This window comes from Corylus avellana, chromosome 10 (assembly GCF_965113065.1).
Source record: "Corylus avellana chromosome 10, dhCorAvel1.hap1.2, whole genome shotgun sequence".
Lineage (NCBI taxonomy): Eukaryota > Viridiplantae > Streptophyta > Magnoliopsida > Fagales > Betulaceae > Corylus > Corylus avellana.
This window is the reverse complement of record NC_142499.1, coordinates 18,583,054-18,655,142: the sequence shown is the minus strand read 5'-3', so window position 1 is coordinate 18,655,142 and position 72,089 is coordinate 18,583,054. Positions and strand designations below refer to the sequence as shown.

The 72,089-nt window shown below is 34.7% G+C and overlaps 3 protein-coding genes and 1 long non-coding RNA gene across 8 annotated transcripts; all 4 read right to left on the bottom strand.

The window, feature by feature from the left end:
- Window positions 1-1,798: 1,798 nt before the first annotated feature.
- Window positions 1,799-7,723, bottom strand: LOC148583457 (DEAD-box ATP-dependent RNA helicase 38-like). Its single transcript, XM_088510939.1, has 8 exons — window positions 7,369-7,723; window positions 6,976-7,256; window positions 5,713-5,940; window positions 4,521-4,586; window positions 2,998-3,399; window positions 2,778-2,886; window positions 2,263-2,348; window positions 1,799-2,187 (listed from the first exon to the last, which is right to left on the bottom strand). Exons 1-8 carry the CDS (start codon window positions 7,481-7,483, stop codon window positions 2,125-2,127), a joined length of 1,350 nt encoding a protein of 449 aa, XP_088367065.1. The 5' UTR covers window positions 7,484-7,723; the 3' UTR covers window positions 1,799-2,124.
- Window positions 7,724-9,167: 1,444 nt separating this feature from the next.
- LOC148583456 (uncharacterized) lies at window positions 9,168-11,025 on the bottom strand. The gene is made up of 4 exons (XR_015909312.1): window positions 10,918-11,025; window positions 9,846-9,942; window positions 9,677-9,764; window positions 9,168-9,588 (listed from the first exon to the last, which is right to left on the bottom strand). It is a non-coding gene; the product is annotated as an uncharacterized LOC148583456 (long non-coding RNA).
- A 19,208-nt stretch (window positions 11,026-30,233) lies between these two features.
- Window positions 30,234-39,373, bottom strand: LOC148583455 (DEAD-box ATP-dependent RNA helicase 38-like). 3 transcript variants are annotated; one of them, XM_088511371.1, is made up of 12 exons: window positions 39,266-39,373; window positions 38,194-38,290; window positions 38,025-38,112; window positions 37,868-37,936; window positions 35,717-35,831; window positions 35,325-35,605; window positions 34,062-34,289; window positions 32,870-32,935; window positions 31,343-31,744; window positions 31,122-31,230; window positions 30,607-30,692; window positions 30,234-30,531 (listed from the first exon to the last, which is right to left on the bottom strand). In XM_088511371.1, exons 5-12 carry the CDS (start codon window positions 35,829-35,831, stop codon window positions 30,469-30,471), a joined length of 1,350 nt encoding a protein of 449 aa, XP_088367497.1. In that variant the 5' UTR covers window positions 37,868-37,936; window positions 38,025-38,112; window positions 38,194-38,290; window positions 39,266-39,373; the 3' UTR covers window positions 30,234-30,468. The 3 variants fall into 3 exon arrangements, with proteins under 3 accessions (XP_088367497.1, XP_088367498.1, XP_088367499.1); XM_088511372.1 differs by lacking the exon at window positions 39,266-39,373 and adding an exon at window positions 38,831-39,025; XM_088511373.1 differs by lacking the exon at window positions 32,870-32,935.
- Window positions 39,374-58,573: 19,200 nt separating this feature from the next.
- LOC148583454 (DEAD-box ATP-dependent RNA helicase 38-like) lies at window positions 58,574-67,713 on the bottom strand. Of its 3 annotated transcripts, none has more exons than XM_088511333.1 (12): window positions 67,606-67,713; window positions 66,534-66,630; window positions 66,365-66,452; window positions 66,208-66,276; window positions 64,057-64,171; window positions 63,665-63,945; window positions 62,402-62,629; window positions 61,210-61,275; window positions 59,683-60,084; window positions 59,462-59,570; window positions 58,947-59,032; window positions 58,574-58,871 (listed from the first exon to the last, which is right to left on the bottom strand). In XM_088511333.1, exons 5-12 carry the CDS (start codon window positions 64,169-64,171, stop codon window positions 58,809-58,811), a joined length of 1,350 nt encoding a protein of 449 aa, XP_088367459.1. In that variant the 5' UTR covers window positions 66,208-66,276; window positions 66,365-66,452; window positions 66,534-66,630; window positions 67,606-67,713; the 3' UTR covers window positions 58,574-58,808. The 3 variants fall into 3 exon arrangements, with proteins under 3 accessions (XP_088367459.1, XP_088367460.1, XP_088367461.1); XM_088511334.1 differs by lacking the exon at window positions 67,606-67,713 and adding an exon at window positions 67,171-67,365; XM_088511335.1 differs by lacking the exon at window positions 61,210-61,275.
- Between the last annotated feature and the right edge of the window lie 4,376 nt (window positions 67,714-72,089).

Genomic DNA, 72,089 nt, shown 5'->3' with positions numbered 1-72,089 from the left:
TAAGAAATGAAAAATTAAGAATTGATTTGGTATCAACAAATAAAAATAGATTTGCTACAATTTTGAAAAGTGTTTTACAAAAATAAAAACAATATAAAAACATGTTGCTCCACAGTGGCGGCAATGACAATGGTAGTGATTCAGCGGCTTTAGTGGCCACCACTAAGCTACCAAATCTTATATCAGCCACGGTTAGGTTGCCAGATCTCGCTAGTAGCCCCAAAATAGTCACGTAAGAAAAAACGGAAAAGCTACGGAACTTTTGTTATTCCATAGCATTACTCTTACTTTTGTTAACATTTCAGATTATATATATATATACTTTTTATTTTTTAGAAAATAAATAAGTTTTTTTTTTTTTTTTTTTTTTTCTTTAAAGATTGTGTCATTTTTTTTTTAATAGGTAAATCTTTTCTCATTCTATAAAAGATTCAGAGTATAAAGCTATTACATCACAGATTATAAAACTCTTACATCACATATGTGGTTACAAAGTCGTAGATACATCGAAAAATCTAACAATCAAATCGTATCAATGACCTCCGATCTCACACATGTACAAACTTCATATATGGTATAGATCTGCTCATAGCAGACTAGATCTAAGACATTGGTAGATTATATTCCTACAACAAAAGTTTTTATTTAATCGGCCGTGATCGTTAAGCCCTTACATAAAAAATTATCTGTCATCAACTCGAAACCAGAACCACATAAACAAACAAAAACCACAAACAGCAGCAGCAGACTCACATAAAAGCGTGTGAGATTCACGCGATCCACGCTCCAGCGCGTTTGAACTACAACCGTCGCGTGCCGACCGAAGGGAAAACGTATGTTGTTTACTGGACTTATTGGCACCAGGAAAGGTGTAATAACATGTATAGGACTTGGACCAGCGGCGAAAATATAGATCTACTTCAAAAAAAGCTGATCTAAGAACGTTTGCAAAAACTGACAAAGACCACAAATTGGGGAGGAAAATGAACGGCAAGGCGGAATGGACAGCCAAAGCGGTGGAGGAAGCTGGACGCTGCTGCTAGTGTCAATTTTTAATGTAAAGTGAACGGCATTTTAAGAAAAATCTTATATTTTAATCTTTTGATTAATGATCACGTCGTTTCAATCTAAAAATATTTAAATTAATTTTTTTATATATATATATATATATATATATATATATATATATATTTATGAAAACAGAGACAGAACATATTTTTTAAACAATATTAATGTCTTTAGACACTCGATTTGATATTAAAAGCTGCTATTAAAAAACAAAAACTTTAAAATTAGGAAGGAGTGGCGGCCAGCTGCCGCCTGAGACTTCGTTCACAAACCAATCATTGATTGGGCCTTTATTAACAGCCGTCGATCTTAATTGGTCACTGACAAATATTTGGGTTTTGATTTGATTTGTCTGACATTTGGTTCAGCAAATCAAATGTCAAAGATGAGTCGATCAGTGTCTCGATCGAAAGGAAGTGCAACAGCAGGATTTTGAAATTTGGATGGCAGGCAGGCCCAAGGGCTGCGGCTGCGCCATGACAGGGATTTGTACGTGCTGGACATGCCTGTAATTACCTCAAGGAAAAGATCCTTTTTCATATTTATTGGGAATCTGGGATCTAGCTCCTCTTTTGTGCAGACAAATTCTGTCTCCATTGCCTCAATAACTTGATGGATTAAAGACATATTAAGATGGTATTGATAAACTACGCATAAAAGAACATTTGTGTCTTGTTTTCAATGGGTATTTTAAGACCTGTTTGAATCCCATTTTGCCATCCTTTTTTTTTTTTTTTTTTTCCTTTGTGCAGACATTAAAAATCAAGCAACCCACAAGTAACAATACACCAAGATGTTTATGTGTAAAACCCTCCAATGCAAGGGAAAAAACCATTGATATTAATGTTGTGTGGTTTTAAGCCTTTCTCAACCTCAAAAACTTTACCTTTACACTTCTAAACTGACTATATACCCCCCCTTTCTACAAAACCCCAACAAGAAGAATTGAGATGCTCCAACATTTTTCACCCTTAAAGCATGGCAAATCAATCTAAACTCCTCGTCATTAGATGAATCTTAGGAACTTAATGTCCCTATGAGTGAAACTCTGGATCATCACAACAATTTTGCCGCCTTCAGGGCAGCGGTGAAATCTTCTTCGCTTTCCCAAGATTTCACCTGCAAAAATAGTGCAAAAACAAATTTAGAACTACAGAAGCAAAAACATAAAAAGGAAGAGGGAGTACAAGTTACCTCTTCCACTTTTGAGCCAAAATAATGCTCAATTTTTGACATGAGCATCTTGTCGTTATCTCCACACAACAAATTAAACACAGCTCCTATAAAGTACAATAGATCTGGTTAGCTCCCATCACTCCAGAGAAAAGGTGGTGTTTTTTGTTTTTTGTTTAAGATAGCGTTTTTATACGACATAAATGTAAAAACTGTTTTTGCTTTCTAATGTGTTTTGAATTATTTGATAATGTTTTGGGGCTAGATACTGATCTGACACGGCTTGGACATGCAATAAACAAGTTTAGGGCATGCTAACCTCTCCCTGACTTGTATTAGAACCTCCTTAAAATATATAATATACCCAAAGTATCATACTATATATATAATGTACAGAATGTTTGATAATTAACACACAAGTGTGATTTACAGAAAATTACTCCAAATAAAATGGACTGCAACTAAAAGATCATGCTTTGAGTCAAGCTAGCCAAGAATTGTGAAGAAAACAAAGTTCTGAAACATGAAAAACTCACCCTTGCGGCCAAATCGCCCTGTCCTTCCCATCCTATGCAAGTACACCTCATAATCAGGCTCCGAGGTTTGATACTTCACTGGAAGATCATAGTTAATGACCAGATTGACCTGCAGAAAAAATTCCCAGCATGTTAAATTTAAAGCACCTCATCATATTAACAGAGAAGAGTTGAAGGGAGTTTTTTTTCCTGGGAAAAAGGAGTGGGGGTGGGGGAGCACCTGTTGTTGGTCAAAGCCTCGGGAAAGGAGATCCGTTGATATAAGAACTTTAGTTAGGCTCTTTTTGAACTCTTGGACTATTTTGTCTCTGTCTTCTGCACTGATAGCACCTTGAATGGTAGTAACTGCATAACCAAGGTCAGCAAGTGCCCTATGCAACATGATGGCGTTATCTCGCCCAAGTACAAATATAATTGTCTGCCCCACGTTCTCTCCCAATTCCAATATTCTGTCTCTAATCACAAGAGTCTTCGTGCGTTCATCAGGACAATGAACTTTGTACTGCTTCACAGCCTTTAAAGACAGTTCATCCTTCTTGACAAAGAGTTGATTGTAGCCTTCGACTATCCTTGAAAGAATTTTTTTGACATTTGCATTACACGTAGCACAAAACAGAAGAACCTGAAAACAAATTGGTTATCAAAACAAGTCAACCATTTTTGTTTCAATTAGACAAAAAACTCATATGTTGATCAAGATAACCAATCAAATATCTGATAAATCGAAACTTGCATATGCTAGTAAATCTATGTCAACATAACTAATAGCATAATCTTTTGTGCATGATCGATTAATCAGCGCATCGTACAGAAACAGTCATACAAACCCTGTAAATAAAGAAACATGTACTGCCTTTTATTAGGAGATTTTATGAATGGCCAACGGCTCTAGTTGAGGATGAATAGCAATAAAGGAGAAATTATCAAGCAGACCTACATACAAAGCAACTTATAGAGGAATACTATCGCAAATATCAATCTCCAATCTCGCTACAACCTACCCAACAAAAGAAATAATGAATAAGTTTGCAACAGATATAATTTGCAACCTTTTACTTTAAAATAATATCTATCTATCTATATATATAAAACACCCTCAATCCTTTATTCTCTGTGGGAACTTATGCACCACACCTATGCTGAATCTAGCTACAACCTACCTAACAAAAGGAGTAATGAATAAGTTTGAAGCAGATCTAATGCAATCTTTTACTTAAAAGTAATTAATATCTTTGTGTGTGTGTGTGTGTGTGTGTGTGTGTATATATATATATTTATAAGTAACAAGTTTTATTAAAGAAAAAAAGAGCCCTAAAAAAGACAAACCCTAAAAAACCTTTTCTCCTTTCCTCAACGCAGCTCTTGTTTCCCTTTCTCTACCGAGAAAAAGAAAGCTTTGGCCTCCATGATGGAGTCTCAAGAAGCGAGACTCCATCGTAGAGGCCAAGTGCTCGGAATGGACGAGCCGGGGCTAACCCCCAACGATACGAGTTAACACGCGCCTCCGCAAGTGGAGTGCGAAAACTAGGAAAGAAAGAAAAAATATTACGCATTACTCTGTGTGTGTGTGTGTGTCTATATATATATACATATAAAAAGTCCCTAAAGTTTTAGGTAATAATTTTCATCAATCACCTTTGATCTCATTCTCAATGGTACCGCACCTATGCAGAAATTTTGAGCATCACATAAAGGGAACTGTATCTAAAATTAGTGGTTAAACTAAACGTTAGTTGAACAAACCTGGCAGTGAGAACTACGTCTTCCAATTTCCTCCTTTATTTTCAAGGAATCGTCCTTAAATCCGTCCTACATCAACAAAACGAGATTGAATAATCAATTTTATGTACCTAAAGATTAAAACATTACATACTAAATTTAGCTAAAGCAATTACCCACATGCAGGTATTACCATAACAATAAAGCAGATAATCATTTGAAAGAAGTAACATGCATGTAATTGGTATTCATTTTTTTTAATAGTAAAGGAAATTTTATAAAAAAGCACCAATAAACATGATTACATTAGTTCCAATAAACATGGTACCCGCCAGCAAATACACTTCCTAGCACCTTATGATCCAACCGAAGCCCCCTTATCCCCCTAAATCGCCTCCCCCCCACCACCAAGCCAAAAAAATGACCAACCCCAAAACTTTTCCCCAACTGTAAATGTAATATATATTGTGCTGAGACAATGGAATAACATTTCCATAAATGCAAGTGAACTAAACCCAAGATCAACCAGCAAAGTATCAAGCTTAGTGCACTCTAATGGTTTCTGCTAGACCGGCATAATTTCCCAGGAACCCATAAATACTTCTGCTACAAAAAAACAGATTAACTACTGATCTCATTTGAATGTGAATGCAGGCCTTTTATGTCCACCCAGCACTGCTTTGTCTTCAAGAAGCAAAGTTTGGTTTTAAACACTATGTAATTCTTTAGTGATCCAAAATACTGATCTGCTCTTGAATTAAACTGACAATGACCAATTACTGTCCGAGATTCCTGCTCGAATAATTCAGGTAGCCACGGTTCAAAGTTTGAAATATGATACATAAATAGAGAAAAATAATCTTCACATACAGTAATAGTACATGCACGCAAGTCGACCAAAGTACTGATCTTCTCTTGAATTAAACCAACTGGAACCAATTATAGGTTGCCATGGTTCAAAGTTCGGAATATGATACACAAATAGAGAATATATAATCTTCACATGCAGTAATAGTGGACACAAGCAATTCAACCAAATGGTTCAAAAATCATGATACCACAAGATTAACCATATAGTCCCAAACAAATAAATCTGCCTACCCAAGCAAACCAAAGATCTAGATACAAACAAAATCAAGTAATGAAGTTTTTTAGATGTAATGATAATACTTCAAATTTCACCAAATATAAAAATAATCAGCAAGATAAAATCTACCTCAGCAAGCATGTGATCAGCCTCATCAAAAACAAGAATCTTCATTTCAGTCAAGTCCAATTTCCTATTTGACATCCATTTCTTGATTGTACCAGGAGTTCCTATGACTGCTTGTGCTGAGACCGGCGGTTGTTTCGATATTGGCGCATAATGTTTCTTATCCATTGCCACAGCACACTCTGAAGTTATACTTGTGTACTGCCCGATCTTCCGAAGAACTTCCACGTTCTACCAGATAGATACAGTTAAAATTTGTTTAGTGGTATGACAAGGAAGCAAATGAATACATTTCAAAAACTTCTTGTTTACCATCTGAGCTCCAGAAAATGTGAACCAAGGATATCATACTAGAATAAATTCTTTCAAGTTGAAAAGCTTGAAATTCAACAAGCCCATTGGTTCAAGTTTCAAAAATGCACTTTAAGAAAATCAGATCATTTCTAAATTATACTAAGGACATAACCGTCAAAAGTATTTCATCAAATGCTGTGTTTGGTTCTTTGTTGAGCTTTCCTAGACAGTTTTCTTATTGAATTTTAGTGGCCGGGTTGGAATTACTCTGAGTTTAATTTACACTAAGGTATTAGTCTACATGCGCAGTACTGATAAATAACGGGTAGTTCCAAAAGGCAAAGAATAATGTTATGGGTATTACAGTTTACTACAAATTCTATACAAACTAAGGTGTGAGTCCCCAGGCATTTAATTACCATGTTAATCATTAATTATAATTAAGTTTTCAAATATTATCAAAGGAGAATAAAAGTTGAAACAATTTTCAAACAGTTGTGTTAAAATGATTATCAAATCTAGGAAATGTACCATTGGATGACTTGCTCTTCCCATTATCCTTCATGCTGTTCAAATATTAAGATGATCAAAGCTTAAGAATTATTTCATCTAATATTACAACGCTCAATAATCTTTTGTTAAATTATTTTGAGAAACCTGCCATTGGATTAAATACATGTCATTGAATTATGTAACATTAATCCTAACTTTTATTTAGTCCCCAAGGTTGACATGAATAGATATATACACGTGAATATAAAGAGTATTTAAGGAGACTGTTTAGACTTTACTCAAGAAAGACACCCAATGCCCAATGGTAAATTATTACAGCCATTAAAACAGACATTGTGGGTTGAATTCTGATAATTGGACCAAAGAAATTACTAAAAAAAAAAGTGAGGGCATTAATTAATTTTGATTTGTAGTCAATAAAGCGATAATCCTACAATTATAACGAGAGCAAAGGCTGACCTGAATAGCCAGCTCTCGTGTGGGACAGACACAGAGTGCCTGAGTAGTCTTCAGGTCGGGATCAATGCGACTCAACATCCCAAGCACAAAACAAGCAGTCTTACCAGACCCATTATCTGCCTGCGCCACCAAATCTCTGTGGGGAGGATCCATGATCAAAGGCAAGCTGACGCCCTGGATTTTGCTGGGCCTTTTGAAGTGCATCTCCGCGTACAGGCCCTTCAGCAAGAGCGGCGACAAGTTGAGGGCTTCAAAAGTTGTGGCAGTATCCTGCATCAAAACTAAACAACCCAAAATCGTATTTTTGTTACTGAGAGGACAATTGCTAAGCTAAATAGAACAATTGATGGCTGAGACTGAGACAGAGAGAGAGAGAGAGAAAAAAAAGGTTACCATCGCCGTCCTTGTCGAGGACAGTGAAGGCCTCTGCGACCTGCTCGTCCTCCTTGTCATCTGCGACGTGCTCGTCTTTATAGAAGAGAGTGAAGTCTCTGACCTGCTCGTCCATCTGAAATTTTGAGAGGGAGACAGGGAGAGCGTCTGAGAGAGGGCGAGAGGGAGACAGGTAGAGCGTCTGAGAGAGGGCGAGAGGGAGACAGGGAGAGCGTCTGAGAGAGGGCGAGAGGGAGACAGGTAGAGCGTCTGAGAGAGGGCGAGAGGGACACAGGTAGAGCGTCTGAGAGAGGGCGAGAGGGAGACAGGGGAGAGCTTTGAGAGAGGGCTTGAGGGACAAAGGGAAAGAGTCGAAATTTTTTAAATTTTTGAAATTTAATTATATCCGTTCGAGTTCACCTTAGGCTTAAATGCATCTTTGTCAACATTTCCCTCAAAGCCGTAAAAGACAAAAATGGCCTTAAATTTTTGTCAAAAAAACAAAAATGTCATTCAAAATTCAGAAAAAAAAAAAAAACACAAAACAAAACAAAACTTTACTTTGATCAAGAGAAAAAAGTTTTGTTCCTGAAGAAAAAAACTTTGCATATTTTTTTTTGACCTTTAATATTTTTTTGACATTTTTTTCAAAAAAAACAAAAATGTCATTCAAAATTTCTGGGAGCCCGGATATTGAAATATTGATGGGTTGGTTGTGAGGGAACTGAAACGGGGAGAATAGAAAATGAACATTTGATGGTCAACCGGAATTAGAGACCGCCTTGTTTTCAATGTTTTGACTCAGATTACGCAACTACCCTTGCAATGAAAGTAGATTTGGCCCATTTCTGTGGGTTAGTTTCGTTTATCCTTTGCTGGTATGCTAAAATTGCTTTATCATGGGTTTCTTCTTTCTTGCCCCCGCTTAGTTTCTCAGTACAGCCCAGTTTCATTTGGATCTTACATGTAAGTATTTGAACCCCATTAGAGCATTCTTAATGGATTAGCAAGGTAAGCTCGAAAACTCATTTTTGTTAGGGGTAAAAAAGGGGTTATGGTTAACTATTATTAGTTAAAACCGCTAATCTCAATTGCCTAAGCGGTTAGTAAAATCGAATTTCAACCCTAATTTTTAATAAAAGTTTGAGAAAGAATAAACAATTTTTTTAAAAATAATATTTAAATGAAATAGTGAAAGTGAATTGTTAAAGTAATTAGTCTGCTCTGAATACTCTAAAAAAGTGAGTTGTGGTGAGTAAAATTTGGTAAGGCTGCTAGAAATGCTCTAACAGTCTCACTATTTTAACAATCAACTTTCACTATTCTATTTAAATATTATTTTTCAAAGATTTGTTTATTTTTTCTCTAACTATTAAAGGATGAGAGAGAAATGAAAAACAAAAAGGGAGAGAGAGAGTGAAATTTTTTAATTATTCAATACAAATAAAAAAAAAAAAAAAATACTCACTATTAATAGTGAGTACTGATCACTCACCATTTTTTTCTTATTAAAATTGTGAGACTAAAAAAGAGTTTTTAACCACTTTTACCAAATTGTCTCACCAAAATAACCTAAAAATGGTTTTGATGAGGTTGCAAATAGTGCTCTTATACATTAAATTCTATAAATATTTATCTACTTCATTTAAATATTATTTTTATTATTTTTTTCCATTCTTATAGCGGTTGGAAGGTATTCTTATGAAAATCTATTCTTGAAATCAAAAGAGCCTTAGAGCATCGACAATAGATAAAAACAAATCATCCTTCAAAAGTACATTCTAATGCAAAGATGATAGATATTAAAAATTATAGCACAAAACAAAAACACAAAAAAACGCTATGTTCTCTCTCCTCAAACCCTTTCATAGTGTACTTATTGCCTTCTCCAGCCTTGACTTCGATTGATGCTACTGTGTTTTACAACACCGCACGTCCATTCAACCGTCCACGTGGCACGAAGCCCCTACTTGTCCCCAACTAACCAGACGGGGCCCAACTAGAATCAAGGGGGAGCCTAGTGTTCCCGATGATCCCAAACTCATTCCCCTTTCCCCGATGTCCAATCATATTAGTGGAGCCGTCAGAACAGAGGACAGTACGTAACGAATAGACGGTAAAAGGCCGCAGCAGTAGGAAGGGAAACTACAGTGCCAATACACAGTAAAATACCTGAGAAATCTTCCGGTACGACGATGTAGCGGTCCTGGTCCGGGCAGCTCCGCCGTCGATCAGGTTTTTCTGGTCCCGAAATAGCAAGAACCTTCTTAATCCGAGACCGAAACTCAAAATTAATACCAAAAATAAAATTAAATCCGAAAATGTTTACCTTTTATAGTGTAAGAGTCGGAGTAAAACTCGTCCCCTCCGCTCTGTATATTGAGCCATTTTCTCACCACAGTTCTCGGCCACGAAGACTGCGACATTAAACGATATGGGTTTTCAATAAGCCGATATATCGGCCGAGAACAAATTACATATAAAGATCAATTCCGTACCTTGGAGATCTTCCTGCGCTCAGCTCCCATTGTTCCACCGTCAAATCACTGAAATCGAAACGGAGTCCAATCACAGTCGCCAATCAGGAAACAGCCTCTGAAACGTGGAGGAAGCAATTAATGTAGAGGGTAAGCTTTATCCGAATCTATCCGGCAAGATATTTTCCATGAAAAAAATTAAGTTGAATACTCGAAAGTCTCCAAGAAAAACAGTGAGCGATTAATCAAACATCAAGGGGGTACTTTTTTTTTTTCCATTATTATTTTGAGAAAAAACAAAATATATAGTTATTTAGACGATATTATTGGCGTCAAATGGAGGATTCAACGGCAATATAAAAGACCCAGTTGCAGGGTAAACGGAGACAGCTTCTGAGAGAAACAACAAAGGGGAAAAAAAAAAAAAAAAATTTAATTAAATCAAAGAAAATAAAAATATTAATATTATATGCGAGAAAGAAGAGGCCAGGTACATCCTTTTGGAGAGGAATTTTTTCTTTTCTTTAGAAGCACCAGTTTTTCCCTTTACAGAGAGGAAGACAGAGTGGAAGATGAAGGATTAGAGAACCAAAAGCCATGGCTTTTTTCTTTCTAGATCTTTAATCAAATCTCGATTAACCCATTTCAAAAAGCTCACCTTTTCGACTTTCTTCGATGCGGAGTAGCTTCATAATCGACAACTAAGAAAGCAGATCGATCAAAAACCCGGATATGAATATTTTACAGTGTCAGGAACAATGAATTGGAAGTGAAATATACACCACAGAAAGGACCAAGAATCGGAAAGGTTTTGGGCAACCGTTTGGCGCAGATGAACAAGAATAACATACAGTAACAGAAAACAAAACAGAGACAATCAAAAGGAAAACAGAAAAAACAGAGTTCATAAGAAAAAGCGGGGCAATGAAGCAATCAAAAACACTATAATGTTTGTCGGAAACAGGGGTCAACGACATTGCTAATTAGGGGATGGGTTTAAGGCACATTAGCGGTAAAAGAATGACATAATCAAGACAGGAAAAGATCAAAGTGTGCGCGTGAGATTGAAAAATCGATCGAGCTTTCTTTTTACCTTTCTAGTAAGAGAGAGAGTGATGGAAATCACAATTTGACGTGTGGGTCTCTCTCTTTGCCTCTTCCGGTTAGTGGAGACGAGAAAGAACAAAAATGCAGAACAAGCTTGGGGGTGTTCCTCGGAAAGGAAAAAAGGACCAGGTGGTCCTCAAATTTATAAAGCGCAGATCCCAAAAAAAAAAAAATTCGGAGAAATAGCAGAGAGATTTGAGAGGGAGTGGGTATTTTAGTCATTTTAAAAATGACAGCAACCTGGGTACAGTGGAGTGTTAATGGAACTGAATCACCTATCCGTACGCGTGTCCGGTTTTATATAGCCCTATTGCCCAGCACTGTACTAGTTCCACAGCAGAAGAGCTTCTTTTGGGGAGACCTAACAGAGTGAATGATTCAGTGCTGTGTTAAAGTCCCCAATTCATCTACGTAATTGCGGTTACTGTAAAAAATGGTAAAGATGTAAAGATATAGTGATGCTGATGCAGAGAATTGAATTAGGGCAGCCTCGTTTCTTGTCAATCTCTGTCATATTAATGCAGATATTAAACTTTGTCAGGTTTTTACTTAAAGTATTGTTCGGCATTATTTTTTTTTTATGTTTTTAAAATTGATGTAATTTTTAAGATTATTATTAAATTTTAAATGAAGTATACTTAAATTTTGATCTAATGATAATTTTGAAAATTACATTAACTTTATGAAGATAAAAAGATGGTTTCTAGCATTACTCTTTTACGTAATGTTAGAATTATGAAATGACCCGTCTTTAAATAATGAGGAATGCTAAGTTTACAAATAAAATTTACAAAAAAACTTTTACAACATAATGTGACACAACATGATTAAAAAGAAGATAAATTCAATTTTTAAGGAATCCAATCATAATGTGCCACACCATGTTATAAAAGTTTTTTTATAAAATTTATTTGTAAACTTCGCATTTTTTAAATAATATAATATTATGTAAACTGTTAATTTACCAACTTTTAATTTGGTTTGAAATGGAGAAGACGAGATGATCCTTGTACTCGCTTGGTAATGCTTTTTAAGAGTATTTTTTGTTTTTGTAAAAGGTGTTTGATAATTACAGTTTTTGTTGCCAAAAAATCTAACTTGATAGTACATCATGTAACATTAAAATATATATTGTCATGTGACAATTCACGTAACACTTATCACATTACAAATTAATGTGACAATTTATATAATACTTATCCTGCTAACCGCTAAAATGTAACCAATGGATAAAATTAAACTAAAACTTTTTAAGAGGGTAAAAGCATAATTTTAAAATATTTATTCCATAAAAACTTATAATTTTAAGAGAATTTTTAAAATTTGACAAGCTACTACCCTAAGCAAAGCTACAATCTTATCCTTGCATTTGACAAAATACGTGATATTTATAAAACAGACATCACTAATTCGAATATCTTATATTTTGACTTTCCGGTTGTGGCTACCATGAGAGTTTAGAAGGAATGAAAGCAAATAGTAATAAGAGTTATATCTGTCCAAATACCCTAAGCAAAGCTATAATCTTACCTTTGCATTTGACAAAATACGTGACATTTATAAAACAGACATCACTAATTCAAATATCTTGGGGGTGTTTGTTAAACCCCACCACACTATTCATCATCTCACCACACTATTTACTTCATTTTTTTTTTAAAAAAAAAACATTCTTCCTTTTATATTAAATTATTCATTTTTTATATCACATCATTTACTTTTTATTACTATTCAAATAAAAAAATCACTACAAAAACAAATTTTTTTACTTTTCAATACCACTTTTTTATTTTTTCATACCAATCATTATTATTATTTGAAGAATAAACAGTACCGTAGGATTTAACAAACACTTTTCTTATATTTTGTCTTTCATGTTCCGGCTACCATGGGAGTTTAGAGAGGAATGAAAGGGAATAGTAATAAGAGTTAAATCTGTCCAAATATTTTTTTCATAGTAGGAGTCCATGTTGTGTGAACATGAGGACTCTAATCCTTAAATTTGGTAATAAAAAAAAAAAATTAAAGATAATTATAAGATGTACTGTTTAAAATATTAATTGGATTTGCCTGTCGAGACCGACATGTTACTGAAACTAATCTTTTAATCCCGTCTGATTACTGAAAAGAGACTGACGTGTTGTTCAAATGACGTTAGATTTGCATGTGGAGGAGGGGAGCAGCAGCGTGGCATCTCCAAGATGAAAATGTCCGTTTTTTTTTTTTTTTAATCCTCAATTTCTGATAATAGCATTTGAATAGGGGAGGAAAGCCAAATTGTGATAATAGCCTAGCTACCTTAATTGAAGATTGAGATAGATGGTCAAATCAGTTAGTCCTGTGCGGCTGTGCGGCCTGTGCCCTTGTTCAGGACTTGAGGGTGCACGGTCCCCCCAACTGCCATCAGGTACCAGATACGACCGCACTCTTGACTCCAGTAGGTCACTAGAGAGTGGTGAAACCCAACACTACCCTTGGACTTGTCCACTCGTTGCTCGGTTTCCCCGCATTCAACTCTTCGCATCTCCGGCAATGCCAAGCTATTTTAGCTGGAGAGGCATCGATTTAGTTATTTTTTAGGGTATTTTTGTTAATATATATATATATATATAATGATAAAATTATCCTCTTAAATAAATATTAAATGAATCTTCTCTATTTTAAATACATTAAATAGATCATCTTCGTACTAGAGAGGATCCAGGTCCAATTTAGCTATCTAAAAATACACTTTTGTTTTTTAATTTTATCTTTCTTTTTTTTAAAAAAAAAAAATATAATTCAATTAATTATTTGTTTTAGTCTCTAGTTTCTTGATTATTAATTTTTAAGGAAAAAATAATAAAAGAAGGGAGAGGGAGAGGGAGAGGGAGAAAAGAGAAAAAATAATTAAAAACCTTCAAATTGCTACAATCAACTTTTATATGCGAAAGTTTACTCTAACAAAAATTTTATTTTAAAGCATTTGTTGGAAACAAAATGGCTCAAAATAAGTAATACTTAGCTATTATGAGCTATTTAGCTACTTTGCTAGGAACAACTAGGATCGCTATAAAATTGACGTAGCAAAGGTTAATCTTGGCATAATTTTTATTTATTTATTTATTTTCATTTTAGTGTTTGACTTGAAATAAAATGTTAGTCAACTTAAAAAAGTTTTGAGTTGACCAAGAGAAATGGCTTTCATGAGGCATAAAATTATTTACGCTTCTTGTTTGCATAAACCATTTATCACTTCTCTCTCACATTCTCGAGCAAGTAATTGTGAGATAACTTTTTAGGAGCCTACCTTCCTAAATAGATCTTGAGTTGCCCGAGCACCTGCTTGAAAATGTAGTCCCCACAAGGATCCTATTACACTGGCATACCCAATTTACAAAAAATATGGATATGCAATTGTATAGGATCTCAATCTCATTCCTAAATGCATTATGTTCTCTTTATTTTATAACATAATTTTTTTTGTTGATTTTTCATTCAAACCAAACATGGAAAAATGTTTTTAGTTGAAATAATATTATAACATCAAACATTTCACGCCAAAACCAGCGGGCCTAAAAAATACTCTTTTTTTTTTTTTTTTTTTTTTCAGTCAAATTTTCATAACACCTACATTTAGCTCCCTGTATTAGCTATCATTTTTACCATTCAATTTAAATATTATTTTTCAAGAATTTATTTACTCTTTATTGAAATGTTAGAATTTTTTTTTTTTTTTTAAACATTTTTTGAATGAACATTGCTCATCAAATTTGGTAAGTACCATAACAGCTCACCCAATATTTTTCCATATTGTTGAGCCAGATACAAATATTTTGCTCAATTTTTAGTATACTGGCTTAGTCAAAATAACATTTGACTAGGCATACGAGAATGCTCTAACCGCACATAAGAACATCGTCTTTTGTACACAAACAACTAGGCATGTAAAATTAAAAAAATTATGGCCCATTTGATAAAGTTTTGAGAAATATTTATAATTTTGAATTTTGAAAAAAGTTTTAAGAAATGAAAAATTAAGAATTGATTTGGTAAAGATCACATTTAAATAAGCGTTGCATGTGGGGTCAACAAATAAAAATAGATTTGCTACAATTTTGAGAAGTGTTTTACAAAAATTAAAACAAAAATAAAAACAATACAAAAAAATCTTGTTCCAGAGCGGCCGCAATCACAATTGTAGTGATTCCGAGGCTTTAGTGGCCACCACTAAGCTACCAAATCTCATATCAGCCACTATCAAGTTATCAGATCTCGCTAGTAACCCTAAAATAGTAATCATTGCCATGAGCAGGTCTACTCTATTTATTATTATTATTATTCGAGGTACTAATATGTAGTATTACTTTTGTTACCATTTCAGAAGATAAAAAAGTTTTTTTTTTTTAAAAAAATATATATTTTAATCTTTTGATTAATGATCACGTCGTTTCAATCTAAAAATATTTAAATTAATATATATATATATTCTGAAAACAGAGAATATGTCATCTAAGTAGTATCAAATTCTTTTTCTCAGCAATAAAAAATATGTTATTTTTTCTGAATTTTTATGTGTGGACTGTTACTGACTCACTGCCACTGGAGTGTGTATATTGGATGACTCTATTCAAATATTTTTCTTATTGATATATTTTTAAACAATATTAATGTCTTTAGACACTCGATTTGATATTAAAAGCTGCTATTAAAAAACATAAACTTGAAAATTAGGAAGAAGTGGCGGCCAACTGCGGCTTCAGGCTTCCTTCACACACCAATCATTGATTGGGCCTTTATTAACAGCCGTCGATCTTTATTGGTCACTGACAAATTGGGTTTTGATTTGATTTGATTTGATTTGTCTGGGTTCGGCAATTCAAATGTCAAAGATGAGTCGATCACTGTCTCGATCGAAAGGAAGTGCAGCAGCAGGACTTTTGGAATTCGGATAGCAGGCCCAAGGGCTGCGGCTGCGCCATGACAGGACTTTGTACATGCTGGACATGCCTGTAATTAGCTCAAGGAAAAGATTCTTTTTATATTGGGAATCTGAGATCATTGCTCCTCTTTTGTGCAGACAAATTCTGTCTCCATTGCCTCAATAACTTGATAGATAAAGAACACGTGTGTCTTGTTTTTAAAGGGTATTTTAATTTGTTTAGCTATATTTGCCAAGGGAAGGGCCCGGCATTATAGTTGGAACTGTACTGTTCTAGCTACAGTGCCAACTAACATGTGGCAATTTTTTCATCTTAAAATTTTTTTTTAAAAAATATTTTGCTGGAACAGTGCAGTTCCAGCTACAGTGCCGGGCCCTTCTCTTGGCAAACATAGCTTTTGAGACCCTGTTCGGCACTAGTTTTTATCTCTTTTCGCTTTTTTTTCTTTTCTTTTTTTTCATTAGGCAGACATATATTAAAAAAAAAAAAAAAAATTCAAATTTGCTAATCAACAAATGTTGAAAAAAAGGACTTTAAAATTTTATTGATTGAAAGACTACCTCTTCCTTACCTATGTCTCCCATTCTTCTTTATATATATATATATATATATATATATATATATATATATAATCAATCATTGAGTTTGTAAGAGTCTGCATAAGTAAAGTTGGATTCAATGATTAATTTTACAAAATGGAGGATAGAGAAAGATAGGAGAAGTGTTAGGGGTGATTGGAGACTAATTTCGGATACATAGCAGAATTAATCTACTTCTTTTTGTGTAAATTAAATAGTCGCAATAACAACCAAAAATAAACTCACAATGCATAATAATAATCAAACAACTTACAAGTAAGATAGTAAGATTTTTACGTGAAAAACCCTCAAATGCGAAGAGAAAAACCATTTATATCAGTGTTAGGTGGTCCTGAGTATTTCTCAACCCTAAAAGAAAATCTTTAAGAGGTAAAAATTTTCCTCACATTTCTAAACTGATCACTAGCTCCTTTAACAATTGATGTGCGATAACCCCAACAAAAAATAATTGAGTAGATGCTCAAGCATTTCTCACCATTAAAGTATATGGCAAATCAATCTTAGGCTTCGTTTATTTCGACGTAAAATGGTTTCCAAAAAATGATTTTCGTGTTTTACGGTGTTTACTTCAACGTAAAATAGTAGTCAACGGAAAATATTTTCCTTTTAACCGAAAATTCTTCTTTAATTTTCGGAAAATGGTTTACGGTTTTCATGGACCTTGCCAAGACCCACCCAGAACCTTGCCGGGACTTGACCGGGTCCCACCCGAGACTTGACTGAGATCCGCCCGGGACCTGCTCAGGACTTAACCGGGACCTGCCCAGGACTTGCTTAAGGCCTGACCGGGCACCACCAGGGCCCTCGCTAAGACCTGCCTGGGACCCGCTTAGGACGTAACCGGGACTTGCCCGGGACCCGCTAGGGACCTGCCCGAGACTTGACCGGGACTCGCCCGAGACCTGACCGGGACCCACACAGGACTTGCCTAGGACCTGCCCGAGACTTGACCAGGACCCACCCGGGACCCGCCCGGGACTTGCCTGGGACCTAACCAAGACTTGCCCAGGACCTAACCGGGACTTGACCAGGACCCACTTGGGACCTGACTGGGACTTGACCGGGACCCACCCGGGACCTACCCGAGACTTGATCAGGACCCGCTCGGGACCTGACCGAGACTCACCCAGGACCTGCCCTGGACTTGATGGAGACCCGCTCGAGACTTGACCGAACCTGCTAGGTCAAGTCTTGTGGGGTTCTGGTCAAGTCCCGGGCAAGTCCCGATGAGGTCCCGAGTAAGTCCTAGGAGGGTCCCGGTGGGTCCCGGGCGGGTTTCGGTCAAGTCTCGGGCAAGTCCCAAGCGAGTCCCAGGTAGGTCCCGATCAAGTCCCGGGCGGGTCCCGCAGGGGTCCTAGGCAAGTCTCGGGCGGGTTCCGGTCAAGTCTCGGGCAGGTCCTAAGCAAGTCCCGGTCAAGTCCCAGGCGAGTCCTAGGAGGGTCCCGGTCAAGTCTCGGGCGGGTCCCGGGCAAGTCCCTACGAGGTCTTGAACAAGTCCCGGTGGGGACCTTATTGGAAAAAATATATATAAAAAAATATATTAAAAAATATATATTTTCCGTGTGCAAGGTAAACGCCGTAAAACGTTTTCGTTGAAAAATAACTTTCCTGAAAATATTTTACGAAGGAAACCATTTTACGTCGAAGTAAACGGAGCCTTAATTACTAAATAGTGGGAGTTAACCTAGTATCGCCTACCGCCATTCTCCTCTCCCATGAAAGCTTCAAACTCCTGATGAATCTTAAGAACCTTTTTTTAAAAAAATAAAAAATAAATAAAAAAGAGTAGGCCGAAAAGACCAATTGTGACTATCCTATCTGGACATGACTATAGTAGCACCTACCCGTTGAGAGCCGCACAGGAGGAGCCTAGACAATGAGAACTGCAGGCCCTCCCTCAAGTCCGACTGAGTCATAGCCTAACCCAGCCCCACCACGGCATTAATGAGAATCAAAGTTGCTAATACTAATCAAGCATATGTAGGGATTCTCCATTGTGAAAATTCGAACCCACGTTATAGCACATGCCCAACCACTTTAGGAATTTCTTTAGGCCATTGAACCACCACCTTTGATGGTCTTAAAAACTTAATGTTTCTATTGTGGTATAGGACTACGACCTCCAACCGAAAGGCCACATGCCATCTCATTAACATGGTTCTGATTGGGATGGTGATACTCTTGTTGTATCTGCCGCAACATGCATTTAACACTATCAAGCTGCTCTGCTTGAGCTTTTACGACTGCTTAAAGGGCATGCACTCCACGATCTTTATTGTCAAAATGGTTGCTTGTGTGTCTATCATTAATTTACCATCAAACTAGGGCTACTAGACTAATTAATCAAGGCTCTAATACTAATTGGCGTAGCAAAAACGATAAATAATAAGAAAGAGATGTATATTCTATTAATAAATCAAGTCTCTAATATCAATTGCTGCATATATGATATATGCACTGCCGTCAATGTAACCATCACCTAAAAGGTTTAAACACAATGGCAACCATGTGAGGGTTCAAGACACTTACGAGCAAAGCCCAATTAAATTAAATGGTGGCTACGACTTGTGAGCCTTGATGTGACGCAAAGTAATTAGTTCCTCAATGTTAACGGACGGTGTGTCGCCAGGGAGGCAGGGATCAATAAAATTGGCACCATTTATTAAGTTACCAAAAATTCAACTGACAATAATGTCTACACCTGTCCGTTTAAAAGTGTTCTAAAATAACTAGTCTAATCGGATATACATATCAGCTAGATGCATCGCTTTTTTTCTTTTTCTTTTTATTTTTTTAGTTTTTTTTGAACATGTGAAACTTGTGGCAACTTGAAATTAAAGTCCGATGACTGAAGGTTTTTTTTAATTTTTAATTTTTTATGTGGTTTAATAATTACAAAAGAAAGAGATGATTAGTCTCCATTTAAGCTCATTATTTAAGATCTCTTGGTTTAATGGTAATAAAGAAGAAAAGAAGAAGAAGAGAAGTTTCAATTTATTAGGCTTAAAGTTCTAGGATCTCTCTCATGTTTCTCTCACTCTCTCTTTGAAAATTATGCCTCAATAGGCTTATATTGGTAGGGTAAAGCACTAAAGCCTGAGTTTAATAATGTAAGTTGGCTAAAGCAAAAAAATTATGTCACAAGTTTGAGTGATCCAATTACGACAAAACTTCGATCAAACCTTTCGGGTTTTTGTATGGAGCTTTTTTGTACAAGATCGAACTACAATCAAACTCTTTGTACTAGGTATTAAGACATTTTTTGATAGCCCATTTTAACTTGGTAAACATTGGAATTGAAATTTTTTCGTGCAATTCAAAATTCTAACAATTTTTGCTTTGACGGGTCTTTGCTGGACTACATTAATAAACTTGAATTTTTCATGTGTTTGAGCCAACTTTTACTCCAACTTAAAACTAAGCATTACAAACTAAAACCATATTATTACAAGATATATATATATATATATATATATATATATATATATATATATATATATATATCTCATCTTAAACTGTAAAAATATATAAGCATTGGTTAGTGTTAAAATATCCATCTTGATCAGCAGCTAGTATTGGCAGCGCATGCTGCGGTAGTTGGCCAAATTTCCCCGTTGCCCGCCCAAGTATCTCAAAAAAGATCCTATTTTTATCAAAAAAAAAAAAAAAAAAAAAAGAAAAAAATTGCTACTTAGTGGCATGCTGAGAACATTTATCGCAGAAATAGACCCATTTATAATTAATATCCATATCATCGATCTGGATGTCGGTTTGATCGTACACGTGCCGCGTCCGTATGCCATGGTCAAAATTAGCTTAATTGCTTGAGATTTGGTGGAAAGGTTGCACACAAAATCTGTCGCCATCAACTCGTATCCCTTGTTAGGCTTGTGTTAGTGACGATTATAAAATAAAGCTAAGGTGTCAGATAATGTGCCCTAATTAGAGATAAACAAAGATAATTAGTTGAACTTCAAAAAGTTCACTTATCGGTTATATTATTGCTGGGTTTTTGGGATTTAAAGAGACACACCAATGGTGGTGAGCAAAGTGTCATGAGCAACCTCTTCACCCATTGGCCCTCAAGATTCGACAGATCATTCTTACAACCTAACCCACCAATATATATATGCTTGACTTCGTTAAACGATAGGATTTGACAAAAAACTTTTCGTCACATGATCAAGAGAAACCTTAAAGGGAGGCATGGCCACAAGTTGTCCAACACTGAGGAGTAATTCAATATTGTTTGGACATAAAAATATGTTTTTGGAACGAATTCAGTGACTTCTAGCAACCTCTAACAACGGTTTTGTGGAGATTCGGTAGTTCGAGAAGGAGAAATTCAAGTTCAAAAAATAGTTTACGAAATTAAAAATTGAAACAGTATTTTGAAAACTAAAAATTTTCTTTTAGTCAAACCGAATTTGACTATTATATTTGGTTGTACCTACTAAATATCGAAAAATACTTTTTATTTTATTTTTTTTAAATATCTAAGTATCATATTAATAGAAATAATATTTTTAATTCTATATGGTGGACAGATAGACTAACATGTCCTGATCAATTTCCAAGGAAACTTTGGTTTGACTAGCGCAATAGCAAATATTTTGAAAACAATTGCATAGATGGTGGCTTTTGCAATATTTATCCTTAGAACCTTCCATGTTCAAGCCATTATACATGAATTGTGGGGAATGATAGAGGATATTATTGGCAATTAAGAAGAAATGTTAATTTTTTTCTAAGAAAAAAACTTTATATTATTCGTTTGCTATGATAAAACAATTAAATTACCAGTTATCATGTAAGCTTAAGCTTTTGGGATGAATAGTACTTATCTTATAAAATCGTTTCTATAAGAGAGGGTTACCCATTCTTTATAAACATGCCCAAGGTCTTGTCCATGTATAGGCAATGTGAAATTATTTTTTAACACCTTCTTTCACGTGTAGACCGGTATTTGGAGTGCATTATTGATCCTCTAGAACAATGTGTATAACGTGTCTTTAATTTGATTCATGGCAGGATTCATGAACATGGGAGCTTAGTGAAAATTTACCGAATTATTCTTTGCAAATACCAATATACAATTCGAACGAACTCCCACGACTATTTTGCGTTGACTTCATTTTGTCGCCAAAAGATTAAGGCCATACGAAAAATTCCGCGATATGTTCTCCACCTGTCGAACAATTCTAATGCCATGGGAAAGATCAAGTGCAATGGATGAGTATATATGATTGTCGAATCTGCGTCCTTGAATTTTTAGGAGAGGCAAGAATCTGATTGGTTAAGATTAATGCAAATGACCGTCTGATCACCACAAGTGACTTGGTCGTCGTGACAAAGAATGTAAGATAAAAATATGGTAGAATTATATATTGATGTTAGTGTTAGAAAATATAATATGGTGAGATATTTATTACCTTTTAGAATATATTAGAATATATGATATGGTATGATTCTTATCTTCTAGGATAATTAGATTCTAGAAGATTGATTGTAATTAGAGTATTACCATACATATCTCCACTTTAAGGTTGTAATATTTTATAGGGTAAAGTCCATTTAACTCTATCAAATTACTACTCTAATGACAATCTACTCCCAAACTATCAATTGTGACAATTTACCCCTTAAACTATCAAAGCAATGGCACTTTATTCCCAATTTTTTTTTAAAAAAAGAAGACAAAATTACCCTTACTAAAATAAAAATAAAATACTTAATTAAATTTTTTTTCTTTTCAAAAATTTAAGGGTATTTTTGTCTTATTAAAAATTTTATAGGGGTAATTTTGTCATTTTGCTAGCATTTGGGGGGTACATTATCATTGTTTTGGTAGTTTGTGGGGTAAATTGTCGCAATTGATAGTTTGGAGGGTAGATTGTCTTTCGGGTGGTAGTTTGAGGAGGTTAAATGGACTTTACCCTATTTTATATTTAAGTATGATGAAATAATGAGTAGAACTGAAAATTTCGTCCAAACCTAGTTTAATTAGTGCCGAGCTTCATCTCTTACTTGTTTTATTTAATATTTTAACAGTTATTTATTGTCATTCCACTAATTTAGGAACCAAAACATTAATTTTTTAGAAACTGAAAAATGTCGAATGCCAAAAAATTATATTTAAACCCTCTGTTTGTCAAAATTATTCATTCAATAATGTTGATCATGTGACACGCAACCTAATTATTACATGTTTGTTGCACAAGGAGAGAAAAATGGGAGATGAAGATTTGAACTATTGAACTCCGCTTTATTATGTGGAGTTCCCAACTAATTGAACTACCTATTTAGGATGAGTGTCACATCAATATTATTAGATAAATGTCGGATAGAATTATAGTATCTATCATTTTTCATATATATAACTTTTTTTTTTTTCTGAGATTTTATAAGTTCCTTGTAGTCATCCTCAACCCCTATGTTGGGTTTTTTTTTTTTTTTCGGAGCAACCGTCGGTTGGGCTTTAGTTGCTTATAGAGAAAGGACCACCGTAAAAGATGAGTCTCTGGTCACGTCAATCGTCATGTGGTGCCATGCAGGCAGATGGGATTGTTAAAGAATATAAGCATGGTTAATTAACGATGATGTTTGTCCAAGAATATATATATATATATATATATAGAAAGATGAGCGATATTTTCCCTGGTTTAAGCCATGCTTCGCCAAAAACAGCAACGAGATTTGGAACTAAAGTTAACCAAAAAAGTTGTGCCTCATCCAGCGAATTAATATTGTTGATTAGAAGGCAACCAATGATTAGGTGAGCGTCCTAATCATGAGCCCTATAACATAATTATGCAAGCATCGTACTATATATATATATATATATATATATATATATATATATCATCATGCATATGCTACGTAATCATTTTCTGCTCTTCAAGTGCCCTCCCTTTTTCGGGAACTTGCTATCATCATCCCCCTCATTATATATACCACGGCTGCAGCCTACTCGGCACCCATTAAAATAAATATCTCTGCAATAATAAACTTAACCCAACGTTTTTTTTTTAACCTGAAAAATCAACAAAAACCTACCACTGCCTTACTATAATCATCTTGTGGTTAGAATGTATGAAAAATATAATATATTTTTCGTATATTCTAAATTTTTCTTATATTCTAACACTGGTAAAGAATTCACCCTATTTTTGGAAAGATTTTCAAATAAATAAGCACCCATGACTGAAAACCTTGATGGCTTTGCTGTATGTTATCATAATTACGTTAACTTTTGGTTTTGACTATATAACGTTATGGCTTCAAAGTGATGATTATAAGGCATATATTAATATCACTACGAATCTTCAGTAATTTAACAATTTGGATAATATATGTGAGAAAATTCATAAGACCCATCTGCTCGAATATTTTGCTAAGAAACATTTTCTCTCTATGTATTGTGTAAGCAGTGACGTTCATATGAAACTGTCTCTTTGCTCGAAGACTGATGAACTCAGGTTTATATGAAAATGGTTTGATGAAATTGACTACAAAAACGTGATACACATAGTATTTGAATATATATATATATATACTTTTGGCGATCGATAAATTAAGTAGCTAGCTTTCAGGGATTGATGTCAACAACCACCACAAGATTTAACTATACAATTATGAGATTCTAGATTGACTAATGAGGACTCTTAGAAGCCATGAACAAACTTGGGATGGTTTTGTAAGCAATGATTTCAGGCTAATACCACCTAAAATGTCGGAAATTATTTCGAATTTTTAACAAGAAAAGGGTGGATTCTTCAACAGAATCTAACTAAACTATATATCAATGTACCTCAAGTTGGAGCAGTGATCAAGAGAGGAGCTTAATTTAGTAGGGGCGTGGCTCTCCACTCATTAGGAACCAATAGAATATACATATTTTTGTGAAAGTAACATGATCGATCTTTGGAGTTTTACTTTCTGTCATATCGTGATTTATGATTGAGATTTGTAGCAAAATTGCCAAATGGCGCGAAGGTGGCCAAGTAGTGTAAAAGTGGTGTGGGATAGAATTCTGTGTGCCAATGATTAGGCGAAGTCGGGCGAGTGGGTTGATATGCAAGTTATATAGGCTTGTCGGCCTACTAGCCTAACAATCGTCCTTGTAGTATGCTTGTATTCAGGTTAATAGGGTGGTTACAGATATTGTGATTATCGGTTATAACTGCACTTGCAATTACATTAAGCAGTTATCATTTTTGGGTAATTGCATCTGCCGACTAATCGCTAGCCGTGCGGTTATTGTGGTTATTAGAGGCAAATCGCACTAATCACCTATTTAGTAATGAACATTTTGAGTATTTTTTAGTGTTTTGGACATCATTTTAGGACATATTTTAAACGTTTTTGAAACTGTTTTAAGCATGTTTTAGTGTTATTTATTTATTTATTTTCAAAGTTTTAGTGTTTCAAATGTAATCCATATCTTGATTACACATTCCAACTTAAAAATGACAAAGAAAATACAAACATCATATGATGGGTTCATCTAGCTTAAAATAACAAAGAAAACATCTGAAATAGGGAAAGTTAAAGTTATAACCTACATATAATGGTAGGTAGATAGGGTTGATAAATGCATTCGCCAAACTTAAAATCGCTAACCGCATATCAAAGCAGATATGTAGATAACAGTTAAAGTTAATAGTTAGTAACGATAATAACCACTCCCTTGTATAATCATAGCTCTATTAATTAGTTCATAATAACCACGCCCTTGTATAATCATAGCTCTATTAATTAGTTCAATAAAGGTGAATTGTAAATCTCTTCTTCTTTCTCTTTTTCTACTTTAACTCGTTTTATTGTTATTTTTCTTATTTTAACAGTTGGGAATGCAATAATATATATATACCTTTCCGAGGCATGAGTGGTTTGCAACAGAAACCAAACAATTTCTTAAAGGAGCTTAATAATGAGTTCATGTCGGACTCCAATGAATCTAATTATGGTTAAAATAACTCTCCATGGAGCAATTGGGTGCCCCATAAGTAATCCCAAAATGTAAAGCAGGATTCATTCTCAATGACAAGGATTCGAAAATAATGGGTTAACTAACTTAGGATAGATGAAGATCTGACAAGTGTTGTGGGTTATTATTGTCGAAATCAAAGTTCATTCTCAGTGACGAGGATTCGAAATAATGTTATATTATGGTGTTAGGCACAAGTTAATTTTGTGATGACTAGATTTGCAAAGTGTTTTAGGCCATTACATATCGTCCAAATCATTTTCAATTTTCAAAAGCGCAATAATGACTTGTTCAAAAGCTTTTTCAACAATTCATTAACGGCTGATCTAATGCCAGTCGCCATTGCACGAAGAGGCAACAAGAGTATAATGTTATGTATGAGTAGAGTTGACAATTTTTGACACGATCTGTAAATTTGATACAAACTCAACATGAAATTAAATGGTTAGAGTTGAAAAGTTTGACCTGTTTAATTAAATAAATTGAATTATAGTTAACCTATATAGTCTTATACTCATGTCTCGATACAATCCAAACCTGACACGAGATATATTGGTTAGCAATTTTTGACTTGACCCGCGAATCCAATACAAAGTTAGATGATTAAAGTTGAGTGTTTTGACCCGTTTAATTAAATGAGTTAGGTTGAAGTTGACCTATATAATCTTATACTGATGCCTTTTTTTTTTTTTTTTTAAAGGATTATACTCCTGCCTTGATATGACAATGAAATACAAATTGCCAACTCTAAAAGTGAGGCACAAGCTTTCTTGGGCCAAAAATAAGAAACTAGTATGAATAAAGTAGATTTTTTTTCGTTCATTTTATTAGACCGATATGGTTCAAAATATGTAATTTTTACATGGAATTTTTGTAGAAGATGTGATTCTCATGTATATTTTAAAGACATATTAATTAAATAAAACAAATTATTCTAACTCAATTAAAAAAAAAAAAAAAAGGTTTGTCCAACTACTTTTTAACAAGAGAAAAGTAATGCATGGGTATGCTGAGTTGGGCTCCGGCCTGCCGGATCAGACTTGAGCTTTGAATATCATGCATGAGCTTGGACCTAGTCCACTCTCTTAATACGCCCACTAGACCTGATCCAATCGGGGCCAGCCCTACTTATTGTTGGTCGCAACCGAACTAATTAAAGATAACAAATTGTCTCTATTTGGAATTATTTCACGCTCAATATTTTTATTTTATTATATTTAGATATTATTTAAAAAATTTAGATGATATATAGCAACGTATTCCTTACATTACATTTTGAGTAACATTAAATTAACACAATCCCTTTCATGCATACGCTTTTTGGTCCAAGGATTTGCTAGTTGGCGCTTTTTCTTCATGGTCGAGATATGCGAGGACTTCAATAGTATTTCTGCAAAACAATGGCAAGGTCAAAGGGTCTCCAGTTGGGGTCAAAGACTTTTCGATAATTAAGTTAACATCTTATATGTGAATAAAAAATATAATGGTGATTTGCCTATAATACCCATAAATTAGTGTATATTGAGCAAGATATACACGAATCAGTGTATATGAGTAATTTAGCACAAATAAAGTCATTTGTGTCATTCATTGAAAAGATAACACAAAAGCATTGAACAACTGAATGTTATCTTTACTTTTCTTTATTCCACATCAACAATATTCAAAAAAGAGGTGAAAACCTAGAGAGAAAAAATCGGTGAGGAGGAGGGAGTTCACAGGTGTGTCATTCTCGCTCCCTCCTCCTCCTCCTTTCCCCTCCCTCTACTCCCCTCTTCTTTCCTCCCCTTTTCCCTCTTTTTTTGTTCTTTTTTAGGTAATTTATTTTGGTTTTTTCGACTAGTTCAGTTGTTTCGGCCATCTATTTGCTTATGTTGCGCTACCTCCGTTTGCCATCCACTATGTTGTGCCACTCTTCGCCTTCCTAGAATCAGTTGCTAATGTGTTTGCAAAGGTCCTCTCGAACCCACACGCACAGAAAGATTCCGACCATCTGCTTGCACGCAGCCAGGCGGTAACGCCGCTGAGTTGGGCTATCTTGCTCCCTAGACTTGGAATATTTGGTAGGCGAATACTCATCACTATAGCTCAAACCCAAATTTGAGTCCACCAATTTTTGGAAATCCTTTTTACCAAGTTCATCTTCTAATGAAAGCAAGTCTGAGAAGCTGAGCCTTGGTTTCAAGCTCCCATCATCCGCCTGCGGCGAAACTTCTGCACTGGTGGCATTGTTGTTCAGTGCTTCACGAATCAAGGAAAGCCATTTGGCAGCTGGGCCGTTGTCCTCTGCTCCTAGCACATTCCCCGCATTAAGAGGGACGATTTCTTGGAACCTAAATGCAAAAAAAAATAAAAAATAAAAATTTGATCAAGAAATAAAACAGTCACTTATGGTAACACCTTCTCTCTTATTTCCTTTCTACCAAAAAAGGAAAAACATTTCAACGCAAAACACTCCATTCCAACAAACTAAAAACTATTTTTGGTGCTGTTTGATAGCTCATCTTAACCATTAGTGTTTTTTTATTTTTTTCGGTTTTGTTGAGATATAAAAGTGAAATGAGTTTTAATTTTTTTGATAGTGTTTTATGAGAAAAGTTGTTTGTTAATGTTTTTATTTTTTAGATAAAAAGAAAAAAAAATATATTTAGCTGACTTTTTTGGATAAAAATGAAGAAGGCGAGAGAAATGGCTTTCACGAGGCATAAAATCGTTTACGTAATTGTGAGATGTCCTTTTAGGCGGGCCTCCCTTCCCAAATTGATCTTGAGCTGCTCGAACATTTGCTTGAAAATGTAGGCCCCACAAGGATCCTATTACACTAACATGCCCAAATTGCAAAGAATATGGATATGCAATTGTATAGGATCTCAATCTCATTCATGAATGCATTATATTCTCTTTATTTTATAACATAAATTTTTATTGATTTTTCGTTCGGACCATACTCGCCCAATATTTTTCTATATTGTTGAGCCAGATACAACTCATTTTGCTCAATTTTTAACATACCAGCTTAGTCAAAATAACATTTGACTAGCCAAACGAGAATGCTCTAATCGCACATAAGAACATCGTCTTTTGTACACTAACAACTAGGCATATAAAATTCAAAAAAATTATGGTCCGTTTGATAAATATTTGAGAAATATTTAAAGTTTTGAATTTTGAAAAAAGTTTTAAGAAATGAAAAATTAAGAATTGATTTGGTATCAACAAATAAAAATAGATTTGCTACAATTTTGAAAAGTGTTTTACAAAAATAAAAACAATATAAAAAAATGTTGCTCCACAGTGGCGGCAATGACAATGGTAGTGATTCAGCGGCTTTAGTGGCCACCACTAAGCTACCAAATCTTATATCAGCCACTGTTAGGTTGCCAGATCTCGCTAGTAGCCCCAAAATAGTCACGTAAGAAAAAACGAAAAAGCTACGGAACTTTTGTTATTCCATAGCATTACTCTTACTTTTGTTAACATTTCAGATTATATATATATATACTTTTTATTTTTTAGAAAATAAATAAGTTTTTTTTTTTTTTTTTTTTTCTTTAAAGATTGTGTCATTTTTTTTTAATAGGTAAATCTTTTCTCATTCTATAAAAGATTCAGAGTATAAAGCTATTACATCACAGATTATAAAACTCTTAATAACATAGGCAAAAGCTATGTGGTTACAAAGTCGTAGATACATCGAAAAATCTAACAATCAAATCGTATCAATGACCCCCCCATCTCACACATGTACAAACTTCATATATGGTATAGATCTGCTCATAGCAGACTAGATCTAAGACATTGGTAGATTATATTCCTACAACAAAAGTTTTTATTTAATCGGCCGTGATCATTAAGCCCTTACATAAAAAATTATCTGTGATCAACTCGAAACCAGAACCACATAAACAAACAAAAACCACAAACAGCAGCAGCAGACTCACATAAAAGCGTGTGAGATTCACGCGATCCACGCTCCAGCGCGTTTGAACCACAACCGTCGCGTGCCGACCGAAGGGAAAACGTATGTTGTTTGCTGGACTTGTTGGCACCGGGAAAGGTGTAATAACATGTATAGGACTTGGACCAGCGGCGAAAACATAGATCTACTTCAGAAAAAGCTGATCTAAGAACCTTTGCAAAAACTGACAAAGACCACAAATTGGGGAGGAAAATGAACGGCAAGGCGGAATGGACGGCCAAAGCGGTGGAGGAAGCTGGACGCTACTGCTAGTGTCAATTTTTAATGTAAAGTGAACGGCATTTTAAGAAAAATCTTATATTTTAATCTTTTGATTAATGATCACGTCGTTTCAATCTAAAAATATTTAAATTAATATATATATATATATATTTCTGAAAACAGAGACAGAACATATTTTTTAAACAATATTAATGTCTTTAGACACTCGATTTGATATTAAAAGCTGCTATTAAAAAAAAAAACTTTAAAATTAGGAAGGAGTGGCGGCCAGCTGAGTGACATGCCTGTAATTACCTCAAGGAAAAGATCCTTTTTCATATTTATTGGGAATCTGGGATCTAGCTCCTCTTTTGTGCAGACAAATTCTGTCTCCATTGCCTCAATAACTTGATGGATTAAAGACATACTAAGATGGTATTGATAAACTACGCATAAAAGAACATTTGTGTCTTGTTTTCAATGGGTATTTTAAGACCTGTTTGAATCCCATTTTGCCATCCTTTTTTTTTTTTTTTCCTTTGTGCAGAAATTAAAAATCAAGCAACCCACAAGTAACAATACACCAAGATGTTTATGTGTAAAACCCTCAAATGCAAGGGAAAAAACCATTGATATTAATGTTGTGTGGTTTTAAGCCTTTCTCAACCTCAAAAACTTTACCTTTACACTTCTAAACTGACTATATACCCCTTCTACAAAACCCCAACAAGAAGAATTGAGATGCTCCAACATTTTTCACCCTTAAAGCATGGCAAATCAATCTAAACTCCTCGTCATTAGATGAATCTTAGGAACTTAATGTCCCTATGAGTGAAACTCTGGATCATCACAACAATTTTGCCGCCTTCAGGGCAGCGGTGAAATCTTCTTCGCTTTCCCAAGATTTCACCTGCAAAAATAGTGCAAAAACAAATTTAGAACTACAGAAGCAAAAACATAAAAAGGAAGAGGGAGTACAAGTTACCTCTTCCACTTTTGAGCCAAAATAATGCTCAATTTTTGACATGAGCATCTTGTCGTTATCTCCACACAACAAATTAAACACAGCTCCTATAAAGTACAATAGATCTGGTTAGCTCCCATCACTCCAGAGAAAAGGTGGTGTTTTTTGTTTTTTGTTTAAGATAGCGTTTTTATACGACATAAATGTAAAAACTGTTTTTGCTTTCTAATGTGTTTTGAATTATTTGATAATGTTTTGGGGCTAGATACTGATCTGACACGGCTTGGACATGCAATAAACAAGTTTAGGGCATGCTAACCTCTCCCTGACTTGTATTAGAACCTCCTTAAAATATATAATATACCCAAAGTATCATACTATATATATAATGTACAGAATGTTTGATAATTAACACACAAGTGTGATTTACAGAAAATTACTCCAAATAAAATGGACTGCAACTAAAAGATCATGCTTTGAGTCAAGCTAGCCAAGAATTGTGAAGAAAACAAAGTTCTGAAACATGAAAAACTCACCCTTGCGGCCAAATCGCCCTGTCCTTCCCATCCTATGTAAGTACACCTCATAATCAGGCTCCGAGGTTTGATACTTCACTGGAAGATCATAGTTAATGACCAGATTGACCTGCAGAAAAAATTCCCAGCATGTTAAATTTAAAGCACCTCATCATATTAACAGAGAAGAGTTGAAGGGAGTTTTTTTTTCCTGGGAAAAAGGAGTGGGGGTGGGGGAGCACCTGTTGTTGGTCAAAGCCTCGGGAAAGGAGATCCGTTGATATAAGAACTTTAGTTAGGCTCTTTTTGAACTCTTGGACTATTTTGTCTCTGTCTTCTGCACTGATAGCACCTTGAATGGTAGTAACTGCATAACCAAGGTCAGCAAGTGCCCTATGCAACATGATGGCGTTATCTCGCCCAAGTACAAATATAATTGTCTGCCCCACGTTCTCTCCCAATTCCAATATTCTGTCTCTAATCACAAGAGTCTTCGTGCGTTCATCAGGACAATGAACTTTGTACTGCTTCACAGCCTTTAAAGACAGTTCATCCTTCTTGACAAAGAGTTGATTGTAGCCTTCGACTATCCTTGAAAGAATTTTTTTGACATTTGCATTACACGTAGCACAAAACAGAAGAACCTGAAAACAAATTGGTTATCAAAACAAGTCAACCATTTTTGTTTCAATTAGACAAAAAACTCATATGTTGATCAAGATAACCAATCAAATATCTGATAAATCGAAACTTGCATATGCTAGTAAATCTATGTCAACATAACTAATAGCATAATCTTTTGTGCATGATCGATTAATCAGCGCATCGTACAGAAACAGTCATACAAACCCTGTAAATAAAGAAACATGTACTGCCTTTTATTAGGAGATTTTATGAATGGCCAACGGCTCTAGTTGAGGATGAATAGCAATAAAGGAGAAATTATCAAGCAGACCTACATACAAAGCAACTTATAGAGGAATACTATCGCAAATATCAATCTCCAATCTCGCTACAACCTACCCAACAAAAGAAATAATGAATAAGTTTGCAACAGATATAATTTGCAACCTTTTACTTTAAAATAATATCTATCTATCTATATATATAAAACACCCTCAATCCTTTATTCTCTGTGGGAACTTATGCACCACACCTATGCTGAATCTAGCTACAACCTACCTAACAAAAGGAGTAATGAATAAGTTTGAAGCAGATCTAATGCAATCTTTTACTTAAAAGTAATTAATATCTTTGTGTGTGTGTGTGTGTGTGTGTGTGTATATATATATATATATATTTATAAGTAACAAGTTTTATTAAAGAAAAAAAGAGCCCTAAAAAAGACAAACCCTAAAAAACCTTTTCTCCTTTCCTCAACGCAGCTCTTGTTTCCCTTTCTCTACCGAGAAAAAGAAAGCTTTGGCCTCCATGATGGAGTCTCAAGAAGCAAGACTCCATCGTAGAGGCCAAGTGCTCGGAATGGACGAGCCGGGGCTAACCCCCAACGATACGAGTTAACACGCGCCTCCGCAAGTGGAGTGCGAAAACTAGGAAAGAAAGAAAAAATATTACGCATTACTCTGTGTGTGTGTGTGTGTCTATATATATATACATATAAAAAGTCCCTAAAGTTTTAGGTAATAATTTTCATCAATCACCTTTGATCTCATTCTCAATGGTACCGCACCTATGCAGAAATTTTGAGCATCACATAAAGGGAACTGTATCTAAAATTAGTGGTTAAACTAAACGTTAGTTGAACAAACCTGGCAGTGAGAACTACGTCTTCCAATTTCCTCCTTTATTTTCAAGGAATCGTCCTTAAATCCGTCCTACATCAACAAAACGAGATTGAATAATCAATTTTATGTACCTAAAGATTAAAACATTACATACTAAATTTAGCTAAAGCAATTACCCACATGCAGGTATTACCATAACAATAAAGCAGATAATCATTTGAAAGAAGTAACATGCATGTAATTGGTATTCATTTTTTTTAATAGTAAAGGAAATTTTATAAAAAAGCACCAATAAACATGATTACATTAGTTCCAATAAATATGGTACCCGCCAGCAAATACACTTCCTAGCACCTTATGATCCAACCGAAGCCCCCTTATCCCCCTAAATCGCCTCCCCCCCACCACCAAACCAAAAAAATGACCAACCCCAAAACTTTTCCCCAACTGTAAATGTAATATATATTGTGCTGAGACAATGGAATAACATTTCCATAAATGCAAGTGAACTAAACCCAAGATCAACCAGCAAAGTATCAAGCTTAGTGCACTCTAATGGTTTCTGCTAGACCGGCATAATTTCCCAGGAACCCATAAATACTTCTGCTACAAAAAAACAGATTAACTACTGATCTCATTTGAATGTGAATGCAGGCCTTTTATGTCCACCCAGCACTGCTTTGTCTTCAAGAAGCAAAGTTTGGTTTTAAACACTATGTAATTCTTTAGTGATCCAAAATACTGATCTGCTCTTGAATTAAACTGACAATGACCAATTACTGTCCGAGATTCCTGCTCGAATAATTCAGGTAGCCACGGTTCAAAGTTTGAAATATGATACATAAATAGAGAAAAATAATCTTCACATACAGTAATAGTACATGCACGCAAGTCGACCAAAGTACTGATCTTCTCTTGAATTAAACCAACTGGAACCAATTATAGGTTGCCATGGTTCAAAGTTCGGAATATGATACACAAATAGAGAATATATAATCTTCACATGCAGTAATAGTGGACACAAGCAATTCAACCAAATGGTTCAAAAATCATGATACCACAAGATTAACCATATAGTCCCAAACAAATAAATCTGCCTACCCAAGCAAACCAAAGATCTAGATACAAACAAAATCAAGTAATGAAGTTTTTTAGATGTAATGATAATACTTCAAATTTCACCAAATATAAAAATAATCAGCAAGATAAAATCTACCTCAGCAAGCATGTGATCAGCCTCATCAAAAACAAGAATCTTCATTTCAGTCAAGTCCAATTTCCTATTTGACATCCATTTCTTGATTGTACCAGGAGTTCCTATGACTGCTTGTGCTGAGACCGGCGGTTGTTTCGATATTGGCGCATAATGTTTCTTATCCATTGCCACAGCACACTCTGAAGTTATACTTGTGTACTGCCCGATCTTCCGAAGAACTTCCACGTTCTACCAGATAGATACAGTTAAAATTTGTTTAGTGGTATGACAAGGAAGCAAATGAATACATTTCAAAAACTTCTTGTTTACCATCTGAGCTCCAGAAAATGTGAACCAAGGATATCATACTAGAATAAATTCTTTCAAGTTGAAAAGCATGAAATTCAACAAGCCCATTGGTTCAAGTTTCAAAAATGCACTTTAAGAAAATCAGATCATTTCTAAATTATACTAAGGACATAACCGTCAAAAGTATTTCATCAAATGCTGTGTTTGGTTCTTTGTTGAGCTTTCCTAGACAGTTTTCTTATTGAATTTTAGTGGCCGGGTTGGAATTACTCTGAGTTTAATTTACACTAAGGTATTAGTCTACATGCGCAGTACTGATAAATAACGGGTAGTTCCAAAAGGCAAAGAATAATGTTATGGGTATTACAGTTTACTACAAATTCTATACAAACTAAGGTGTGAGTCCCCAGGCATTTAATTACCATGTTAATCATTAATTATAATTAAGTTTTCAAATATTATCAAAGGAGAATAAAAGTTGAAACAATTTTCAAACAGTTGTGTTAAAATGATTATCAAATCTAGGAAATGTACCATTGGATGACTTGCTCTTCCCATTATCCTTCATGCTGTTCAAATATTAAGATGATCAAAGCTTAAGAATTATTTCATCTAATATTACAACGCTCAATAATCTTTTGTTAAATTATTTTGAGAAACCTGCCATTGGATTAAATACATGTCATTGAATTATGTAACATTAATCCTAACTTTTATTTAGTCCCCAAGGTTGACATGAATAGATATATACACGTGAATATAAAGAGTATTTAAGGAGACTGTTTAGACTTTACTCAAGAAAGACACCCAATGCCCAATGGTAAATTATTACAGCCATTAAAACAGACATTGTGGGTTGAATTCTGATAATTGGACCAAAGAAATTACTAAAAAAAAAAGTGAGGGCATTAATTAATTTTGATTTGTAGTCAATAAAGCGATAATCCTACAATTATAACGAGAGCAAAGGCTGACCTGAATAGCCAGCTCTCGTGTGGGACAGACACAGAGTGCCTGAGTAGTCTTCAGGTCGGGATCAATGCGACTCAACATCCCAAGCACAAAACAAGCAGTCTTACCAGACCCATTATCTGCCTGCGCCACCAAATCTCTGTGGGGAGGATCCATGATCAAAGGCAAGCTGACGCCCTGGATTTTGCTGGGCCTTTTGAAGTGCATCTCCGCGTACAGGCCCTTCAGCAAGAGCGGCGACAAGTTGAGGGCTTCAAAAGTTGTGGCAGTATCCTGCATCAAAACTAAACAACCCAAAATCGTATTTTTGTTACTGAGAGGACAATTGCTAAGCTAAATAGAACAATTGATGGCTGAGACTGAGACAGAGAGAGAGAGAGAGAAAAAAAGGTTACCATCGCCGTCCTTGTCGAGGACAGTGAAGGCCTCTGCGACCTGCTCGTCCTCCTTGTCATCTGCGACGTGCTCGTCTTTATAGAAGAGAGTGAAGTCTCTGACCTGCTCGTCCATCTGAAATTTTGAGAGGGAGACAGGGAGAGCGTCTGAGAGAGGGCGAGAGGGAGACAGGTAGAGCGTCTGAGAGAGGGCGAGAGGGAGACAGGGAGAGCGTCTGAGAGAGGGCGAGAGGGAGACAGGTAGAGCGTCTGAGAGAGGGCGAGAGGGACACAGGTAGAGCGTCTGAGAGAGGGCGAGAGGGAGACAGGGGAGAGCTTTGAGAGAGGGCTTGAGGGACAAAGGGAAAGAGTCGAAATTTTTTAAATTTTTGAAATTTAATTATATCCGTTCGAGTTCACCTTAGGCTTAAATGCATCTTTGTCAACATTTCCCTCAAAGCCGTAAAAGACAAAAATGGCCTTAAATTTTTGTCAAAAAAACAAAAATGTCATTCAAAATTCAGAAAAAAAAAAAAAACACAAAACAAAACAAAACTTTACTTTGATCAAGAGAAAAAAGTTTTGTTCCTGAAGAAAAAAACTTTGCATATTTTTTTTTGACCTTTAATATTTTTTTGACATTTTTTTCAAAAAAAACAAAAATGTCATTCAAAATTTCTGGGAGCCCGGATATTGAAATATTGATGGGTTGGTTGTGAGGGAACTGAAACGGGGAGAATAGAAAATGAACATTTGATGGTCAACCGGAATTAGAGACCGCCTTGTTTTCAATGTTTTGACTCAGATTACGCAACTACCCTTGCAATGAAAGTAGATTTGGCCCATTTCTGTGGGTTAGTTTCGTTTATCCTTTGCTGGTATGCTAAAATTGCTTTATCATGGGTTTCTTCTTTCTTGCCCCCGCTTAGTTTCTCAGTACAGCCCAGTTTCATTTGGATCTTACATGTAAGTATTTGAACCCCATTAGAGCATTCTTAATGGATTAGCAAGGTAAGCTCGAAAACTCATTTTTGTTAGGGGTAAAAAAGGGGTTATGGTTAACTATTATTAGTTAAAACCGCTAATCTCAATTGCCTAAGCGGTTAGTAAAATCGAATTTCAACCCTAATTTTTAATAAAAGTTTGAGAAAGAATAAACAATTTTTTTAAAAATAATATTTAAATGAAATAGTGAAAGTGAATTGTTAAAGTAATTAGTCTGCTCTGAATACTCTAAAAAAGTGAGTTGTGGTGAGTAAAATTTGGTAAGGCTGCTAGAAATGCTCTAACAGTCTCACTATTTTAACAATCAACTTTCACTATTCTATTTAAATATTATTTTTCAAAGATTTGTTTATTTTTTCTCTAACTATTAAAGGATGAGAGAGAAATGAAAAACAAAAAGGGAGAGAGAGAGTGAAATTTTTTAATTATTCAATACAAATAAAAAAAAAAAAAAAATACTCACTATTAATAGTGAGTACTGATCACTCACCATTTTTTTCTTATTAAAATTGTGAGACTAAAAAAGAGTTTTTAACCACTTTTACCAAATTGTCTCACCAAAATAACCTAAAAATGGTTTTGATGAGGTTGCAAATAGTGCTCTTATACATTAAATTCTATAAATATTTATCTACTTCATTTAAATATTATTTTTATTATTTTTTTCCATTCTTATAGCGGTTGGAAGGTATTCTTATGAAAATCTATTCTTGAAATCAAAAGAGCCTTAGAGCATCGACAATAGATAAAAACAAATCATCCTTCAAAAGTACATTCTAATGCAAAGATGATAGATATTAAAAATTATAGCACAAAACAAAAACACAAAAAAACGCTATGTTCTCTCTCCTCAAACCCTTTCATAGTGTACTTATTGCCTTCTCCAGCCTTGACTTCGATTGATGCTACTGTGTTTTACAACACCGCACGTCCATTCAACCGTCCACGTGGCACGAAGCCCCTACTTGTCCCCAACTAACCAGACGGGGCCCAACTAGAATCAAGGGGGAGCCTAGTGTTCCCGATGATCCCAAACTCATTCCCCTTTCCCCGATGTCCAATCATATTAGTGGAGCCGTCAGAACAGAGGACAGTACGTAACGAATAGACGGTAAAAGGCCGCAGCAGTAGGAAGGGAAACTACAGTGCCAATACACAGTAAAATACCTGAGAAATCTTCCGGTACGACGATGTAGCGGTCCTGGTCCGGGCAGCTCCGCCGTCGATCAGGTTTTTCTGGTCCCGAAATAGCAAGAACCTTCTTAATCCGAGACCGAAACTCAAAATTAATACCAAAAATAAAATTAAATCCGAAAATGTTTACCTTTTATAGTGTAAGAGTCGGAGTAAAACTCGTCCCCTCCGCTCTGTATATTGAGCCATTTTCTCACCACAGTTCTCGGCCACGAAGACTGCGACATTAAACGATATGGGTTTTCAATAAGCCGATATATCGGCCGAGAACAAATTACATATAAAGATCAATTCCGTACCTTGGAGATCTTCCTGCGCTCAGCTCCCATTGTTCCACCGTCAAATCACTGAAATCGAAACGGAGTCCAATCACAGTCGCCAATCAGGAAACAGCCTCTGAAACGTGGAGGAAGCAATTAATGTAGAGGGTAAGCTTTATCCGAATCTATCCGGCAAGATATTTTCCATGAAAAAAATTAAGTTGAATACTCGAAAGTCTCCAAGAAAAACAGTGAGCGATTAATCAAACATCAAGGGGGTACTTTTTTTTTTTCCATTATTATTTTGAGAAAAAACAAAATATATAGTTATTTAGACGATATTATTGGCGTCAAATGGAGGATTCAACGGCAATATAAAAGACCCAGTTGCAGGGTAAACGGAGACAGCTTCTGAGAGAAACAACAAAGGGGAAAAAAAAAAAAAAAAATTTAATTAAATCAAAGAAAATAAAAATATTAATATTATATGCGAGAAAGAAGAGGCCAGGTACATCCTTTTGGAGAGGAATTTTTTCTTTTCTTTAGAAGCACCAGTTTTTCCCTTTACAGAGAGGAAGACAGAGTGGAAGATGAAGGATTAGAGAACCAAAAGCCATGGCTTTTTTCTTTCTAGATCTTTAATCAAATCTCGATTAACCCATTTCAAAAAGCTCACCTTTTCGACTTTCTTCGATGCGGAGTAGCTTCATAATCGACAACTAAGAAAGCAGATCGATCAAAAACCCGGATATGAATATTTTACAGTGTCAGGAACAATGAATTGGAAGTGAAATATACACCACAGAAAGGACCAAGAATCGGAAAGGTTTTGGGCAACCGTTTGGCGCAGATGAACAAGAATAACATACAGTAACAGAAAACAAAACAGAGACAATCAAAAGGAAAACAGAAAAAACAGAGTTCATAAGAAAAAGCGGGGCAATGAAGCAATCAAAAACACTATAATGTTTGTCGGAAACAGGGGTCAACGACATTGCTAATTAGGGGATGGGTTTAAGGCACATTAGCGGTAAAAGAATGACATAATCAAGACAGGAAAAGATCAAAGTGTGCGCGTGAGATTGAAAAATCGATCGAGCTTTCTTTTTACCTTTCTAGTAAGAGAGAGAGTGATGGAAATCACAATTTGACGTGTGGGTCTCTCTCTTTGCCTCTTCCGGTTAGTGGAGACGAGAAAGAACAAAAATGCAGAACAAGCTTGGGGGTGTTCCTCGGAAAGGAAAAAAGGACCAGGTGGTCCTCAAATTTATAAAGCGCAGATCCCAAAAAAAAAAAAATTCGGAGAAATAGCAGAGAGATTTGAGAGGGAGTGGGTATTTTAGTCATTTTAAAAATGACAGCAACCTGGGTACAGTGGAGTGTTAATGGAACTGAATCACCTATCCGTACGCGTGTCCGGTTTTATATAGCCCTATTGCCCAGCACTGTACTAGTTCCACAGCAGAAGAGCTTCTTTTGGGGAGACCTAACAGAGTGAATGATTCAGTGCTGTGTTAAAGTCCCCAATTCATCTACGTAATTGCGGTTACTGTAAAAAATGGTAAAGATGTAAAGATATAGTGATGCTGATGCAGAGAATTGAATTAGGGCAGCCTCGTTTCTTGTCAATCTCTGTCATATTAATGCAGATATTAAACTTTGTCAGGTTTTTACTTAAAGTATTGTTCGGCATTATTTTTTTTTTATGTTTTTAAAATTGATGTAATTTTTAAGATTATTATTAAATTTTAAATGAAGTATACTTAAATTTTGATCTAATGATAATTTTGAAAATTACATTAACTTTATGAAGATAAAAAGATGGTTTCTAGCATTACTCTTTTACGTAATGTTAGAATTATGAAATGACCCGTCTTTAAATAATGAGGAATGCTAAGTTTACAAATAAAATTTACAAAAAAACTTTTACAACATAATGTGACACAACATGATTAAAAAGAAGATAAATTCAATTTTTAAGGAATCCAATCATAATGTGCCACACCATGTTATAAAAGTTTTTTTATAAAATTTATTTGTAAACTTCGCATTTTTTAAATAATATAATATTATGTAAACTGTTAATTTACCAACTTTTAATTTGGTTTGAAATGGAGAAGACGAGATGATCCTTGTACTCGCTTGGTAATGCTTTTTAAGAGTATTTTTTGTTTTTGTAAAAGGTGTTTGATAATTACAGTTTTTGTTGCCAAAAAATCTAACTTGATAGTACATCATGTAACATTAAAATATATATTGTCATGTGACAATTCACGTAACACTTATCACATTACAAATTAATGTGACAATTTATATAATACTTATCCTGCTAACCGCTAAAATGTAACCAATGGATAAAATTAAACTAAAACTTTTTAAGAGGGTAAAAGCATAATTTTAAAATATTTATTCCATAAAAACTTATAATTTTAAGAGAATTTTTAAAATTTGACAAGCTACTACCCTAAGCAAAGCTACAATCTTATCCTTGCATTTGACAAAATACGTGATATTTATAAAACAGACATCACTAATTCGAATATCTTATATTTTGACTTTCCGGTTGTGGCTACCATGAGAGTTTAGAAGGAATGAAAGCAAATAGTAATAAGAGTTATATCTGTCCAAATACCCTAAGCAAAGCTATAATCTTACCTTTGCATTTGACAAAATACGTGACATTTATAAAACAGACATCACTAATTCAAATATCTTGGGGGTGTTTGTTAAACCCCACCACACTATTCATCATCTCACCACACTATTTACTTCATTTTTTTTTTAAAAAAAAAACATTCTTCCTTTTATATTAAATTATTCATTTTTTATATCACATCATTTACTTTTTATTACTATTCAAATAAAAAAATCACTACAAAAACAAATTTTTTTACTTTTCAATACCACTTTTTTATTTTTTCATACCAATCATTATTATTATTTGAAGAATAAACAGTACCGTAGGATTTAACAAACACTTTTCTTATATTTTGTCTTTCATGTTCCGGCTACCATGGGAGTTTAGAGAGGAATGAAAGGGAATAGTAATAAGAGTTAAATCTGTCCAAATATTTTTTTCATAGTAGGAGTCCATGTTGTGTGAACATGAGGACTCTAATCCTTAAATTTGGTAATAAAAAAAAAAAATTAAAGATAATTATAAGATGTACTGTTTAAAATATTAATTGGATTTGCCTGTCGAGACCGACATGTTACTGAAACTAATCTTTTAATCCCGTCTGATTACTGAAAAGAGACTGACGTGTTGTTCAAATGACGTTAGATTTGCATGTGGAGGAGGGGAGCAGCAGCGTGGCATCTCCAAGATGAAAATGTCCGTTTTTTTTTTTTTTTAATCCTCAATTTCTGATAATAGCATTTGAATAGGGGAGGAAAGCCAAATTGTGATAATAGCCTAGCTACCTTAATTGAAGATTGAGATAGATGGTCAAATCAGTTAGTCCTGTGCGGCTGTGCGGCCTGTGCCCTTGTTCAGGACTTGAGGGTGCACGGTCCCCCCAACTGCCATCAGGTACCAGATACGACCGCACTCTTGACTCCAGTAGGTCACTAGAGAGTGGTGAAACCCAACACTACCCTTGGACTTGTCCACTCGTTGCTCGGTTTCCCCGCATTCAACTCTTCGCATCTCCGGCAATGCCAAGCTATTTTAGCTGGAGAGGCATCGATTTAGTTATTTTTTAGGGTATTTTTGTTAATATATATATATATATAATGATAAAATTATCCTCTTAAATAAATATTAAATGAATCTTCTCTATTTTAAATACATTAAATAGATCATCTTCGTACTAGAGAGGATCCAGGTCCAATTTAGCTATCTAAAAATACACTTTTGTTTTTTAATTTTATCTTTCTTTTTTTTTAAAAAAAAAAATATAATTCAATTAATTATTTGTTTTAGTCTCTAGTTTCTTGATTATTAATTTTTAAGGAAAAAATAATAAAAGAAGGGAGAGGGAGAGGGAGAGGGAGAAAAGAGAAAAAATAATTAAAAACCTTCAAATTGCTACAATCAACTTTTATATGCGAAAGTTTACTCTAACAAAAATTTTATTTTAAAGCATTTGTTGGAAACAAAATGGCTCAAAATAAGTAATACTTAGCTATTATGAGCTATTTAGCTACTTTGCTAGGAACAACTAGGATCGCTATAAAATTGACGTAGCAAAGGTTAATCTTGGCATAATTTTTATTTATTTATTTATTTTCATTTTAGTGTTTGACTTGAAATAAAATGTTAGTCAACTTAAAAAAGTTTTGAGTTGACCAAGAGAAATGGCTTTCATGAGGCATAAAATTATTTACGCTTCTTGTTTGCATAAACCATTTATCACTTCTCTCTCACATTCTCGAGCAAGTAATTGTGAGATAACTTTTTAGGAGCCTACCTTCCTAAATAGATCTTGAGTTGCCCGAGCACCTGCTTGAAAATGTAGTCCCCACAAGGATCCTATTACACTGGCATACCCAATTTACAAAAAATATGGATATGCAATTGTATAGGATCTCAATCTCATTCCTAAATGCATTATGTTCTCTTTATTTTATAACATAATTTTTTTTGTTGATTTTTCATTCAAACCAAACATGGAAAAATGTTTTTAGTTGAAATAATATTATAACATCAAACATTTCACGCCAAAACCAGCGGGCCTAAAAAATACTCTTTTTTTTTTTTTTTTTTTTTCAGTCAAATTTTCATAACACCTACATTTAGCTCCCTGTATTAGCTATCATTTTTACCATTCAATTTAAATATTATTTTTCAAGAATTTATTTACTCTTTATTGAAATGTTAGAATTTTTTTTTTTTTTTTAAACATTTTTTGAATGAACATTGCTCATCAAATTTGGTAAGTACCATAACAGCTCACCCAATATTTTTCCATATTGTTGAGCCAGATACAAATATTTTGCTCAATTTTTAGTATACTGGCTTAGTCAAAATAACATTTGACTAGGCATACGAGAATGCTCTAACCGCACATAAGAACATCGTCTTTTGTACACAAACAACTAGGCATGTAAAATTAAAAAAATTATGGCCCATTTGATAAAGTTTTGAGAAATATTTATAATTTTGAATTTTGAAAAAAGTTTTAAGAAATGAAAAATTAAGAATTGATTTGGTAAAGATCACATTTAAATAAGCGTTGCATGTGGGGTCAACAAATAAAAATAGATTTGCTACAATTTTGAGAAGTGTTTTACAAAAATTAAAACAAAAATAAAAACAATACAAAAAAATCTTGTTCCAGAGCGGCCGCAATCACAATTGTAGTGATTCCGAGGCTTTAGTGGCCACCACTAAGCTACCAAATCTCATATCAGCCACTATCAAGTTATCAGATCTCGCTAGTAACCCTAAAATAGTAATCATTGCCATGAGCAGGTCTACTCTATTTATTATTATTATTATTCGAGGTACTAATATGTAGTATTACTTTTGTTACCATTTCAGAAGATAAAAAAGTTTTTTTTTTTAAAAAAAATATATATTTTAATCTTTTGATTAATGATCACGTCGTTTCAATCTAAAAATATTTAAATTAATATATATATATATTCTGAAAACAGAGAATATGTCATCTAAGTAGTATCAAATTCTTTTTCTCAGCAATAAAAAATATGTTATTTTTTCTGAATTTTTATGTGTGGACTGTTACTGACTCACTGCCACTGGAGTGTGTATATTGGATGACTCTATTCAAATATTTTTCTTATTGATATATTTTTAAACAATATTAATGTCTTTAGACACTCGATTTGATATTAAAAGCTGCTATTAAAAAACATAAACTTGAAAATTAGGAAGAAGTGGCGGCCAACTGCGGCTTCAGGCTTCCTTCACACACCAATCATTGATTGGGCCTTTATTAACAGCCGTCGATCTTTATTGGTCACTGACAAATTGGGTTTTGATTTGATTTGATTTGATTTGTCTGGGTTCGGCAATTCAAATGTCAAAGATGAGTCGATCACTGTCTCGATCGAAAGGAAGTGCAGCAGCAGGACTTTTGGAATTCGGATAGCAGGCCCAAGGGCTGCGGCTGCGCCATGACAGGACTTTGTACATGCTGGACATGCCTGTAATTAGCTCAAGGAAAAGATTCTTTTTATATTGGGAATCTGAGATCATTGCTCCTCTTTTGTGCAGACAAATTCTGTCTCCATTGCCTCAATAACTTGATAGATAAAGAACACGTGTGTCTTGTTTTTAAAGGGTATTTTAATTTGTTTAGCTATATTTGCCAAGGGAAGGGCCCGGCATTATAGTTGGAACTGTACTGTTCTAGCTACAGTGCCAACTAACATGTGGCAATTTTTTCATCTTAAAATTTTTTTTTAAAAAATATTTTGCTGGAACAGTGCAGTTCCAGCTACAGTGCCGGGCCCTTCTCTTGGCAAACATAGCTTTTGAGACCCTGTTCGGCACTAGTTTTTATCTCTTTTCGCTTTTTTTTCTTTTCTTTTTTTTCATTAGGCAGACATATATTAAAAAAAAAAAAAAAAATTCAAATTTGCTAATCAACAAATGTTGAAAAAAAGGACTTTAAAATTTTATTGATTGAAAGACTACCTCTTCCTTACCTATGTCTCCCATTCTTCTTTATATATATATATATATATATATATATATATATATAAATCAATCATTGAGTTTGTAAGAGTCTGCATAAGTAAAGTTGGATTCAATGATTAATTTTACAAAATGGAGGATAGAGAAAGATAGGAGAAGTGTTAGGGGTGATTGGAGACTAATTTCGGATACATAGCAGAATTAATCTACTTCTTTTTGTGTAAATTAAATAGTCGCAATAACAACCAAAAATAAACTCACAATGCATAATAATAATCAAACAACTTACAAGTAAGATAGTAAGATTTTTACGTGAAAAACCCTCAAATGCGAAGAGAAAAACCATTTATATCAGTGTTAGGTGGTCCTGAGTATTTCTCAACCCTAAAAGAAAATCTTTAAGAGGTAAAAATTTTCCTCACATTTCTAAACTGATCACTAGCTCCTTTAACAATTGATGTGCGATAACCCCAACAAAAAATAATTGAGTAGATGCTCAAGCATTTCTCACCATTAAAGTATATGGCAAATCAATCTTAGGCTTCGTTTATTTCGACGTAAAATGGTTTCCAAAAAATGATTTTCGTGTTTTACGGTGTTTACTTCAACGTAAAATAGTAGTCAACGGAAAATATTTTCCTTTTAACCGAAAATTCTTCTTTAATTTTCGGAAAATGGTTTACGGTTTTCATGGACCTTGCCAAGACCCACCCAGAACCTTGCCGGGACTTGACCGGGTCCCACCCGAGACTTGACTGAGATCCGCCCGGGACCTGCTCAGGACTTAACCGGGACCTGCCCAGGACTTGCTTAAGGCCTGACCGGGCACCACCAGGGCCCTCGCTAAGACCTGCCTGGGACCCGCTTAGGACGTAACCGGGACTTGCCCGGGACCCGCTAGGGACCTGCCCGAGACTTGACCGGGACTCGCCCGAGACCTGACCGGGACCCACACAGGACTTGCCTAGGACCTGCCCGAGACTTGACCAGGACCCACCCGGGACCCGCCCGGGACTTGCCTGGGACCTAACCAAGACTTGCCCAGGACCTAACCGGGACTTGACCAGGACCCACTTGGGACCTGACTGGGACTTGACCGGGACCCACCCGGGACCTACCCGAGACTTGATCAGGACCCGCTCGGGACCTGACCGAGACTCACCCAGGACCTGCCCTGGACTTGATGGAGACCCGCTCGAGACTTGACCGAACCTGCTAGGTCAAGTCTTGTGGGGTTCTGGTCAAGTCCCGGGCAAGTCCCGATGAGGTCCCGAGTAAGTCCTAGGAGGGTCCCGGTGGGTCCCGGGCGGGTTTCGGTCAAGTCTCGGGCAAGTCCCAAGCGAGTCCCAGGTAGGTCCCGATCAAGTCCCGGGCGGGTCCCGCAGGGGTCCTAGGCAAGTCTCGGGCGGGTTCCGGTCAAGTCTCGGGCAGGTCCTAAGCAAGTCCCGGTCAAGTCCCAGGCGAGTCCTAGGAGGGTCCCGGTCAAGTCTCGGGCGGGTCCCGGGCAAGTCCCTACGAGGTCTTGAACAAGTCCCGGTGGGGACCTTATTGGAAAAAATATATATAAAAAAATATATTAAAAAATATATATTTTCCGTGTGCAAGGTAAACGCCGTAAAACGTTTTCGTTGAAAAATAACTTTCCTGAAAATATTTTACGAAGGAAACCATTTTACGTCGAAGTAAACGGAGCCTTAATTACTAAATAGTGGGAGTTAACCTAGTATCGCCTACCGCCATTCTCCTCTCCCATGAAAGCTTCAAACTCCTGATGAATCTTAAGAACCTTTTTTTAAAAAAATAAAAAATAAATAAAAAAGAGTAGGCCGAAAAGACCAATTGTGACTATCCTATCTGGACATGACTATAGTAGCACCTACCCGTTGAGAGCCGCACAGGAGGAGCCTAGACAATGAGAACTGCAGGCCCTCCCTCAAGTCCGACTGAGTCATAGCCTAACCCAGCCCCACCACGGCATTAATGAGAATCAAAGTTGCTAATACTAATCAAGCATATGTAGGGATTCTCCATTGTGAAAATTCGAACCCACGTTATAGCACATGCCCAACCACTTTAGGAATTTCTTTAGGCCATTGAACCACCACCTTTGATGGTCTTAAAAACTTAATGTTTCTATTGTGGTATAGGACTACGACCTCCAACCGAAAGGCCACATGCCATCTCATTAACATGGTTCTGATTGGGATGGTGATACTCTTGTTGTATCTGCCGCAACATGCATTTAACACTATCAAGCTGCTCTGCTTGAGCTTTTACGACTGCTTAAAGGGCATGCACTCCACGATCTTTATTGTCAAAATGGTTGCTTGTGTGTCTATCATTAATTTACCATCAAACTAGGGCTACTAGACTAATTAATCAAGGCTCTAATACTAATTGGCGTAGCAAAAACGATAAATAATAAGAAAGAGATGTATATTCTATTAATAAATCAAGTCTCTAATATCAATTGCTGCATATATGATATATGCACTGCCGTCAATGTAACCATCACCTAAAAGGTTTAAACACAATGGCAACCATGTGAGGGTTCAAGACACTTACGAGCAAAGCCCAATTAAATTAAATGGTGGCTACGACTTGTGAGCCTTGATGTGACGCAAAGTAATTAGTTCCTCAATGTTAACGGACGGTGTGTCGCCAGGGAGGCAGGGATCAATAAAATTGGCACCATTTATTAAGTTACCAAAAATTCAACTGACAATAATGTCTACACCTGTCCGTTTAAAAGTGTTCTAAAATAACTAGTCTAATCGGATATACATATCAGCTAGATGCATCGCTTTTTTTCTTTTTCTTTTTATTTTTTTAGTTTTTTTTGAACATGTGAAACTTGTGGCAACTTGAAATTAAAGTCCGATGACTGAAGGTTTTTTTTAATTTTTAATTTTTTATGTGGTTTAATAATTACAAAAGAAAGAGATGATTAGTCTCCATTTAAGCTCATTATTTAAGATCTCTTGGTTTAATGGTAATAAAGAAGAAAAGAAGAAGAAGAGAAGTTTCAATTTATTAGGCTTAAAGTTCTAGGATCTCTCTCATGTTTCTCTCACTCTCTCTTTGAAAATTATGCCTCAATAGGCTTATATTGGTAGGGTAAAGCACTAAAGCCTGAGTTTAATAATGTAAGTTGGCTAAAGCAAAAAAATTATGTCACAAGTTTGAGTGATCCAATTACGACAAAACTTCGATCAAACCTTTCGGGTTTTTGTATGGAGCTTTTTTGTACAAGATCGAACTACAATCAAACTCTTTGTACTAGGTATTAAGACATTTTTTGATAGCCCATTTTAACTTGGTAAACATTGGAATTGAAATTTTTTCGTGCAATTCAAAATTCTAACAATTTTTGCTTTGACGGGTCTTTGCTGGACTACATTAATAAACTTGAATTTTTCATGTGTTTGAGCCAACTTTTACTCCAACTTAAAACTAAGCATTACAAACTAAAACCATATTATTACAAGATATATATATATATATATATATATATATATATATATATATATATATCTCATCTTAAACTGTAAAAATATATAAGCATTGGTTAGTGTTAAAATATCCATCTTGATCAGCAGCTAGTATTGGCAGCGCATGCTGCGGTAGTTGGCCAAATTTCCCCGTTGCCCGCCCAAGTATCTCAAAAAAGATCCTATTTTTATCAAAAAAAAAAAAAAAAAAAAAAGAAAAAAATTGCTACTTAGTGGCATGCTGAGAACATTTATCGCAGAAATAGACCCATTTATAATTAATATCCATATCATCGATCTGGATGTCGGTTTGATCGTACACGTGCCGCGTCCGTATGCCATGGTCAAAATTAGCTTAATTGCTTGAGATTTGGTGGAAAGGTTGCACACAAAATCTGTCGCCATCAACTCGTATCCCTTGTTAGGCTTGTGTTAGTGACGATTATAAAATAAAGCTAAGGTGTCAGATAATGTGCCCTAATTAGAGATAAACAAAGATAATTAGTTGAACTTCAAAAAGTTCACTTATCGGTTATATTATTGCTGGGTTTTTGGGATTTAAAGAGACACACCAATGGTGGTGAGCAAAGTGTCATGAGCAACCTCTTCACCCATTGGCCCTCAAGATTCGACAGATCATTCTTACAACCTAACCCACCAATATATATATGCTTGACTTCGTTAAACGATAGGATTTGACAAAAAACTTTTCGTCACATGATCAAGAGAAACCTTAAAGGGAGGCATGGCCACAAGTTGTCCAACACTGAGGAGTAATTCAATATTGTTTGGACATAAAAATATGTTTTTGGAACGAATTCAGTGACTTCTAGCAACCTCTAACAACGGTTTTGTGGAGATTCGGTAGTTCGAGAAGGAGAAATTCAAGTTCAAAAAATAGTTTACGAAATTAAAAATTGAAACAGTATTTTGAAAACTAAAAATTTTCTTTTAGTCAAACCGAATTTGACTATTATATTTGGTTGTACCTACTAAATATCGAAAAATACTTTTTATTTTATTTTTTTTAAATATCTAAGTATCATATTAATAGAAATAATATTTTTAATTCTATATGGTGGACAGATAGACTAACATGTCCTGATCAATTTCCAAGGAAACTTTGGTTTGACTAGCGCAATAGCAAATATTTTGAAAACAATTGCATAGATGGTGGCTTTTGCAATATTTATCCTTAGAACCTTCCATGTTCAAGCCATTATACATGAATTGTGGGGAATGATAGAGGATATTATTGGCAATTAAGAAGAAATGTTAATTTTTTTCTAAGAAAAAAACTTTATATTATTCGTTTGCTATGATAAAACAATTAAATTACCAGTTATCATGTAAGCTTAAGCTTTTGGGATGAATAGTACTTATCTTATAAAATCGTTTCTATAAGAGAGGGTTACCCATTCTTTATAAACATGCCCAAGGTCTTGTCCATGTATAGGCAATGTGAAATTATTTTTTAACACCTTCTTTCACGTGTAGACCGGTATTTGGAGTGCATTATTGATCCTCTAGAACAATGTGTATAACGTGTCTTTAATTTGATTCATGGCAGGATTCATGAACATGGGAGCTTAGTGAAAATTTACCGAATTATTCTTTGCAAATACCAATATACAATTCGAACGAACTCCCACGACTATTTTGCGTTGACTTCATTTTGTCGCCAAAAGATTAAGGCCATACGAAAAATTCCGCGATATGTTCTCCACCTGTCGAACAATTCTAATGCCATGGGAAAGATCAAGTGCAATGGATGAGTATATATGATTGTCGAATCTGCGTCCTTGAATTTTTAGGAGAGGCAAGAATCTGATTGGTTAAGATTAATGCAAATGACCGTCTGATCACCACAAGTGACTTGGTCGTCGTGACAAAGAATGTAAGATAAAAATATGGTAGAATTATATATTGATGTTAGTGTTAGAAAATATAATATGGTGAGATATTTATTACCTTTTAGAATATATTAGAATATATGATATGGTATGATTCTTATCTTCTAGGATAATTAGATTCTAGAAGATTGATTGTAATTAGAGTATTACCATACATATCTCCACTTTAAGGTTGTAATATTTTATAGGGTAAAGTCCATTTAACTCTATCAAATTACTACTCTAATGACAATCTACTCCCAAACTATCAATTGTGACAATTTACCCCTTAAACTATCAAAGCAATGGCACTTTATTCCCAATTTTTTTAAAAAAAAAGAAGACAAAATTACCCTTACTAAAATAAAAATAAAATACTTAATTAAATTTTTTTTCTTTTCAAAAATTTAAGGGTATTTTTGTCTTATTAAAAATTTTATAGGGGTAATTTTGTCATTTTGCTAGTATTTGGGGGGTACATTATCATTGTTTTGGTAGTTTGTGGGGTAAATTGTCGCAATTGATAGTTTGGAGGGTAGATTGTCTTTCGGGTGGTAGTTTGAGGAGGTTAAATGGACTTTACCCTATTTTATATTTAAGTATGATGAAATAATGAGTAGAACTGAAAATTTCGTCCAAACCTAGTTTAATTAGTGCCGAGCTTCATCTCTTACTTGTTTTATTTAATATTTTAACAGTTATTTATTGTCATTCCACTAATTTAGGAACCAAAACATTAATTTTTTAGAAACTGAAAAATGTCGAATGCCAAAAAATTATATTTAAACCCTCTGTTTGTCAAAATTATTCATTCAATAATGTTGATCATGTGACACGCAACCTAATTATTACATGTTTGTTGCACAAGGAGAGAAAAATGGGAGATGAAGATTTGAACTATTGAACTCCGCTTTATTATGTGGAGTTCCCAACTAATTGAACTACCTATTTAGGATGAGTGTCACATCAATATTATTAGATAAATGTCGGATAGAATTATAGTATCTATCATTTTTCATATATATAACTTTTTTTTTTTTCTGAGATTTTATAAGTTCCTTGTAGTCATCCTCAACCCCTATGTTGGGTTTTTTTTTTTTTTTCGGAGCAACCGTCGGTTGGGCTTTAGTTGCTTATAGAGAAAGGACCACCGTAAAAGATGAGTCTCTGGTCACGTCAATCGTCATGTGGTGCCATGCAGGCAGATGGGATTGTTAAAGAATATAAGCATGGTTAATTAACGATGATGTTTGTCCAAGAATATATATATATATATATATATATAGAAAGATGAGCGATATTTTCCCTGGTTTAAGCCATGCTTCGCCAAAAACAGCAACGAGATTTGGAACTAAAGTTAACCAAAAAAGTTGTGCCTCATCCAGCGAATTAATATTGTTGATTAGAAGGCAACCAATGATTAGGTGAGCGTCCTAATCATGAGCCCTATAACATAATTATGCAAGCATCGTACTATATATATATATATATATATATATATATATATATATATCATCATGCATATGCTACGTAATCATTTTCTGCTCTTCAAGTGCCCTCCCTTTTTCGGGAACTTGCTATCATCATCCCCCTCATTATATATACCACGGCTGCAGCCTACTCGGCACCCATTAAAATAAATATCTCTGCAATAATAAACTTAACCCAACGTTTTTTTTTTAACCTGAAAAATCAACAAAAACCTACCACTGCCTTACTATAATCATCTTGTGGTTAGAATGTATGAAAAATATAATATATTTTTCGTATATTCTAAATTTTTCTTATATTCTAACACTGGTAAAGAATTCACCCTATTTTTGGAAAGATTTTCAAATAAATAAGCACCCATGACTGAAAACCTTGATGGCTTTGCTGTATGTTATCATAATTACGTTAACTTTTGGTTTTGACTATATAACGTTATGGCTTCAAAGTGATGATTATAAGGCATATATTAATATCACTACGAATCTTCAGTAATTTAACAATTTGGATAATATATGTGAGAAAATTCATAAGACCCATCTGCTCGAATATTTTGCTAAGAAACATTTTCTCTCTATGTATTGTGTAAGCAGTGACGTTCATATGAAACTGTCTCTTTGCTCGAAGACTGATGAACTCAGGTTTATATGAAAATGGTTTGATGAAATTGACTACAAAAACGTGATACACATAGTATTTGAATATATATATATATATACTTTTGGCGATCGATAAATTAAGTAGCTAGCTTTCAGGGATTGATGTCAACAACCACCACAAGATTTAACTATACAATTATGAGATTCTAGATTGACTAATGAGGACTCTTAGAAGCCATGAACAAACTTGGGATGGTTTTGTAAGCAATGATTTCAGGCTAATACCACCTAAAATGTCGGAAATTATTTCGAATTTTTAACAAGAAAAGGGTGGATTCTTCAACAGAATCTAACTAAACTATATATCAATGTACCTCAAGTTGGAGCAGTGATCAAGAGAGGAGCTTAATTTAGTAGGGGCGTGGCTCTCCACTCATTAGGAACCAATAGAATATACATATTTTTGTGAAAGTAACATGATCGATCTTTGGAGTTTTACTTTCTGTCATATCGTGATTTATGATTGAGATTTGTAGCAAAATTGCCAAATGGCGCGAAGGTGGCCAAGTAGTGTAAAAGTGGTGTGGGATAGAATTCTGTGTGCCAATGATTAGGCGAAGTCGGGCGAGTGGGTTGATATGCAAGTTATATAGGCTTGTCGGCCTACTAGCCTAACAATCGTCCTTGTAGTATGCTTGTATTCAGGTTAATAGGGTGGTTACAGATATTGTGATTATCGGTTATAACTGCACTTGCAATTACATTAAGCAGTTATCATTTTTGGGTAATTGCATCTGCCGACTAATCGCTAGCCGTGCGGTTATTGTGGTTATTAGAGGCAAATCGCACTAATCACCTATTTAGTAATGAACATTTTGAGTATTTTTTAGTGTTTTGGACATCATTTTAGGACATATTTTAAACGTTTTTGAAACTGTTTTAAGCATGTTTTAGTGTTATTTATTTATTTATTTTCAAAGTTTTAGTGTTTCAAATGTAATCCATATCTTGATTACACATTCCAACTTAAAAATGACAAAGAAAATACAAACATCATATGATGGGTTCATCTAGCTTAAAATAACAAAGAAAACATCTGAAATAGGGAAAGTTAAAGTTATAACCTACATATAATGGTAGGTAGATAGGGTTGATAAATGCATTCGCCAAACTTAAAATCGCTAACCGCATATCAAAGCAGATATGTAGATAACAGTTAAAGTTAATAGTTAGTAACGATAATAACCACTCCCTTGTATAATCATAGCTCTATTAATTAGTTCATAATAACCACGCCCTTGTATAATCATAGCTCTATTAATTAGTTCAATAAAGGTGAATTGTAAATCTCTTCTTCTTTCTCTTTTTCTACTTTAACTCGTTTTATTGTTATTTTTCTTATTTTAACAGTTGGGAATGCAATAATATATATATACCTTTCCGAGGCATGAGTGGTTTGCAACAGAAACCAAACAATTTCTTAAAGGAGCTTAATAATGAGTTCATGTCGGACTCCAATGAATCTAATTATGGTTAAAATAACTCTCCATGGAGCAATTGGGTGCCCCATAAGTAATCCCAAAATGTAAAGCAGGATTCATTCTCAATGACAAGGATTCGAAAATAATGGGTTAACTAACTTAGGATAGATGAAGATCTGACAAGTGTTGTGGGTTATTATTGTCGAAATCAAAGTTCATTCTCAGTGACGAGGATTCGAAATAATGTTATATTATGGTGTTAGGCACAAGTTAATTTTGTGATGACTAGATTTGCAAAGTGTTTTAGGCCATTACATATCGTCCAAATCATTTTCAATTTTCAAAAGCGCAATAATGACTTGTTCAAAAGCTTTTTCAACAATTCATTAACGGCTGATCTAATGCCAGTCGCCATTGCACGAAGAGGCAACAAGAGTATAATGTTATGTATGAGTAGAGTTGACAATTTTTGACACGATCTGTAAATTTGATACAAACTCAACATGAAATTAAATGGTTAGAGTTGAAAAGTTTGACCTGTTTAATTAAATAAATTGAATTATAGTTAACCTATATAGTCTTATACTCATGTCTCGATACAATCCAAACCTGACACGAGATATATTGGTTAGCAATTTTTGACTTGACCCGCGAATCCAATACAAAGTTAGATGATTAAAGTTGAGTGTTTTGACCCGTTTAATTAAATGAGTTAGGTTGAAGTTGACCTATATAATCTTATACTGATGCCTTTTTTTTTTTTTTTTTAAAGGATTATACTCCTGCCTTGATATGACAATGAAATACAAATTGCCAACTCTAAAAGTGAGGCACAAGCTTTCTTGGGCCAAAAATAAGAAACTAGTATGAATAAAGTAGATTTTTTTTCGTTCATTTTATTAGACCGATATGGTTCAAAATATGTAATTTTTACATGGAATTTTTGTAGAAGATGTGATTCTCATGTATATTTTAAAGACATATTAATTAAATAAAACAAATTATTCTAACTCAATTAAAAAAAAAAAAAAAAGGTTTGTCCAACTACTTTTTAACAAGAGAAAAGTAATGCATGGGTATGCTGAGTTGGGCTCCGGCCTGCCGGATCAGACTTGAGCTTTGAATATCATGCATGAGCTTGGACCTAGTCCACTCTCTTAATACGCCCACTAGACCTGATCCAATCGGGGCCAGCCCTACTTATTGTTGGTCGCAACCGAACTAATTAAAGATAACAAATTGTCTCTATTTGGAATTATTTCACGCTCAATATTTTTATTTTATTATATTTAGATATTATTTAAAAAATTTAGATGATATATAGCAACGTATTCCTTACATTACATTTTGAGTAACATTAAATTAACACAATCCCTTTCATGCATACGCTTTTTGGTCCAAGGATTTGCTAGTTGGCGCTTTTTCTTCATGGTCGAGATATGCGAGGACTTCAATAGTATTTCTGCAAAACAATGGCAAGGTCAAAGGGTCTCCAGTTGGGGTCAAAGACTTTTCGATAATTAAGTTAACATCTTATATGTGAATAAAAAATATAATGGTGATTTGCCTATAATACCCATAAATTAGTGTATATTGAGCAAGATATACACGAATCAGTGTATATGAGTAATTTAGCACAAATAAAGTCATTTGTGTCATTCATTGAAAAGATAACACAAAAGCATTGAACAACTGAATGTTATCTTTACTTTTCTTTATTCCACATCAACAATATTCAAAAAAGAGGTGAAAACCTAGAGAGAAAAAATCGGTGAGGAGGAGGGAGTTCACAGGTGTGTCATTCTCGCTCCCTCCTCCTCCTCCTTTCCCCTCCCTCTACTCCCCTCTTCTTTCCTCCCCTTTTCCCTCTTTTTTTGTTCTTTTTTAGGTAATTTATTTTGGTTTTTTCGACTAGTTCAGTTGTTTCGGCCATCTATTTGCTTATGTTGCGCTACCTCCGTTTGCCATCCACTATGTTGTGCCACTCTTCGCCTTCCTAGAATCAGTTGCTAATGTGTTTGCAAAGGTCCTCTCGAACCCACACGCACAGAAAGATTCCGACCATCTGCTTGCACGCAGCCAGGCGGTAACGCCGCTGAGTTGGGCTATCTTGCTCCCTAGACTTGGAATATTTGGTAGGCGAATACTCATCACTATAGCTCAAACCCAAATTTGAGTCCACCAATTTTTGGAAATCCTTTTTACCAAGTTCATCTTCTAATGAAAGCAAGTCTGAGAAGCTGAGCCTTGGTTTCAAGCTCCCATCATCCGCCTGCGGCGAAACTTCTGCACTGGTGGCATTGTTGTTCAGTGCTTCACGAATCAAGGAAAGCCATTTGGCAGCTGGGCCGTTGTCCTCTGCTCCTAGCACATTCCCCGCATTAAGAGGGACGATTTCTTGGAACCTAAATGCAAAAAAAAATAAAAAATAAAAATTTGATCAAGAAATAAAACAGTCACTTATGGTAACACCTTCTCTCTTATTTCCTTTCTACCAAAAAAGGAAAAACATTTCAACGCAAAACACTCCATTCCAACAAACTAAAAACTATTTTTGGTGCTGTTTGATAGCTCATCTTAACCATTAGTGTTTTTTTATTTTTTTCGGTTTTGTTGAGATATAAAAGTGAAATGAGTTTTAATTTTTTTGATAGTGTTTTATGAGAAAAGTTGTTTGTTAATGTTTTTATTTTTTAGATAAAAAGAAAAAAAAATATATTTAGCTGACTTTTTTGGATAAAAATGAAGAAGGCGAGAGAAATGGCTTTCACGAGGCATAAAATCGTTTACGTAATTGTGAGATGTCCTTTTAGGCGGGCCTCCCTTCCCAAATTGATCTTGAGCTGCTCGAACATTTGCTTGAAAATGTAGGCCCCACAAGGATCCTATTACACTAACATGCCCAAATTGCAAAGAATATGGATATGCAATTGTATAGGATCTCAATCTCATTCATGAATGCATTATATTCTCTTTATTTTATAACATAAATTTTTATTGATTTTTCGTTCGGACCATACTCGCCCAATATTTTTCTATATTGTTGAGCCAGATACAACTCATTTTGCTCAATTTTTAACATACCAGCTTAGTCAAAATAACATTTGACTAGCCAAACGAGAATGCTCTAATCGCACATAAGAACATCGTCTTTTGTACACTAACAACTAGGCATATAAAATTCAAAAAAATTATGGTCCGTTTGATAAATATTTGAGAAATATTTAAAGTTTTGAATTTTGAAAAAAGTTTTAAGAAATGAAAAATTAAGAATTGATTTGGTATCAACAAATAAAAATAGATTTGCTACAATTTTGAAAAGTGTTTTACAAAAATAAAAACAATATAAAAAAATGTTGCTCCACAGTGGCGGCAATGACAATGGTAGTGATTCAGCGGCTTTAGTGGCCACCACTAAGCTACCAAATCTTATATCAGCCACTGTTAGGTTGCCAGATCTCGCTAGTAGCCCCAAAATAGTCACGTAAGAAAAAACGAAAAAGCTACGGAACTTTTGTTATTCCATAGCATTACTCTTACTTTTGTTAACATTTCAGATTATATATATATATACTTTTTATTTTTTAGAAAATAAATAAGTTTTTTTTTTTTTTTTTTTTTCTTTAAAGATTGTGTCATTTTTTTTTAATAGGTAAATCTTTTCTCATTCTATAAAAGATTCAGAGTATAAAGCTATTACATCACAGATTATAAAACTCTTAATAACATAGGCAAAAGCTATGTGGTTACAAAGTCGTAGATACATCGAAAAATCTAACAATCAAATCGTATCAATGACCCCCCCATCTCACACATGTACAAACTTCATATATGGTATAGATCTGCTCATAGCAGACTAGATCTAAGACATTGGTAGATTATATTCCTACAACAAAAGTTTTTATTTAATCGGCCGTGATCATTAAGCCCTTACATAAAAAATTATCTGTGATCAACTCGAAACCAGAACCACATAAACAAACAAAAACCACAAACAGCAGCAGCAGACTCACATAAAAGCGTGTGAGATTCACGCGATCCACGCTCCAGCGCGTTTGAACCACAACCGTCGCGTGCCGACCGAAGGGAAAACGTATGTTGTTTGCTGGACTTGTTGGCACCGGGAAAGGTGTAATAACATGTATAGGACTTGGACCAGCGGCGAAAACATAGATCTACTTCAGAAAAAGCTGATCTAAGAACCTTTGCAAAAACTGACAAAGACCACAAATTGGGGAGGAAAATGAACGGCAAGGCGGAATGGACGGCCAAAGCGGTGGAGGAAGCTGGACGCTACTGCTAGTGTCAATTTTTAATGTAAAGTGAACGGCATTTTAAGAAAAATCTTATATTTTAATCTTTTGATTAATGATCACGTCGTTTCAATCTAAAAATATTTAAATTAATATATATATATATATATTTCTGAAAACAGAGACAGAACATATTTTTTAAACAATATTAATGTCTTTAGACACTCGATTTGATATTAAAAGCTGCTATTAAAAAAAAAAACTTTAAAATTAGGAAGGAGTGGCGGCCAGCTGAGTGACATGCCTGTAATTACCTCAAGGAAAAGATCCTTTTTCATATTTATTGGGAATCTGGGATCTAGCTCCTCTTTTGTGCAGACAAATTCTGTCTCCATTGCCTCAATAACTTGATGGATTAAAGACATACTAAGATGGTATTGATAAACTACGCATAAAAGAACATTTGTGTCTTGTTTTCAATGGGTATTTTAAGACCTGTTTGAATCCCATTTTGCCATCCTTTTTTTTTTTTTTTCCTTTGTGCAGAAATTAAAAATCAAGCAACCCACAAGTAACAATACACCAAGATGTTTATGTGTAAAACCCTCAAATGCAAGGGAAAAAACCATTGATATTAATGTTGTGTGGTTTTAAGCCTTTCTCAACCTCAAAAACTTTACCTTTACACTTCTAAACTGACTATATACCCCTTCTACAAAACCCCAACAAGAAGAATTGAGATGCTCCAACATTTTTCACCCTTAAAGCATGGCAAATCAATCTAAACTCCTCGTCATTAGATGAATCTTAGGAACTTAATGTCCCTATGAGTGAAACTCTGGATCATCACAACAATTTTGCCGCCTTCAGGGCAGCGGTGAAATCTTCTTCGCTTTCCCAAGATTTCACCTGCAAAAATAGTGCAAAAACAAATTTAGAACTACAGAAGCAAAAACATAAAAAGGAAGAGGGAGTACAAGTTACCTCTTCCACTTTTGAGCCAAAATAATGCTCAATTTTTGACATGAGCATCTTGTCGTTATCTCCACACAACAAATTAAACACAGCTCCTATAAAGTACAATAGATCTGGTTAGCTCCCATCACTCCAGAGAAAAGGTGGTGTTTTTTGTTTTTTGTTTAAGATAGCGTTTTTATACGACATAAATGTAAAAACTGTTTTTGCTTTCTAATGTGTTTTGAATTATTTGATAATGTTTTGGGGCTAGATACTGATCTGACACGGCTTGGACATGCAATAAACAAGTTTAGGGCATGCTAACCTCTCCCTGACTTGTATTAGAACCTCCTTAAAATATATAATATACCCAAAGTATCATACTATATATATAATGTACAGAATGTTTGATAATTAACACACAAGTGTGATTTACAGAAAATTACTCCAAATAAAATGGACTGCAACTAAAAGATCATGCTTTGAGTCAAGCTAGCCAAGAATTGTGAAGAAAACAAAGTTCTGAAACATGAAAAACTCACCCTTGCGGCCAAATCGCCCTGTCCTTCCCATCCTATGTAAGTACACCTCATAATCAGGCTCCGAGGTTTGATACTTCACTGGAAGATCATAGTTAATGACCAGATTGACCTGCAGAAAAAATTCCCAGCATGTTAAATTTAAAGCACCTCATCATATTAACAGAGAAGAGTTGAAGGGAGTTTTTTTTTCCTGGGAAAAAGGAGTGGGGGTGGGGGAGCACCTGTTGTTGGTCAAAGCCTCGGGAAAGGAGATCCGTTGATATAAGAACTTTAGTTAGGCTCTTTTTGAACTCTTGGACTATTTTGTCTCTGTCTTCTGCACTGATAGCACCTTGAATGGTAGTAACTGCATAACCAAGGTCAGCAAGTGCCCTATGCAACATGATGGCGTTATCTCGCCCAAGTACAAATATAATTGTCTGCCCCACGTTCTCTCCCAATTCCAATATTCTGTCTCTAATCACAAGAGTCTTCGTGCGTTCATCAGGACAATGAACTTTGTACTGCTTCACAGCCTTTAAAGACAGTTCATCCTTCTTGACAAAGAGTTGATTGTAGCCTTCGACTATCCTTGAAAGAATTTTTTTGACATTTGCATTACACGTAGCACAAAACAGAAGAACCTGAAAACAAATTGGTTATCAAAACAAGTCAACCATTTTTGTTTCAATTAGACAAAAAACTCATATGTTGATCAAGATAACCAATCAAATATCTGATAAATCGAAACTTGCATATGCTAGTAAATCTATGTCAACATAACTAATAGCATAATCTTTTGTGCATGATCGATTAATCAGCGCATCGTACAGAAACAGTCATACAAACCCTGTAAATAAAGAAACATGTACTGCCTTTTATTAGGAGATTTTATGAATGGCCAACGGCTCTAGTTGAGGATGAATAGCAATAAAGGAGAAATTATCAAGCAGACCTACATACAAAGCAACTTATAGAGGAATACTATCGCAAATATCAATCTCCAATCTCGCTACAACCTACCCAACAAAAGAAATAATGAATAAGTTTGCAACAGATATAATTTGCAACCTTTTACTTTAAAATAATATCTATCTATCTATATATATAAAACACCCTCAATCCTTTATTCTCTGTGGGAACTTATGCACCACACCTATGCTGAATCTAGCTACAACCTACCTAACAAAAGGAGTAATGAATAAGTTTGAAGCAGATCTAATGCAATCTTTTACTTAAAAGTAATTAATATCTTTGTGTGTGTGTGTGTGTGTGTGTGTGTATATATATATATATATATTTATAAGTAACAAGTTTTATTAAAGAAAAAAAGAGCCCTAAAAAAGACAAACCCTAAAAAACCTTTTCTCCTTTCCTCAACGCAGCTCTTGTTTCCCTTTCTCTACCGAGAAAAAGAAAGCTTTGGCCTCCATGATGGAGTCTCAAGAAGCAAGACTCCATCGTAGAGGCCAAGTGCTCGGAATGGACGAGCCGGGGCTAACCCCCAACGATACGAGTTAACACGCGCCTCCGCAAGTGGAGTGCGAAAACTAGGAAAGAAAGAAAAAATATTACGCATTACTCTGTGTGTGTGTGTGTGTCTATATATATATACATATAAAAAGTCCCTAAAGTTTTAGGTAATAATTTTCATCAATCACCTTTGATCTCATTCTCAATGGTACCGCACCTATGCAGAAATTTTGAGCATCACATAAAGGGAACTGTATCTAAAATTAGTGGTTAAACTAAACGTTAGTTGAACAAACCTGGCAGTGAGAACTACGTCTTCCAATTTCCTCCTTTATTTTCAAGGAATCGTCCTTAAATCCGTCCTACATCAACAAAACGAGATTGAATAATCAATTTTATGTACCTAAAGATTAAAACATTACATACTAAATTTAGCTAAAGCAATTACCCACATGCAGGTATTACCATAACAATAAAGCAGATAATCATTTGAAAGAAGTAACATGCATGTAATTGGTATTCATTTTTTTTAATAGTAAAGGAAATTTTATAAAAAAGCACCAATAAACATGATTACATTAGTTCCAATAAATATGGTACCCGCCAGCAAATACACTTCCTAGCACCTTATGATCCAACCGAAGCCCCCTTATCCCCCTAAATCGCCTCCCCCCCACCACCAAACCAAAAAAATGACCAACCCCAAAACTTTTCCCCAACTGTAAATGTAATATATATTGTGCTGAGACAATGGAATAACATTTCCATAAATGCAAGTGAACTAAACCCAAGATCAACCAGCAAAGTATCAAGCTTAGTGCACTCTAATGGTTTCTGCTAGACCGGCATAATTTCCCAGGAACCCATAAATACTTCTGCTACAAAAAAACAGATTAACTACTGATCTCATTTGAATGTGAATGCAGGCCTTTTATGTCCACCCAGCACTGCTTTGTCTTCAAGAAGCAAAGTTTGGTTTTAAACACTATGTAATTCTTTAGTGATCCAAAATACTGATCTGCTCTTGAATTAAACTGACAATGACCAATTACTGTCCGAGATTCCTGCTCGAATAATTCAGGTAGCCACGGTTCAAAGTTTGAAATATGATACATAAATAGAGAAAAATAATCTTCACATACAGTAATAGTACATGCACGCAAGTCGACCAAAGTACTGATCTTCTCTTGAATTAAACCAACTGGAACCAATTATAGGTTGCCATGGTTCAAAGTTCGGAATATGATACACAAATAGAGAATATATAATCTTCACATGCAGTAATAGTGGACACAAGCAATTCAACCAAATGGTTCAAAAATCATGATACCACAAGATTAACCATATAGTCCCAAACAAATAAATCTGCCTACCCAAGCAAACCAAAGATCTAGATACAAACAAAATCAAGTAATGAAGTTTTTTAGATGTAATGATAATACTTCAAATTTCACCAAATATAAAAATAATCAGCAAGATAAAATCTACCTCAGCAAGCATGTGATCAGCCTCATCAAAAACAAGAATCTTCATTTCAGTCAAGTCCAATTTCCTATTTGACATCCATTTCTTGATTGTACCAGGAGTTCCTATGACTGCTTGTGCTGAGACCGGCGGTTGTTTCGATATTGGCGCATAATGTTTCTTATCCATTGCCACAGCACACTCTGAAGTTATACTTGTGTACTGCCCGATCTTCCGAAGAACTTCCACGTTCTACCAGATAGATACAGTTAAAATTTGTTTAGTGGTATGACAAGGAAGCAAATGAATACATTTCAAAAACTTCTTGTTTACCATCTGAGCTCCAGAAAATGTGAACCAAGGATATCATACTAGAATAAATTCTTTCAAGTTGAAAAGCATGAAATTCAACAAGCCCATTGGTTCAAGTTTCAAAAATGCACTTTAAGAAAATCAGATCATTTCTAAATTATACTAAGGACATAACCGTCAAAAGTATTTCATCAAATGCTGTGTTTGGTTCTTTGTTGAGCTTTCCTAGACAGTTTTCTTATTGAATTTTAGTGGCCGGGTTGGAATTACTCTGAGTTTAATTTACACTAAGGTATTAGTCTACATGCGCAGTACTGATAAATAACGGGTAGTTCCAAAAGGCAAAGAATAATGTTATGGGTATTACAGTTTACTACAAATTCTATACAAACTAAGGTGTGAGTCCCCAGGCATTTAATTACCATGTTAATCATTAATTATAATTAAGTTTTCAAATATTATCAAAGGAGAATAAAAGTTGAAACAATTTTCAAACAGTTGTGTTAAAATGATTATCAAATCTAGGAAATGTACCATTGGATGACTTGCTCTTCCCATTATCCTTCATGCTGTTCAAATATTAAGATGATCAAAGCTTAAGAATTATTTCATCTAATATTACAACGCTCAATAATCTTTTGTTAAATTATTTTGAGAAACCTGCCATTGGATTAAATACATGTCATTGAATTATGTAACATTAATCCTAACTTTTATTTAGTCCCCAAGGTTGACATGAATAGATATATACACGTGAATATAAAGAGTATTTAAGGAGACTGTTTAGACTTTACTCAAGAAAGACACCCAATGCCCAATGGTAAATTATTACAGCCATTAAAACAGACATTGTGGGTTGAATTCTGATAATTGGACCAAAGAAATTACTAAAAAAAAAAGTGAGGGCATTAATTAATTTTGATTTGTAGTCAATAAAGCGATAATCCTACAATTATAACGAGAGCAAAGGCTGACCTGAATAGCCAGCTCTCGTGTGGGACAGACACAGAGTGCCTGAGTAGTCTTCAGGTCGGGATCAATGCGACTCAACATCCCAAGCACAAAACAAGCAGTCTTACCAGACCCATTATCTGCCTGCGCCACCAAATCTCTGTGGGGAGGATCCATGATCAAAGGCAAGCTGACGCCCTGGATTTTGCTGGGCCTTTTGAAGTGCATCTCCGCGTACAGGCCCTTCAGCAAGAGCGGCGACAAGTTGAGGGCTTCAAAAGTTGTGGCAGTATCCTGCATCAAAACTAAACAACCCAAAATCGTATTTTTGTTACTGAGAGGACAATTGCTAAGCTAAATAGAACAATTGATGGCTGAGACTGAGACAGAGAGAGAGAGAGAGAAAAAAAGGTTACCATCGCCGTCCTTGTCGAGGACAGTGAAGGCCTCTGCGACCTGCTCGTCCTCCTTGTCATCTGCGACGTGCTCGTCTTTATAGAAGAGAGTGAAGTCTCTGACCTGCTCGTCCATCTGAAATTTTGAGAGGGAGACAGGGAGAGCGTCTGAGAGAGGGCGAGAGGGAGACAGGTAGAGCGTCTGAGAGAGGGCGAGAGGGAGACAGGGAGAGCGTCTGAGAGAGGGCGAGAGGGAGACAGGTAGAGCGTCTGAGAGAGGGCGAGAGGGACACAGGTAGAGCGTCTGAGAGAGGGCGAGAGGGAGACAGGGGAGAGCTTTGAGAGAGGGCTTGAGGGACAAAGGGAAAGAGTCGAAATTTTTTAAATTTTTGAAATTTAATTATATCCGTTCGAGTTCACCTTAGGCTTAAATGCATCTTTGTCAACATTTCCCTCAAAGCCGTAAAAGACAAAAATGGCCTTAAATTTTTGTCAAAAAAACAAAAATGTCATTCAAAATTCAGAAAAAAAAAAAAAACACAAAACAAAACAAAACTTTACTTTGATCAAGAGAAAAAAGTTTTGTTCCTGAAGAAAAAAACTTTGCATATTTTTTTTTGACCTTTAATATTTTTTTGACATTTTTTTCAAAAAAAACAAAAATGTCATTCAAAATTTCTGGGAGCCCGGATATTGAAATATTGATGGGTTGGTTGTGAGGGAACTGAAACGGGGAGAATAGAAAATGAACATTTGATGGTCAACCGGAATTAGAGACCGCCTTGTTTTCAATGTTTTGACTCAGATTACGCAACTACCCTTGCAATGAAAGTAGATTTGGCCCATTTCTGTGGGTTAGTTTCGTTTATCCTTTGCTGGTATGCTAAAATTGCTTTATCATGGGTTTCTTCTTTCTTGCCCCCGCTTAGTTTCTCAGTACAGCCCAGTTTCATTTGGATCTTACATGTAAGTATTTGAACCCCATTAGAGCATTCTTAATGGATTAGCAAGGTAAGCTCGAAAACTCATTTTTGTTAGGGGTAAAAAAGGGGTTATGGTTAACTATTATTAGTTAAAACCGCTAATCTCAATTGCCTAAGCGGTTAGTAAAATCGAATTTCAACCCTAATTTTTAATAAAAGTTTGAGAAAGAATAAACAATTTTTTTAAAAATAATATTTAAATGAAATAGTGAAAGTGAATTGTTAAAGTAATTAGTCTGCTCTGAATACTCTAAAAAAGTGAGTTGTGGTGAGTAAAATTTGGTAAGGCTGCTAGAAATGCTCTAACAGTCTCACTATTTTAACAATCAACTTTCACTATTCTATTTAAATATTATTTTTCAAAGATTTGTTTATTTTTTCTCTAACTATTAAAGGATGAGAGAGAAATGAAAAACAAAAAGGGAGAGAGAGAGTGAAATTTTTTAATTATTCAATACAAATAAAAAAAAAAAAAAAATACTCACTATTAATAGTGAGTACTGATCACTCACCATTTTTTTCTTATTAAAATTGTGAGACTAAAAAAGAGTTTTTAACCACTTTTACCAAATTGTCTCACCAAAATAACCTAAAAATGGTTTTGATGAGGTTGCAAATAGTGCTCTTATACATTAAATTCTATAAATATTTATCTACTTCATTTAAATATTATTTTTATTATTTTTTTCCATTCTTATAGCGGTTGGAAGGTATTCTTATGAAAATCTATTCTTGAAATCAAAAGAGCCTTAGAGCATCGACAATAGATAAAAACAAATCATCCTTCAAAAGTACATTCTAATGCAAAGATGATAGATATTAAAAATTATAGCACAAAACAAAAACACAAAAAAACGCTATGTTCTCTCTCCTCAAACCCTTTCATAGTGTACTTATTGCCTTCTCCAGCCTTGACTTCGATTGATGCTACTGTGTTTTACAACACCGCACGTCCATTCAACCGTCCACGTGGCACGAAGCCCCTACTTGTCCCCAACTAACCAGACGGGGCCCAACTAGAATCAAGGGGGAGCCTAGTGTTCCCGATGATCCCAAACTCATTCCCCTTTCCCCGATGTCCAATCATATTAGTGGAGCCGTCAGAACAGAGGACAGTACGTAACGAATAGACGGTAAAAGGCCGCAGCAGTAGGAAGGGAAACTACAGTGCCAATACACAGTAAAATACCTGAGAAATCTTCCGGTACGACGATGTAGCGGTCCTGGTCCGGGCAGCTCCGCCGTCGATCAGGTTTTTCTGGTCCCGAAATAGCAAGAACCTTCTTAATCCGAGACCGAAACTCAAAATTAATACCAAAAATAAAATTAAATCCGAAAATGTTTACCTTTTATAGTGTAAGAGTCGGAGTAAAACTCGTCCCCTCCGCTCTGTATATTGAGCCATTTTCTCACCACAGTTCTCGGCCACGAAGACTGCGACATTAAACGATATGGGTTTTCAATAAGCCGATATATCGGCCGAGAACAAATTACATATAAAGATCAATTCCGTACCTTGGAGATCTTCCTGCGCTCAGCTCCCATTGTTCCACCGTCAAATCACTGAAATCGAAACGGAGTCCAATCACAGTCGCCAATCAGGAAACAGCCTCTGAAACGTGGAGGAAGCAATTAATGTAGAGGGTAAGCTTTATCCGAATCTATCCGGCAAGATATTTTCCATGAAAAAAATTAAGTTGAATACTCGAAAGTCTCCAAGAAAAACAGTGAGCGATTAATCAAACATCAAGGGGGTACTTTTTTTTTTTCCATTATTATTTTGAGAAAAAACAAAATATATAGTTATTTAGACGATATTATTGGCGTCAAATGGAGGATTCAACGGCAATATAAAAGACCCAGTTGCAGGGTAAACGGAGACAGCTTCTGAGAGAAACAACAAAGGGGAAAAAAAAAAAAAAAAATTTAATTAAATCAAAGAAAATAAAAATATTAATATTATATGCGAGAAAGAAGAGGCCAGGTACATCCTTTTGGAGAGGAATTTTTTCTTTTCTTTAGAAGCACCAGTTTTTCCCTTTACAGAGAGGAAGACAGAGTGGAAGATGAAGGATTAGAGAACCAAAAGCCATGGCTTTTTTCTTTCTAGATCTTTAATCAAATCTCGATTAACCCATTTCAAAAAGCTCACCTTTTCGACTTTCTTCGATGCGGAGTAGCTTCATAATCGACAACTAAGAAAGCAGATCGATCAAAAACCCGGATATGAATATTTTACAGTGTCAGGAACAATGAATTGGAAGTGAAATATACACCACAGAAAGGACCAAGAATCGGAAAGGTTTTGGGCAACCGTTTGGCGCAGATGAACAAGAATAACATACAGTAACAGAAAACAAAACAGAGACAATCAAAAGGAAAACAGAAAAAACAGAGTTCATAAGAAAAAGCGGGGCAATGAAGCAATCAAAAACACTATAATGTTTGTCGGAAACAGGGGTCAACGACATTGCTAATTAGGGGATGGGTTTAAGGCACATTAGCGGTAAAAGAATGACATAATCAAGACAGGAAAAGATCAAAGTGTGCGCGTGAGATTGAAAAATCGATCGAGCTTTCTTTTTACCTTTCTAGTAAGAGAGAGAGTGATGGAAATCACAATTTGACGTGTGGGTCTCTCTCTTTGCCTCTTCCGGTTAGTGGAGACGAGAAAGAACAAAAATGCAGAACAAGCTTGGGGGTGTTCCTCGGAAAGGAAAAAAGGACCAGGTGGTCCTCAAATTTATAAAGCGCAGATCCCAAAAAAAAAAAAATTCGGAGAAATAGCAGAGAGATTTGAGAGGGAGTGGGTATTTTAGTCATTTTAAAAATGACAGCAACCTGGGTACAGTGGAGTGTTAATGGAACTGAATCACCTATCCGTACGCGTGTCCGGTTTTATATAGCCCTATTGCCCAGCACTGTACTAGTTCCACAGCAGAAGAGCTTCTTTTGGGGAGACCTAACAGAGTGAATGATTCAGTGCTGTGTTAAAGTCCCCAATTCATCTACGTAATTGCGGTTACTGTAAAAAATGGTAAAGATGTAAAGATATAGTGATGCTGATGCAGAGAATTGAATTAGGGCAGCCTCGTTTCTTGTCAATCTCTGTCATATTAATGCAGATATTAAACTTTGTCAGGTTTTTACTTAAAGTATTGTTCGGCATTATTTTTTTTTTATGTTTTTAAAATTGATGTAATTTTTAAGATTATTATTAAATTTTAAATGAAGTATACTTAAATTTTGATCTAATGATAATTTTGAAAATTACATTAACTTTATGAAGATAAAAAGATGGTTTCTAGCATTACTCTTTTACGTAATGTTAGAATTATGAAATGACCCGTCTTTAAATAATGAGGAATGCTAAGTTTACAAATAAAATTTACAAAAAAACTTTTACAACATAATGTGACACAACATGATTAAAAAGAAGATAAATTCAATTTTTAAGGAATCCAATCATAATGTGCCACACCATGTTATAAAAGTTTTTTTATAAAATTTATTTGTAAACTTCGCATTTTTTAAATAATATAATATTATGTAAACTGTTAATTTACCAACTTTTAATTTGGTTTGAAATGGAGAAGACGAGATGATCCTTGTACTCGCTTGGTAATGCTTTTTAAGAGTATTTTTTGTTTTTGTAAAAGGTGTTTGATAATTACAGTTTTTGTTGCCAAAAAATCTAACTTGATAGTACATCATGTAACATTAAAATATATATTGTCATGTGACAATTCACGTAACACTTATCACATTACAAATTAATGTGACAATTTATATAATACTTATCCTGCTAACCGCTAAAATGTAACCAATGGATAAAATTAAACTAAAACTTTTTAAGAGGGTAAAAGCATAATTTTAAAATATTTATTCCATAAAAACTTATAATTTTAAGAGAATTTTTAAAATTTGACAAGCTACTACCCTAAGCAAAGCTACAATCTTATCCTTGCATTTGACAAAATACGTGATATTTATAAAACAGACATCACTAATTCGAATATCTTATATTTTGACTTTCCGGTTGTGGCTACCATGAGAGTTTAGAAGGAATGAAAGCAAATAGTAATAAGAGTTATATCTGTCCAAATACCCTAAGCAAAGCTATAATCTTACCTTTGCATTTGACAAAATACGTGACATTTATAAAACAGACATCACTAATTCAAATATCTTGGGGGTGTTTGTTAAACCCCACCACACTATTCATCATCTCACCACACTATTTACTTCATTTTTTTTTTAAAAAAAAAACATTCTTCCTTTTATATTAAATTATTCATTTTTTATATCACATCATTTACTTTTTATTACTATTCAAATAAAAAAATCACTACAAAAACAAATTTTTTTACTTTTCAATACCACTTTTTTATTTTTTCATACCAATCATTATTATTATTTGAAGAATAAACAGTACCGTAGGATTTAACAAACACTTTTCTTATATTTTGTCTTTCATGTTCCGGCTACCATGGGAGTTTAGAGAGGAATGAAAGGGAATAGTAATAAGAGTTAAATCTGTCCAAATATTTTTTTCATAGTAGGAGTCCATGTTGTGTGAACATGAGGACTCTAATCCTTAAATTTGGTAATAAAAAAAAAAAATTAAAGATAATTATAAGATGTACTGTTTAAAATATTAATTGGATTTGCCTGTCGAGACCGACATGTTACTGAAACTAATCTTTTAATCCCGTCTGATTACTGAAAAGAGACTGACGTGTTGTTCAAATGACGTTAGATTTGCATGTGGAGGAGGGGAGCAGCAGCGTGGCATCTCCAAGATGAAAATGTCCGTTTTTTTTTTTTTTTAATCCTCAATTTCTGATAATAGCATTTGAATAGGGGAGGAAAGCCAAATTGTGATAATAGCCTAGCTACCTTAATTGAAGATTGAGATAGATGGTCAAATCAGTTAGTCCTGTGCGGCTGTGCGGCCTGTGCCCTTGTTCAGGACTTGAGGGTGCACGGTCCCCCCAACTGCCATCAGGTACCAGATACGACCGCACTCTTGACTCCAGTAGGTCACTAGAGAGTGGTGAAACCCAACACTACCCTTGGACTTGTCCACTCGTTGCTCGGTTTCCCCGCATTCAACTCTTCGCATCTCCGGCAATGCCAAGCTATTTTAGCTGGAGAGGCATCGATTTAGTTATTTTTTAGGGTATTTTTGTTAATATATATATATATATAATGATAAAATTATCCTCTTAAATAAATATTAAATGAATCTTCTCTATTTTAAATACATTAAATAGATCATCTTCGTACTAGAGAGGATCCAGGTCCAATTTAGCTATCTAAAAATACACTTTTGTTTTTTAATTTTATCTTTCTTTTTTTAAAAAAAAAAAAATATAATTCAATTAATTATTTGTTTTAGTCTCTAGTTTCTTGATTATTAATTTTTAAGGAAAAAATAATAAAAGAAGGGAGAGGGAGAGGGAGAGGGAGAAAAGAGAAAAAATAATTAAAAACCTTCAAATTGCTACAATCAACTTTTATATGCGAAAGTTTACTCTAACAAAAATTTTATTTTAAAGCATTTGTTGGAAACAAAATGGCTCAAAATAAGTAATACTTAGCTATTATGAGCTATTTAGCTACTTTGCTAGGAACAACTAGGATCGCTATAAAATTGACGTAGCAAAGGTTAATCTTGGCATAATTTTTATTTATTTATTTATTTTCATTTTAGTGTTTGACTTGAAATAAAATGTTAGTCAACTTAAAAAAGTTTTGAGTTGACCAAGAGAAATGGCTTTCATGAGGCATAAAATTATTTACGCTTCTTGTTTGCATAAACCATTTATCACTTCTCTCTCACATTCTCGAGCAAGTAATTGTGAGATAACTTTTTAGGAGCCTACCTTCCTAAATAGATCTTGAGTTGCCCGAGCACCTGCTTGAAAATGTAGTCCCCACAAGGATCCTATTACACTGGCATACCCAATTTACAAAAAATATGGATATGCAATTGTATAGGATCTCAATCTCATTCCTAAATGCATTATGTTCTCTTTATTTTATAACATAATTTTTTTTGTTGATTTTTCATTCAAACCAAACATGGAAAAATGTTTTTAGTTGAAATAATATTATAACATCAAACATTTCACGCCAAAACCAGCGGGCCTAAAAAATACTCTTTTTTTTTTTTTTTTTTTTTTCAGTCAAATTTTCATAACACCTACATTTAGCTCCCTGTATTAGCTATCATTTTTACCATTCAATTTAAATATTATTTTTCAAGAATTTATTTACTCTTTATTGAAATGTTAGAATTTTTTTTTTTTTTTTAAACATTTTTTGAATGAACATTGCTCATCAAATTTGGTAAGTACCATAACAGCTCACCCAATATTTTTCCATATTGTTGAGCCAGATACAAATATTTTGCTCAATTTTTAGTATACTGGCTTAGTCAAAATAACATTTGACTAGGCATACGAGAATGCTCTAACCGCACATAAGAACATCGTCTTTTGTACACAAACAACTAGGCATGTAAAATTAAAAAAATTATGGCCCATTTGATAAAGTTTTGAGAAATATTTATAATTTTGAATTTTGAAAAAAGTTTTAAGAAATGAAAAATTAAGAATTGATTTGGTAAAGATCACATTTAAATAAGCGTTGCATGTGGGGTCAACAAATAAAAATAGATTTGCTACAATTTTGAGAAGTGTTTTACAAAAATTAAAACAAAAATAAAAACAATACAAAAAAATCTTGTTCCAGAGCGGCCGCAATCACAATTGTAGTGATTCCGAGGCTTTAGTGGCCACCACTAAGCTACCAAATCTCATATCAGCCACTATCAAGTTATCAGATCTCGCTAGTAACCCTAAAATAGTAATCATTGCCATGAGCAGGTCTACTCTATTTATTATTATTATTATTCGAGGTACTAATATGTAGTATTACTTTTGTTACCATTTCAGAAGATAAAAAAGTTTTTTTTTTTTAAAAAAATATATATTTTAATCTTTTGATTAATGATCACGTCGTTTCAATCTAAAAATATTTAAATTAATATATATATATATTCTG

What these genes read in the sequence shown, in the direction of transcription:
- LOC148583454 (XM_088511333.1), bottom strand. Translation starts at nt 64,171, where the DNA reads ATGGACGAGCAGGTCAGAGACTTCACTCTCTTCTATAAAGACGAGCAC. An exon ending in CCTCGACAAGGACGGCGATG is followed by an intron (nt 63,946 to 64,056) that starts GTAACCTTTTTT and finishes TGGGTTGTTTAG; the next exon opens with TTTTGATGCAGGATACTGCC. An exon ending in CACGAGAGCTGGCTATTCAG is followed by an intron (nt 62,630 to 63,664) that starts GTCAGCCTTTGC and finishes TCTATCTGGTAG; the next exon opens with AACGTGGAAGTTCTTCGGAA.
- LOC148583457 (XM_088510939.1), bottom strand. Translation starts at nt 7,483, where the DNA reads ATGGACGAGCAGGTCAGAGACTTCACTCTCTTCTATAAAGACGAGCAC. An exon ending in CACGAGAGCTGGCTATTCAG is followed by an intron (nt 5,941 to 6,975) that starts GTCAGCCTTTGC and finishes TCTATCTGGTAG; the next exon opens with AACGTGGAAGTTCTTCGGAA. An exon ending in GACGTAGTTCTCACTGCCAG is followed by an intron (nt 3,400 to 4,520) that starts GTTTGTTCAACT and finishes ATTTGTTTTCAG; the next exon opens with GTTCTTCTGTTTTGTGCTAC.
- LOC148583455 (XM_088511371.1), bottom strand. Translation starts at nt 35,831, where the DNA reads ATGGACGAGCAGGTCAGAGACTTCACTCTCTTCTATAAAGACGAGCAC. An exon ending in GAGGCTTTGACCAACAACAG is followed by an intron (nt 31,231 to 31,342) that starts GTGCTCCCCCAC and finishes TTTTTTCTGCAG; the next exon opens with GTCAATCTGGTCATTAACTA. An exon ending in TTGGCTCAAAAGTGGAAGAG is followed by an intron (nt 30,532 to 30,606) that starts GTAACTTGTACT and finishes CTATTTTTGCAG; the next exon opens with GTGAAATCTTGGGAAAGCGA.